Below are 72,089 nucleotides of genomic sequence, written 5' to 3'. Positions count from 1 at the left end.
GCAACCTATGTAGAAGAATGAAAGTTTACTATCCCCTCTTCTCTCACCTCCCACTCTCTCTCCCTACTTCTCTTTCCCCACAACTTTATATTATCTATAACATTATTGTCTCACATCAAATATGAACAATTTGTAGAAAGAATTCTATTAACCAAAAGCAGAGACACTGTGTGTACTTTTATAACCCCAAAAATATTTAATACATTTTAATTTTAAAAGTTGAATAAAATGAATAATACATTCAATAGATGAACCACCTGTTTTCACTACTACTATTACTATTTATTAAATTTATATACTGCCCCTCATCATAAGATCTCAGGGTGGTTCACAGAATAAAAAGCCTTGTTTCTCTACCCTGACACACAGAAAGTTAGTCCCACTCATTACTCCACTGCCTAATGAGATCTGCAACCAATTTTCTGCAGTTCTATTTTTTATCTGAAAAAGTCCCATTTGGACAGGCAGAACTAAAGAAAGTGCAAAGGTTATGTAATTAAAACATTACTTAAGTAATTAAAACTTCTACAATGAACTTCGACAATGCTTAACTTTTTCTTTCTTTCTATGCTTCCATTTCTAAGTGCCCATTCCCCCCCCCCATGTTTTCCCCCAAAAGACAATAGTGTCACACCCCATGCCAGGACAGAAAGTTCCTAAGGCCCACGAGCTTCAGACAAAACAAGCGAAACAAGCGACGGCTGACAGCCTCTGCGTGAGTTGGAGAACTGGGGTCACTCAGTGGTTGTAAGACAGGATGAAAATGCTGTAAAACAAGTGAGGGCACCTTCTACCTACTATTAAAAAACTAGCAAGTATGTCTCTTTCTGCCACATCCTTGAATTCAAAGCAACTCTTAGATATTTGCTTAGTGCTTTGAAATTCATATTAAATTACCATCCTACTCATCAGCACGCTAATTTCTGAATTCAAGCTTTGAATATATAATTTAAAGGTAAAAGTAAAGGTACCCCTGACTGTTAGGTCCAGTCGTGGACAACTCTGGGGTTGCGGCGCTCATCTCGCTCTATAAGCCGAGGGAGCCGGCATTTGTCCGCAGACAGCTTCCGGGTCATGTGGACAGCATGACGAAGCCGCTTCTAGCGAACCAGAGCAGCGCACAGAAATGCCCTTTACCTTCCCGCCAGAGCAGTACTTATTTATCTACTTGCACTTGATGTGCTTTTGAACTGCTAGGTGGGCAGGAGCTGGGACTGAACAATGGGAGCTCACCCTGTCAAGGGGATTCGAACTGCCGACCTTCCAATTGGCAAGCCCTAGGCTCTGTGGTTTAGACCACAGCGCCACCCACATCCCTTAATATATAATTTAATATATTGTTAATTATGTCAATTATCTGTTACATATGTATATATTCTTATGTTAATTAATTGCTTTATAACAGCCCAGTCCAACACGTATTTAATAGTAAATTAATACACTTAACGAGGATACAATAATAATTAGCATAGATCTTTAGGGTACAAATACGTTTATTACAGAGCGGGTGGCAAAATGTCAGAATGTTGTCATGTCCCTTAGATCACTAATGACTGTTAGCTTGGAATTTGTTTGGGGCAACTGGCTTCATAGAGGATGTGCCTTTTCTATTTTACACATTCGTCAGCTTGCTGTAATAACCTTCTGACTGACAGAGTGAGTGTTCAAAGCCCCTTGCAGAGGAGCCCACAGTGGTCTTTACAGAAAAACACGTAAGGTCAGAGGATGAAAGACAGTGACTTGGCCAAAACCGTGCTCCAGACAAAGTACCCAGGAGTCTGGCTGGACCAGGCCAACGGCCCATCTATCCCAGCGTCCAGCAGGAAGCCTGCAAGCAGGTCCCTGACTGCAACAGCATCTCCCTGATTACAATTCTTAGTAAATGTCAGAGACATGCTGTTCAGAACTATGAGGGGGACAAGAAGAAGAAGAAGAAGAGGAGTTTGGATTTGCTATCCCGCCTTTCACTCCCCTTCAGGAGTCTCAAAGCGGCTAACAATCTCCTTTCCCTTCCTCCCCCACAACAAACACTCTGTGAGGTGAGTGGGGCTGAGAGACTTCAGAGAAGTATGACTGGCCCAAGGTCACCCAGCAGCTGCAGGTGGAGGAGCAGAGCCTCGAACCCGGTTCCCCACATTACGAGACTACTGCTCTTAACCACTACACCACACTGGCTCTCAAGAAAGTTCTGCTCCTCTTTTGGGTCAGCCTTCTAAATTACTGTTGTTACAGCAACAGCCATGGCTTGGCTAAAATTGGAAGAGTGTTGGGGCTTGTAGATTTTATTAAGCCTCCCCAAAGTTCCCCCATAATTAATGTCATCTAGTGTGGTGAGATTTGAACCAGGCATTGTACAGGCAGCTGCACCAAATCATACCTCTTCCTCTGAATTCAATGGCACGGAACTCCCACCCTGTTGTTAAGAGGGACTCAGGTATTACTTTTCTGTTCATTGACAGGATAGGCTCCAGGTATGAGCAGCCCTCAGCAAAGCATTATGTGGGCCATTCATCCCTGGCTCCAGTACAATGGCGTAGCGTGGGGGGTGCAGGGGGGGCCGGCCACACCGGGCGCAACATCTGGGGGGGGCACTCGCACTCGCAGCTCTCTGCCCCTACCTGGCTCACTCACTCTCTCCCTCTCACTGCAGGGGGCGCAAATTACTTGCCTTGCCCCGGATGCTGACAACCCACGCTACGCCACTGCTTCAGTAGCCTTCCTTTGGGCAGCATTACCAGGTTATGCATGTTGAGCCACCCACCATCTCCATTACTAACACGGCCTGGACATCGTGTTACTCCAGGAAATCTTAAATGAGGAGTGTCTTCCCAATTCCTAGCCTACAAGCCCGTGAAAGACTTCTGCATTCTTCAAACATAGAGCCAGGATGTTTTGCCGCTTGAGGCAAAGCAGAAAATGGCAGACCTCTCATGTCTGCCATGCCACCCACTGCTGCTGCCTGAGGCAATTGGAGGTAGCCTGGGAGAGCCTTGGCACACTGAAGGAGGCCAGAGAGGAGCAGGCGGCACTGGGGGGTGGCAGTGGCAGAGTGGGCAGTCAGTGGCATGCTCCTTAGGGCGCAGATCTGCCGCCCCTCACAGTTGTGCCCAGTCTGCTGCCTGAGGTGACTGCCTCACCACACCTCGTAGGTGGGCCAGCCCTGTGTGGAGTGCTATGAAAAGGGTTTCGGTCCTGAATACCTCACTGATGACTGGCTGAGAACTAAGATGAAAAGTATGCTTCCCCAAATCAGATCACTCCCTCTAAAAGTGGACTCAGGCGGCGAGGAGCGACAGGCCCCCTTGCAAAAAGCACTTAAAACCAATGGACTTTTTTTAAAGAAAGATAGGTGCCGGTACTCACCATGAAGTTGTTACAGTAAGCGTCACACTTTTTAACACCAAAAAAGAGGTGCTGGTACTGTGTCCCCTTGAGTACTCCCTGAAAAAAGCATTGCTTAGAACCAAGACAGAAGTACCATCATGGTTGGAAGAACCCAAGTATTTCATAAATAAATACAAAAAAAAAACTTTAGTGAAAAATCAAAGCTGGATGGGGGGCATGCATTATGTACATATTTTTTTTCCTAGTCAGGTAGAAAATAATAATAATGTGTAATGTGGCATTTAAGATACTTGTCAGCAAAGTACTCTGTCCATCACCAGTGAGTGCATTTAGATTGTACATTTCTCATGCAGGAACCTATATTTTGCTTACGTTATTCTGCAATTGTCCATGTATGCTGATTACACAATACAGTAATAGCAGCAAGCACTCCGATTGATTACTGCAGATTTTGTTGGCATTTTCCTAAAACCTGCCCTGTCTGCTTTAATAATGCTAGCATATTATGTTATCTTGACTTGGCAGAGTGATTTTTGGCCATGATTTCATAACTGTGCTGACCTGATTAAAAGTAAAGGTCATCAGCCCAGAGCAGATTAATTTGGTCTGGTTATCTGATGATGATTCATTTTGCATGCTGTGCTTTGTGTATGTGTGTGTGTGTATTGAACATCCATTTGTAACAATGGCTAAGAGAACATGCTAACATTTATAAATATAGGGTTTAAGATATATAATTATACCCCCTTTGTTTATTAAAGTGCAAGGGAGACTGGTTATTTCTGTTAGAGCAGTTATAAAGAGCAGTTTCAAAATATCACATATCAGGCTTTTGAATTCGTTCCAGTGGAAGAATATTAAGACATTCAATTTGGAGCCAATAACCTAACTTCAAAAAGTTATCCCCACCACCACTTGCCCCAGACTCTTGCAGTTTTGAGATGACCATATCAGGCCAAATTTCAAGCAGGCAAAAGCCTTTTTTCTCCCCTCCTGCTCAATCCCAAGAAAAAGTTCCACGGCTGAAGTTACTGCCTGTCATGCAGCTGTTTAATACCGTGGCCTGGTTCGCATGACACGGGTCATGGCCTGATCCAAGCTGGGTTGCAACAGGCACACTTACCACCATGCAATTATATGGTAAAGGATAAAGAAGTGGGTCCCCAAGTGAACGTTTGGGTAAGAAAAGATTGGAGACTACCTGCTTAGTGAGACTTGTCGTTGCCTAGAGAGGAGCTTGCAACCACTTCACACCTTGCTGGTCCTTTTTTGACTGCCACACCACATTGAGCCATGCCAAGGTTGGCTACAAGGTTGGGTGATTTGCCTATCCTGGCTGGGGTTGTGGCTCTCCATGAAGAAGCAGGTGGGTAGTTTGGAGATGTTCCTGGATTAGGATGGAGACCATGGCAGAGATGGAGGCAAGTGTAACCTTGCCCCTCACTGTGCTATGATCTCAACGAAAAACACCTGTAATTTGCTGCTTCCTTTCAGGGGGGGGGGCATTTTCTCCAAGACAGGAGTGGCAAAAAGAGTTACCTCTCTCCCTGTGAGCCACAATCCCGAACCTGATCAAGCTGACCTCCCCGCATCTCAACCACTTAAAAAAAGGCCAACACATTTAATGTGATTATGCATGTAACATGTCTAAGACTGTGTAAACACTACACTTTTAAAGTGCATTCAAAGCACATACTTCCCCTCAAATAATTCTGGACACTGTAGCCTAGTCTGGTCCTCAGGAATAAGTCCCACTGTATTGTGGAGCTGATTCACAGAGGACTGTAGCCTAAAGTCCTTTTTTCATTGCCAGAATTGATGTCTGAGATTACATGTAATTTGCCACGTTAGGGGCATTCTTGAAGCAAAAAATAAGAAGGGAGAATGATACATAATTCATATTATCAGAGAGCACATTTCACAACAGCCTCTATAAAACGCTTTACAGTAGTGGCCAGAAGATCTACAATCCTGACAAGTCTGTATATTGATATTCACCCAGCAGCTGCAAAGGGATTCAACACACTTTCATTTGCCACGTCACACATTATTTTAAAAAGAGTTTCAAAATAATCTATTACTACTATGCAGTCAGTTACAATGAACCAAGTAACTGTTCACTGTAAAAAGTAGACAGCAACTTTAATTCTAGGGAAATTGCAACTGTGATCAAGGGGTATGCTAACCAAGTTAAAGTAACCCTTGATCATAGTTACAACTTCCCAGAACTGAAGTTGTCTTATTCTTGTTTTACAAATCCAAAGCTTTTCAACAATTTCATGCGCTGGTTTCTGTGTTGCCAGCTTTAACTCTTCAGATGTTGAGGCACTGTGAATTCATTTCTTTATTAAATAAGTTCACCTCTATCTTCTGGCTCAACAATTTTTTTAAAAGTTGCAGTTTCCTGGGGGACATGAGCTAAGGTATTGGCTTCTAACTTCCGGAAAACCGATGAATTTTCCAATCGTATTTTGGTGCAATCTTAAACTTGCTTACCTGAGAGTACTACTAAACTCAGTGGGACACGCTTTTCAGGTGTCATGTATTGGATTGCACTATACAATAGCTAAAGGACCTAGAGGAGATTTTGTGGAGGACACCCGGATGGCAAGAGACAATGAGACTCATGATAAATTGGAGGAAATTAGCCCTATTTTAAATGAGGAACTGTCTAATTAGAAAGTTCACTTTAAAAGAAAGAGGCAGGGATTGAGATCTTGATGTTCCTCGCATGCCTTTTTTATTCCTCTTGCAGCTTCATTGATTCCATTTGGGTTAATGGTGATTTACTGCAGTGTGAAAAGAAACAAGCCCTGAATCTAATTGCACCACTCCATAATTGAGAGTCTGGTAGGCTGTTGCATTTTACAATTGTACATAGGCTTACAAAACCAATATAAAGTGAAAACCAGGAGAAATGTGGTAGAATAATGAGATTTCTCTGTCTCTTCCTATACATGCTCCCTGTAAGACTAGCTCTGCTGCTACATAGTGCAAATCTATAATTTCTTTTCTAGCAGAATTATGTTTCAAGGGATTTCCAATTTCATTCTGTTTCTTTGTGATATGAAAGGGGTGCACACACACCTTCTCACACATAGGAAGGGAGTTGTGTGTCAAGGGGTCTGGCTGGTTAACCCCACCCCACGTTCACCGTGTTTGCAGTTATGTCTTCCACCAACCACATATTTAGCAGGTATGTGAAATGACCCCCTGCATGTCCTGAGGCAGCTGTGCAGGATTCTTTCACATGAGGGGGAATTCTGAGCCACTTAAGATTCCCCATCACACGGGGCAACCCTACACCTGTGCTTCACGCAGCTGCCATTTTCTATCATTGCAATAGTGTTGGAGATTCACATTGATCAAATTGTATTTCAGGCATAGTTGAGTGTTGGGTTCCGGTACCTCTTTTTCTAGAAAAATAGCACTATAGTATTTAGGAAGGCTACATCTATACTTGAAGCATAACTTTGCAACAGAGATGTAGGTTACCAGTTTTGAATGCACACCTATATAAACAAACAACACTTCCTTAAAGTAGAAAATAAAGATACTAAGATGGGCTTGGTGTTTTTTTTCTTTTTAAAGAACAGTTTATTAGGACTAACAACAAAAACAACAATTTGTACCACACCCATCTGACTGGGTTGTCCCAGCCACTCTGGGCGGCTTCCAGCATATAGAGGAACATTATTATTATTATTATTATTATTATTATTATTATTATTATTATTATTATTATTAAACATTAGAAGCTTCCCTATACTGGGCTGCCTTCATATGTCTTCTAAAAGGTTGTATACAGCAGTTAATTATATCAAAGAAAAAGCTGGCAAAGAAAAAATAAAATACAACAGCCAGACACTAGTACGAAAAGAGTTTTAGAACTAATTCAAGCTTTTGGTCAGGTAGCATGATTCAAGTTGAACAAGCAAAAAACTAAAGTTCTGGAGAAAAACTTAACAAATGCTGAAAAAGAGAGGTTTCAAAGTGAAACTGGATTAATGGTGGCAAAGAAAGTGAAATATTTGGGGATTAATATGACATCTAAGAATGTGAACTTATTTAAAGATAACTATGATAAATGTTGGACAGAGGTAAAGAAAGATCTAGAAATATGGTCAAATTTGAGACTTTCCTTGTTAGGCCGAATTGCTGTAATTAAGATGAATGTATTGCCTAGAATGCTATTTTTGTTTCAGACATTACAGATTGTGGGCAGAATGGACTGTTTCAGGAAGTGGCAGAAAGACATATCTAAATTTGTCTGGCAGGGCAAAAAGCCCAGAATAAAATTTAAGATATTAACTGATGCAAAAGATAGAGGGGGGTTTGCCCTGCCGGACTTAAGATTGTACTATGAATCGGCAGCTTTCTGCTGGTTGAAAGATTGGCTACTTCTTGAAAATACAGACATTTTGGATTTGGAAGGTTTTGATAACAGATTTGGTTGGTGTCAGAGCTGCCTCTAGGTCCCAGCTCACAGAGGACCAACGCTAGTCAGTAATAATGTACAAAAGTCTTTATTGAAGTTCAGTTTCCATTTCCAAGCCGCAGCGTGCAGCTCTACGTCTTAGAACCTAGATCGGCAAAGCTCCGTCTGAGTCTCCACCCCCTGTACACCAGTTTAAGACTCTAGCCTTACTCCACCTCTTCCGTTGCTCTTTCCTCCTCTGGGTCCTTCTGCCCCCCGGGATCTCCTCCTTTCTGGACTCTTCTGACGCTGACCCCCCTGACTCTTGTCCCTCCTTTCGGCGGGCTTTAGGACCTGGCTCCCTATCCGGGCTACCTGCTGTGCCGCTCGCCTGTACATTTGAACTTGGCGCGCGCGCCCAGGCGCCCACTTTCCTCTTGACCGTTTCCGCGCTCTCTGATGGAGGCGTGGTCAATCCTGACTCCCCTCCTCCCGCTGGTGGTGAGCAGCCTGATCCCGATACCTGGGACTCCTCCCCCCCACTGCGCTCTGGTGGGGAAGCTGGTCCTGATTTCCAACTGCTGCTCTCTGAGTCCCCTCTGGCCCCTTCTTCCTGGGGTGTCCCCCTAGGCACCCCCTTGCTCTGACCATGGGCGCCCCCTTCTGTGAATCTTCCGATTCGCTGGAAAGACTCAGGGACCTCGGACCACTGTCATCGCTTACGCTCCCTTCGGATTCCTCCCCCTCGCTCTCCATTTCCTCCCTCTCCTGTGCTTCTGTTCCTGAGCCCCTGACAGTTGGCATGCATATATATGGTATGACAAGGTAAAAACTCATAAAGGATTTAAAAACCATATTGTCAGGAAAGCACTATACAATGTTTGGATTCGATATAAGGACTTGTTGGAAAATAAAACCCCTAGGTGGCTGTCACCAATGGAAGCAAAGGAGGTGAAAAAACTTAATATGGAATCGAAATGGCCAAAATACTGTGAAATTTTAGAGCAAGAGAGTGGAACAATTAAATTGCAGAGTTATGAAAAAATGAAGTCTAAAGTACGAGATTGGCTTCATTACTATCAAATAATGGAGGTGTTTAAACAAGACAGGAAAATTGGCTTCCAGATGGAGAGATCAAAATTAGAAACAGAACTGTTAGAACCCAATACAAAGAATTTGTCAAGAATGTATAACCTGCTGTTGAAGTGGAGTACACTAGATGAGACAGTTAAATCAGCTATGATCAAATGGGCACAAGACATTGGTTATGACATTATGTTTGCTGACTGGGAACAGTTATGGACCACCGGTATAAAATTCACGGCATGTAATGCCTTAAGAGAAAATATTATGAAAATGATTTATAGGTGGTACATGACCCCAGTCAAGCTTGCAAAAATTTACCATCTGCCCAATAATAAATGTTGGAAATGTAATGCGACTGAAGGTACTTTTTATCACCTTTGGTGGACTTGCCCGAGGATTAAAGCCTTCTGGGAAATGATTTATAATGAAATTAAGAAGGTACTTAAATGTACTTTTCATAAGAAACCAGAGGCATTTCTCCTGGGCATGGTCGGCCAATTGGTGTTAAAGAAGGATAAGACGTTTTTTTATGTATGCCACCACAGCAGCAAGGATCCTTTTAGCAAAGTATTGGAAGACACAAGAACTACCCACGCTGGAAGAATGGCAGACAAAGGTGATTGATTACATGGGACTGGCGGAGATGACTGGCAGAATCCGTGACCAAGAAAAAGAGATGGTGGAAGAAGATTGGAAGAAATTTAAAGTATATCTCAAGAACTGTTGTAAAATTAATGAGTGCTAAAATGTCAAGGGAAAGGAAAAAATATAGAATTACAGCTGTGGTATGAGTAAGTATGAGAGGTGTAAGTATGAGAGGAAGCTAAAAAAAAGAAAATGAGCAATTAGTTAAATTGGAGTGAGGGGTTGTTGAAGAAATTTTAAAACAGGGATGCAGAAAAGGGGAGGTAAGGGGAAGTCTGGGAAGCAAGGTTTATGAAAAGGAGGTTTTGAAATTATACATGTTTATATGTGTCAGGGGCTCAGGAGCAGAGGCACAGGAGAGGGAGGAAATGGAGAGCGAGGGGGAGGAATCCGAGGGGAGCGTAAGCGAGGACAGTGGTCCGAGGAATTCCCTGAGTCTATCCAGCAAATCGGAAGATTCACAGAAGGGGGCGCCCATGGTCAGAGCAAGGGGGGTGCCTAGGGGGACACCCCAGGAAAAAGGGGCCAGAGGGGACTCAGAGAGCAGCAGTTGGAAATCAGGACCAGCTTCCCCACCAGAGCGCAGTGGGGGGGAGGAGTCCCAGGTATCGGGATCAGGCTGCTCACCACCAGCGAGAGGAGATGAGTCAGGATTGACCACGCCTCCATCAGAGAGCGCGGAAACGGTCGAGAGGAAAGTTGGAGGCTGGGCGCGTGCGCCAAGTTCAAATGTACAGGCGAGCGGCACAGCAGGTAGCCCGGATAGGGAGCCAGGTCCTAAAGCCCGCCGGAAGGAGGGACAAGAGTCAGGGGGGTCAGCGTCAGAAGAGTCCAGAAAGGAGGAGACCCCGGGGGGCAGAAGGACCCAGAGGAGGAAAGAACAACGGAAGAGGTGGAGTAAGGCTAGAGTCTTAAACTGGTGTACAGGGGGCGGAGACTCAGACGGAGCTTCGCCGATCTAGGTTCTAGACGTAGAGCTGCACGCTGCGGCTTGTAAATGGAAACTTAACTTCAATAAAGACTTTTGTACATTACAACCGGCTAGCGTTGGTCCTCTGTGAGCTGGGACCTGGAGGCAGCTCTGACAATGAGCTCCGTCTCTAAAAATACATCTCGCAACGTGAGAGGACGCAGCGAGGGGCGAAGATTGGTGCTTCGCGAGCTCACAAAAGCAGGACAGGATGACTACCGAAGAACGAATGGTAGCCCTGCAAAATGCAGTGACACAACTTAACGCGGAGATACTAGCATCCAGGAAGAGGGAAGAAGATACTCCTGCTACCTGCAGGGATCTGCAAGCCAGGTTGGAAATGCTTACTAAGCAGGGGCTACCGGGACCCAAACCAGAGGGGATTGGGCTGGGAAAGAGAGGAGGCAGCCTGGTGTCTCATTTCGATGGGAGTCTGCAGCAGTACCCTAACTTCCGAGCAGACGTGGTGTTTGCGCTGCAGTTGCTGGAGAAAGACTTTAGAGATGAGCAGGAGAAGGTGGGGTTTATATTAACTCATTTACATGGAGAAGCTAAAGCGTGGCTGCGCAATCTGTGGAGAGATAAGGATCCGGCGCTCCAAAGTGCGGATGCCTTCATTAAAGCGATGGATGCGTGTTTTTTATCAACAATAGACGTAGATATCGCCAGAAAAGAGGTACATGGACTGAAACAAGGGAGAGCCACTGTAAGGCAGTATCATTCCCGCTTTTTTGCATTGGTCAATGCGCTGGGATGGGAGAAAGATTCAGCTGCAGTCAGAGACCTTTTCTGGGAAGGGTTGAATGGAGCTGTGAAAGACGAAATTGCAAGGGGGGAACGACCCCAGAGCACTCAGGAAGTTGTCCAGAGGGCGCTGACGGTTGGGGTGCGTCTGAAAGAACGTCCATGGAGCAAAGACGAAGGGCGTTGGGGACGCACGCCGGCAAGAGCACCTCCCTTTTTTCCCAGGGATGCAGCGCGCGCTCAATCCACGCCTCCGCTGGGAGGGGGAGAGGAACCGATGGAGATAGGAGGCGCCAGGGCTCAGTCAGCAACCAGAGCCCTAACACCGGGAGCAGTCAAAGCGAAGCCTCCTAGAGGGAACAGGAAGTGTTACATCTGCGACAGTGCTCAGCACACGGCAAAAGAGTGTCCCCAGAGGCTCCACAAGCACACTGCAGCCTCCGCAACAGTAACAGAAGCAACTCAGCAGAGAGAACCACAGCAGGGAAACGACGGAGTCTGGCTGGAAGCAGAGGCACTGGGGCCCAGCCAGACGAGTCAGTGAAGCAGTCCCCAGAAATTTTGCAGCCCACAGACCCACTCCCGCCCAAACCAGTGGTGCAACTCACTGCATTGCTCCAGCTACCCGATGGACTTACTATGGAAGTGCCCATTACCATTGACTCTGGTAGTAATGCAGACTTTATAGGACTGGATTTCATCAAGCAACACAGCATAGCGCTCCTGCCAGCCACGCTGCCCCTGAAAGTTGTCACGGTAGATGGAAGGGAATTGCTGGGGGGGGCAGGTGGTCAAGCAAACGCCGCCGATGGTGATGCAAATTGGAAATCACAGGGAAGTCATCAGCTTCAATGTCACCCACCTGTCGGACACGCCTGTAGTATTGGGCATGAGTTGGCTGCACAGGCACAGCCCGGCATTGGCATGGTACCAGCGCCAACTGACTTTCGGCTCCTCCTACTGCGCAGAACACTGCATTCTGCCTAGCCCGGAAGGGGAAGAGGATGACCCGCAGCTACGATTAGGCACGCTGCAAGCAGTGCCCCACAAGTACGCAGCGTTTTTGGAGGTTTTCTGCGAGAAGGAAGCGGACAAGCTACCTCCCCACAGGTCCTATGACTGCAAGATTGACCTCCTGCCGGGGGCGACGCTACCGACCGGGAAACTGTATTCCATGTCTGAAGATGAATTGCAGGAACTCAGGGAGTTCATAGATCACAACTTGAAGCACGGTTTCATCCGGGAGTCCAAAGCAGTGGGGGGCAGTCCCGTATTCTTCGTGAAGAAAAAAGACACGCCCCAAAAGAGGCTTGTGGTGGATTATAGAATTTTAAATTCGAAAACCAAGCCCACGGCCTTCCCCATGCCCAAAATCGACGACCTGCTCGCGACGGTGAGAAAAGGGCGCGTTTTCACCAAGTTGGATCTGCGAGGGGCGTACAACCTTATTCGCATACGGGAGGGCGACGAGTGGAAGACAGCCATGTTCACACCCCTGGGCACCTATGAATACAGAGTTATGCCGTTTGGATTACAAAATGGCTCACACTGCTTCCAAGCCTTCATGCATCACGTGTTAGCGGGACTCCTCTACAAGAAGTGCGTCTGCTTCCTGGACGACATCCTGATATTCTCAGACTCGCAGGAGGCTCACGAGAGGGACGTCAAGGAAGTTCTGCAGAGACTATGGGAGCACAGACTTTACGCCAAACTGGAGAAGTGCCAGTTCGACATGACGGAGGTGGATTTCCTGGGCTACAAGTTGTCCGACAAGGGGCTCGCCATGGACAGCGCCAAGGTCCACTCAGTGTTGGACTGGAAGAGCCCGCATAATCGGAAGGAGGTCCAGAAGTTCGTCGGCTTCGCCAACTTTTATCGCAAGTTCATCAAGGGGTTCGCTATGCAGACGGCGGCCATTACCGACACTCTCAGCTCCAAGAAGAAGAAGTTCATCTGGACGGAGCAGGCGGAGCAGTCATTCCAGAAACTCAAGCGTCTCTTCGCGTCCGAAGAGCAGCTACTGCATGTGAACCCCAGCAAACCGATGAGGGTTGAAACGGACGCCTCAGGCAGAGCCGTGGGGGCGGTCCTGTTGCAGCAAGATCCGCAAGGGGACTGGAGGCCGTGCGCTTTCTACTCCAGGAAACTCAGCAAGTCGGAGCAGAACTACACCATCTGGGACAGGGAGTTGCTGGCCATTCATGCAGCATTCAAGGCGTGGCGGCACTTCCTCGTCGGAGCCAAACACACAGTGCAGGTCCGCACGGACCATAAGAACCTGGAGTACTGGCGCACGGCAAGGTTCCTGAACCAGAGGCACTTACGCTGGGCGGAGTTCTTTGCGGACTTCGACTTCAGGATTGAGTACATCCCGGGAGGCACCAACGTCATGGCGGATGCACTGTCCAGGAAGCTGCAGTATCTCGAGGAAGCGGCACAGGCGGCAGCCAAGCACATTTTCGCACCGAAAGCGTGGGCGTGCGCTTCGGCCACTGTGGACCTGGACGCCGTACGTCGCGCGCTGCAGGCGGACTCCTTCGCACGAGCCAAGATGGAGGAGGTGCGCAATGGCACAGCGAAGGACGACGAGTTCCAGATACGTGACGGACTGCTCATCCGCAAAGGGCCCTCTATGTACCGGGGGACGACCTCCGCGCCAAGGTACTGCAGCAGTTGCACGATGCACCCAGCGCCGGGCACTTTGGCAAAGAGAAGACTGTAGAATTAGTAGCCAGAGACTTTTGGTGGCCCAAGATGCGAGGGGAAGTCGCGGATTACGTCACGAGGTGCGACACATGCCAAAGGGCCAAGCCAATGCACAGACCGCCGGCGGGACTGCTGGAACCGCTGCAGACCCCGCTCGAACCGTGGGAGAGGGTGGCCCTGGACTTTGTCACGGATCTACCCAGCTCGCGGGGCAAAACAGCAGTTGTCGTGGTGGTGGACATGTTCACCAAAATGGCCCACCTCATTCCGTGCGCGAAGGTGGCCACAGCGGAACAGACCGCCAAGCTGTTCATAGACCACGTGTTCACGGTTCACGGTCTACCATGGTCTATCCTGTCCGACCGGGGTCGCCAGTTCATCTCGAACTTCTGGCAGAAGCTGATGGGCATCCTGAACGTCAAGATCAACCTAGCGTCGGCGAGACACCCGCAGACCAACGGACAAGCGGAGAGGGTCAACGCCATCATGCAGCAGTACCTGAGATGCTACACGAATCAGCAGCCTGCGACATGGGTGGACTACCTGCCGCTCGCCAAGTTCGCCTACAACAACACGAAGCACGTGTCCACGGGGGTGACACCGTTCTTCGCCAACAATGGGAGGCATCCCAGAACCTTCCCGGGATTAGAGAGAGTGGGGGAGGGGGAGCCACAGGCAGCGGACGCCTTCGCGTCGGAGTTGCAGGAGGTCCACGAACAGCTCCGAAGGCAGTTAGAATTAGCGAAACACGCATACAAGCTGCAGGCTGACAGACACAGAAGGGTTGGGGAGGACATACAGGTGGGAGACTGGGTTTGGTTAGCAGCCCAGGCAGTGCCGGCCAGATCGTTAGCGAAGAAGAAGCTCGGACATAAGCAGCTAGGGCCTTACCAAGTCGAGGCAAGGATCAATCCAGTGGCCTTCCGGTTGACACTTCCGGAGGGATCCAGAATGCACCCGGTCTTTCATAGATCAGTGCTCACGCCCTACAAGGCACCTCACAGGTTTCAGGCGCCAGGGAAGGCACCAGACCCGCTCAGGGAAACGCCCACAGAGGGGGGGTCACCAAGGGGGGAGCCTATCAACGAGGTCACAGAGATTTTAGACTCGAGATGGGGGGAAGAGGGGGTTGAGTATCTCCTCGCCAGGGAAGGTACCCCGGCCAGCGCCAACAGCTGGGTGCCGTACTATGCGGTGGAGGAGCACTACCTCAAGGACGAGTTCCACGCACTCTTCCCACACAGACCTATGCCGGCAGATTATTTCGATGAATATCTTTTCACACCCACACATTCAGCCAGCACGTTCCAGGGGCTCTCATCGGACGAGGAACCAGCACCCGACACACGTTCCCCGGAGGGATCACCCTCGGGGTCTGCCACAGACCGCTCTTACTGGTGGGACAATCAACCGGAGGAGCAGTGGCGCAGGAAGTGGCTGAAGGGGCCTTGGCAGGCAACATCCCCCGAGGCAACCGGGGGAGAGACGGACATGGACGTGTTGGGGGAGGACCTTGGGTTCAAGCACGGAGGCAAAGAGATGGAAGCAGAGGAGATCGACGTCGGCGAGACCATGGAGGACTATCCGGACTTATCCGGCTGGATGCACGCCACGGGGGACGAACTGTATCCGGCACTCACCCCCACAACGATGGAACACCCAGAACCCACACCTGAAGGAGGGGAGGGGGAAGGGGGGGCTTCGAGGGGGGGTGGATGTCAGGGGCTCAGGAGCAGAGGCACAGGAGAGGGAGGAAATGGAGAGCGAGGGGGAGGAATCCGAGGGGAGCGTAAGCGAGGACAGTGGTCCGAGGAATTCCCTGAGTCTATCCAGCAAATCGGAAGATTCACAGAAGGGGGCGCCCATGGTCAGAGCAAGGGGGGTGCCAAGGGGGATACCCCAGAAGGAAGGGGCCAGCGGGGACTCCCAGAGCAGCAGTTGGAAATCAGGACCAGCTTCCCCACCAGAGCGCAGTGGGGGGGAGGAGTCCCAGGTATCGGGATCAGGGTGCTCACCACCAGTGAGAGGAGATGAGTCAGGATTGACCACGCCTCCATCGGAGAGCGCGGAAACGGTCGAGAGGAAAGTTGGAGGCTGGGTGCGCGCGCCAAGTTCAAATGTACAGACGAGCGGCACAGCAGGTAGCCCGGATAGGGAGCCAGGTCCTAAAGCCCGCTGGAAGGAGGGACAAGAGTCAGGGGGGTCAGCGTCAGAAGAGTCCAGAAAGGAGGAGACCCCGGGGGGCAGAAGGACCCAGAGGAGGAAAGAACAACGGAAGAGGTGGAGTAAGGCTAGAGTCTTAAACTGGTGTACAGGGGGCGGAGACTCAGACGGAGCTTCGCCGGTCTAGGTTCTAGACGTAGAGCTGCACGCTGCGGCTTGGAAATGGAAACTGAACTTCAATAAAGACTTTTGTACATTACAACCGGCTAGCGTTGGTCCTCTGTGAGCTGGGACCTGGAGGCAGCTCTTACAATATGTTTTGTTCGTCTATGTATTGTGTGTTGTTTTGTTTTCTAATTTGTGTTGGAAAATCAAGAAAAATTATAAAAAAGAAAAAAAAACTTGAAGCACACACATAGACATGTGATTATAGCAGACGTAAGAATAAAACAAGTAGACAAGAGAAAATCTCCCACAAATAATAGAGTCCAATCATGCTCTTTGACTCAAACATATTTAGAAAACCATTTCACTCAAAATATATTTCTCTCTCTCCTTGGAATCTTTCTTTCCTTCAATTGACAACCAAGTTTTTCCATAAGGGCCATGAACCAAATCCGAGAAGACAATTCCTCCATCAAATTAGGGGTGACTAATTTCCAGCTTCCATCTAAAATGTCCCGTGCCTTCCAGAGCCCCTCCATTCATTTGGGCTCCTGCTAGGAGTTTCGCTGCTCAAGAGTGCTTGATGTGCTGCCTTCACTTTGCCAGATGTCTTCTTCTCAGTGGAAGACCATTCAAACATCGCAAGAAGCCCTTAAGGCTGCAACCTCATTCTTGCTGCTCTGTGTCTTGATAAGCCGGAGAAGACACTCTGCTGCTTCTCGACACATAGAGCAGGAAGAAAGAGAGTTTCTGCAGCCTGTGTGCTGTTGAATGGGCAGCTCGTGCCCATTTGCAATCAAAGACCTCCCGGAAGGCTGTACAGAATTCAGGCCTGAATTGTATTTTTTTAACCCACCTTTTCAGGCGAGTGAGGACGTGGCTGCTTCCCTTCTTACTAGAATTGAACCGTGTTCGGGATCCTCCGCAGCCCCGTCCTCACTCGACACCGGACGCCCCGCGAGGACAGCCTGAAGGGCTCCCCACCTGCAAGGCCTCCTCCTCCTGGCTTCTTCCCGGCCCGCCGTGGCCGCGCGGCCCCCGGCTGGCGGGGCGGAGGCGGGCGGGCGGGCGGGCGCTGCTAGGCGGAGTCGGCGGGGCGGGCCGGGGCGGGCCTTCCCAGCCCGGCCCTTCTGCCGCCGCCGGGCCTCCTCCTCCTGCTCTTTGTGCGCCCCGCCTGGCGCTGGCGGCCGGAGCCCCTCCTGTCGCCCCGGGACAGCGGCCCAGCCGGAGGGGGCGCGACCCAGCAGCTCCCGGATCCCCTCGGTCCCTTCTCGGACAGTCGCTGGTCTGCCCGCTTCGGAAATAAGCGGTCTGGCCTCCGAGCAAAGGGCGCGGGGAGAAGCCGAGGGTCCCGCTCCCTTCCCGGAGCCTCTTCTGCTCGGGCGCCTCGCCTCCTTCCCCGCCGAGATGCCGCTGCTCTTCGCTGCTTCGGCGCGCGCGTGAGGGGCAGGGGCGCCGGCTGGAGAAAGGGAGAGATGAACCCCGTTCAGCAGGGGATCCTACTGCTGCTCTTCCTGCTCCTGGAGGTAAGGCAGATCAGTATTGTTACTACTGTTCTCATGATAGATGCTCGGGGTTTGCGTGCTTTCTGCCATGCACAATGTACTCCCATACATTTGAAGCCCTGTTGAGATTTAATGGAGACCCGGACGATTATAGGCCATATAACAGGCAGGGAATAGCCTAATTCTTGTTGAGATCATGGTAAGCGATATTATTGTCCCAGCTGTGCTTCCTCAGAGTAGTAGCATTCAGTCGTGTGCAAATCCTCCCTCCCAGTCTTCCAGCCTGCAGACAGGCTTACAACCTCGATGTCACAGGTAAGCGTATAGGATTTTCCACAGACACCCTCTTTTTATGAAAAACTGCCATAGGGAGGCTGGGAACTTGAGCAAAGTGAAGGTGGGGCAGGGCTGCTTAGTCAACCCTTTTCCTTCAGGGCATTTACCTGGAAGTAATGCCCCCCTCCCAAATTGCTCCCCTTCCCCTGCAGGGAATAAGAGCCATGAGCACTTTTCCTTTTAACTGTAGTGATAAAAATATATTGGGAGAGGGATTTTGAGTAGAAAAATGATTTGGGGGAAACAGTTAAGCCTTACACTCTGCCCATGCAGAGTTCAAGGTTCTAGCCTCCCATGACAGCTTTATATTTTATTTTAATTCATTTTATTTTAATGTTGCATGCAGTGGGACTTGGAGAAATAGGCCTAACTGCTTTGTAGATTTGAAGGCATATGTTCATAGATAGGATTGAGGACTCTTACCTTTATTACTAACTGCTGGTGTTAACTCCGCAGGGAACTACGGCAAATGTGCTGTCGATACACAGATTTGATACATCTTAGGTGCATTTTCATTTTTAATCAGCTGTGAAGGTTTTACACATTTTTGATGGCACGAGCCTTGTTTCTTCCTCATTCTCACCATTATGAGTTTTTATTTATAGAGAAGTATCTGAAATCACTAGCTTCCTGTGCATTGCAAATAAATATAATACAAATTTTATTAATCACCAGGAACAATTTGTATTGCAAAATAATTACTGTCCTTTTTCATAAAAGTACATTCTTATTATTGCTTCGTGTCCTCCTCCCAAATGTGATCCTGTTACGTAGATTAAATTCAGTAGTTATTTTATTTAAGTAGAGAGTCCTAGGGCTTTCTGCCTGCTAGGGAAGTCCCACCCCCACCCCCTGGTAAGTAAGGGTAGGCTGTGGCTACTCAAATAGTGATTGAAATATACTCTACACATACTCCAAGACAGTTCTTATCCACATTTTTCAGAATCAAGAATAGATGGGCTCTGTTGGTACAATCCAAAATTGAGCGGCCACTCAGTTAGCTTGGTGACAGGGCCTAACTGGACGTTGTGTGCCAATATTTGTATTACAATCCAGATACTAGAGTGTTGTTGTTGTTGTAAGGAAAGCTGTTGAAAGAGGACCACCAGGAATGGAGAAGTAATGTAAGAGGAGCCACTGCTGTCTGACTTTCCTCACTCCAGGTGGCCTCACAGTCTTCTCTCCATATTGGGGGGTGGGAAGGGAACCAGTCTGGCTGCCTGGGAGAGATTCTTATTTGTCACAAGTTACAAGTCAAGTTAGGTAAAGGGACCCCTGACCATTAGGTCCAGTCGTGGCCGACTCTGGGGTTGCGGCGCTCGTCTTGCTTTATTGGCCGAGGGAGCCAGCATACGGCTTACGGGTCATGTGTCAAGCATGACTAAGCCGCTTCTGGCGAACCAGAGCAGCGCACGGAAACACTGTTTACCTTCCCGCCGGAGCGGTACCTATTTATCTACTTGCACTTTGACGTGCTTTTGAACTGCTAGGTTGGCAGGAGCAGGGACTGAGAAACGGGAGCTCACCCCATCACGGGGATTCGAACTAGTTACAGGTGCTTAAAAAACCCAGGGAGTGGCAATTTTAGGGGGAGCAAGGGGGCAAAGGACTCAGTTAATGCACCACTGGGTGATGGTGGATTGGCGCAGTAAAAGCCCAGCCCCAGCATTCAAGCAGGTGAACTGTCTGAAACCTGGCTCAGTTAAGCTGGAGGCAGCACTTCCTTGTTTCATGAGCAGCGAGTTGATCCAAAGAAAAAGTAGGAAAAGAAGTTTTCACTGCAAGGCCTGTTCAGGTGCCTTTATTTAGCCATGCCAGGAAAGATTCACTGTGTTTGAGAGAGAAATTTTCATGAATCTTCTTTGGCTACATCATCATGCTGTTTTGCTTTGTTTTAATCAAAGAGGGTTTAGACTGTTTGTAGCTGGGTCTCTTCTCTTGGGCCTATTTGCCTTTGTAAAGGCATTTTCCTAGATTCGGCACTGCTTAATTTTGCGTAATAGAAGCAGTGATTAGGTAGTACAATCCCCACCATCACCACCACCACCTAGTCAAACCATAGGGTGGCTTAGGAGAATTCTTCCAGCTTCGTAAATGGGTTCTGTCTGTTTTAGGACTCTTATCTTTGATTGATCTGTAAAGACGAATAGCCGTAAGGACTGTATTGCTGGAAGGATTTTTTAAATTTAAGCCTGGTATTTCACCCATGCCCCTTGATTTTGACAGAATCTGTATTGTGTTGTAATATATGAAACCACCTCTAGGAAGTTCTTTGTGGGCTGCGATTTGACACAGTGGCTCCTAGATAGAGGTCAAGTACCCTAGCATTGAACTGCATTGATTCATGAGGCGGTGAATCTCCCCAATAATTTTGCAAACACTGTGTTTACACTCCTCCTTTGCCCTATCATAGGAGGTGTCCAGGAACATAAATGTCTTCTTTCTGTTAGTTATGGGATTTCAGATTGTATGTTCATCGAATGATCAAAACATATGGATCACTGCATATTAAGGAGTCATCATGAACACACTTGTCAGTGCAGATTTCTAGATTGAGTGACTGCACACATTTTTTTGAACTCTGAGCTGGGGGTATTGCCAGCTTGATGTGTGTATTGTGTATATGGGGGTGGAGGAAGAAGCAATTTGCAGCTCTTTCATCATTATCATGGGAAACTGGATTTGCACCTATGACCTGAGTGGCTTTTCACATGCAAGGTGCATGAAAAGTCACGGAAAAAATGGTAGCTTTCCCCCACTTCCTCTCATTGCAGAAGCTGTCCACATGGGTGGGTGGTGTGAGATATCAGAGGTGGTTTATGGTGATCCCTTTTCTGAAATGCACAAGGGTATTTCTAGTCCTAATCTTTCTGATCTCAAGTTCCCTGTGTAATAGAACAGAGAAACCGATAAATATTCTGTCCATGGAAGCATTTACTTTAGCTTGGCTCCAAAGGCTCCTCAAAGTCCACTAGGAACTTAATAACTGTCCATCATCCCCTGCTTCCCCCACCCCAAGGAACGTAATCAGAATGTCCAACAGTGATTGCCCAGCAAACCACACGACAGCACAATAGAAGATTAAGCTTTCAATGTTCAATCCATTTAGGAGAAGCCCTGCAGTATTCCTTGTAAGCTTTAATTGACTTTATAAACAGGGTGTTTCAGCATAAGTTGTTAATGCTTCATGTACATGTTTTGCTTTTTTTGGCTGCTATACCAGAATTTCCTTTGATCTAAGCATTTAGGGCCTCAACACACCTGGAGTTTTCAGGGAGTGTGCATGGCTTCTAGGAAGACTCAGACCTTCTTTTATCATGGATTTTTGGAATTTAGTCCCCCTCCCCCTTTTAAAGAAACAAACACTCTTTTATCATTGACTGGGTTGTGTTGTATATATGTTCATTATATTCTTCCCATATGAGCCTTTCTGGGTCTTAAGTGTTGGTTTCTGCTTTCTTCTCTGTGCAGCGAAGTGCTTGTCACGAGACAGTTGTTTACATTCCACAGAGTCTGTACTGTTGGAGGTTTTCCCACGGGAATGGGAGACTGGATGTGACGTACACTTGTTTCCTGTTTTTCACTGTTCTTTGCAGTTTCACGTTTGTGATTCTCTCCGTGCTTTAGAGGAGAGATGACGCTTTCTCTGCTCCGGCAGAGGGAAGATGTTTTTCTGTAACTTACCAGCTTTGAACTGTAAATAAAGTAGTATAGAGCATGTTGGCACGTGCTTCTCATCATTCCGCTGTGCACTGGACACTGCTTATCCCCAACATTTGGTTCCGGGCCCAGAAAAACGCAGTGTTTTGAGGATGGACTCCAGAAGTCGGGCTCCTGGCAAAGGAACAAAGGAGCAAAGAGACGAAGTGCCGGCAAAGTATCGGAACAGCGGCAGAGGAACGGATCGGACGGTATCTGCTCTGCGCGTCAAAATGATTGATGAAGGTATGTGCTACTGCTCCGGGCAGCCTGCCAGCTTCTAATTAATGGCTTTATGGCTGGACTTTGAACTTTTAATAGCCGGTTTTTGCCGTGGCACAGGCAAAAGGCTAAAGGGCAAGATTTCCTATGCTGGGGGAAATCGAAAGTAACTTTTACAAATGCTGTTGTTTCACAGCAGCTGCAGATGTGACGCAGCAAGAATTAAAGGGCAACATAGAGAAAGCACTTGGGGACTTTCGCTGTTTTGATTTTGCTTTTGGATTGAAGCAGCTGTACACAGAAGCAGCTTGATCTAAAGCAGCAGAGATGATGCAGAAGGCGAATGCCAGAGTCATGATGGCCCTTCAGGATGCTTGTGGGATTCCTAAGCTCAATAAGAAAAACTATACGGACTGGGTTCTCTATGCAGAGGCTATTCTGCGGAAAGAGGGTCTGTTTAAGGTAATTTCAGAAACCCCCCCAGCTCCAGTTACAGATGAATGGAAAGCTATGGATTCCAAGGCAAGGGGAACTCTTACGTTGATAGTATCCCCAGAAGAGCTCTGTCTATTGCGTGATAAGACCTCAGCCAGAGAAATTTGGGACGCTCTGAGAGAGGCTCACTTGAGGAAAGAAGCTGGATCCACAATGTTTTACTTTAACAAGCTGCATAATATGGCTCTTGCTGAAGGTGGAGATGTGCGTATACATCTGATGGAGATGCAGAATCTGAGACATGAGCTGCAACAGAGAGGACTCAACTTTCCAGAGGCTGTGTATTCCTTCATGATACTACAATCTTTGGGTTCAGGTTGGGAGTCTGTTGCGACTCAGATTGCTGTACAGCCAACTGCTCAGCTGACAGTGGACTATGTTACTGCCGTGATATTGAATGAAGCGGATCGCCGCGGTGCTAGCTGCATCAACAAGGGGGAGACTTCACAGTCGTCATCCCGCAGTGCAGTGGAACCACCAGATGGCGCCAAAGCTTTGAAGGCAGTGAAATGCTACTCGTGTGGACGTCTAGGCCATATGAAGAGGGAATGCAAATATCCCAAGGCCAAGACAGAGCAGCGCAGCGAAAGCTCATCGCGTGGAAAAGGCCAGAGCAAAGGCAAAGGTCCGGTGTCCAGGACAACGCAGCACAAGGCAATGGTCTCACGCTACGCTCCAAAGGTTGCAGAGGTTGCAGAGGTTGCAGAGGTCCAGAAGACGTCTAAATCTTTCTTCGTTGTTGATTCAGCTGCAACGCATCACATGTGCAACGATAAGAGACTGTTCATGTCTTTTACACCGCAGGAAGGTGCAATTCACCAGGCGGATGACCACACAATCCCCAGTAAAGGCTACGGAACTGTTGTTCTTCACAGTTTGGACTTATCGATACAGGATGTTCTTTATGTGCCGGATGCGAAACATAATCTGCTCAGCGTTGGACAGCTGATTGAGAAGAAGATTGACGTTTCCTTTAAAAACAATAGATGCATCATCACCAAGAAAAATGATTATCAATTGTATGCTGAATTTGTTGGTCGTTTGTTTGTTTTGTATTATGATGATGTTGTGCAGGATGACACTTGTTGCATTGCAGGTTCTAACAAAAGTTTGCATGCAGAATGTATTCACGATTTTCATCGAAAATTTGGTCATTTGCATTTTGAGGCAGTATCTAAAATGCCTGCCTTGGTTGAAGGTATGACTATTAAACCCTGCAGGTACCACATGAAGTGCAAGGCATGCGCAGCAAACAAGGTGAAAATGGCTGCAAAAGGTAAGGTGTCTAGTAGGCAAGCTACAGAACCATACCAAATTATTCATGCTGATTTGGTTGGACCACTAGCGCCCTCTTTGGGTGGAAATAGGTACTTCATGGTTCTCCTTGATGCATTTTCCAGGTATATTTTTGTGTACAATCTCAAGCAGAAATCAGAGGCTTTTCCTAGGTTCAAGGAATTCTGTGCTTGGTTGGACAATGTGCATGGTAAGAAGATAAAGACTCTTTTCAGTGATCGGGGGGGAGAATTCACTTCTCAGCAGTTTGAAGCTTTTCTGGCTGAGAAAGGAATTCAACACGATTTGTCTAGTCCTCGCTCGCCATGGCAGAATGGACTTGCGGAACAAGCAAATCAGACATTGCTTCAAGGGTTAAAAACCTTGCTGCATGATGCAAATCTTCCAGAGAGTTATTGGGCCGAAGCTCTCTCATGTTTCACTTACAGTTATAATCACAGGTTATCTTCAGCGATTGGTTGTACCCCCTATGAGAAGATGTTTGGCAAGAAGCCATACATCAAACACATGAAAATTTTTGGTTCGGACATGTGGGTTCACTCACCACAACACTCCAAGTTAGACAAGCGTGGATTGCATGGTATCTTTCTAGGTTATCAGAAAGGGTCTTACAGAATAATGATGACTGACTCTAAGGAGATTAAGCTCACAAGAAGTGTTGAGTACAATGCCAAGTGGGGGGAGAATGTGGGAATTTTCCAATGTTATCCTGATGACAGTGATGAGACTGAGGATAGTCAAAAGCAACCACAACAACCCACACCCACTGATGAAGGTTCTGATTCTGAGTCTGAAACTGAATCAGATGATTCAGAGGATTTCAAGAGTGCGAAAGCCTCTATGCGACCCTCTGAAAGCTCTGATCAAGAATTGGAGGAACCATTGTTCACAATAGGTCACTTTTCTCCCAAGAAGGAAGAGGAGAGTATTGAAGACTTAAGGCTAATTCGTAGGTCACAGAGAGCCACAAAAGGTAGACCTCCAAAGAGATTTGCTGATGAGTTTGCTAAGATTGCAGTAAAAGCTGTTAAAAGCTCCAAGAAGGTTTTTGAACCTTCAAGTTTCCAAGAAATCCAGGATTTGGATTCAAAGGAAGCTGAGCCATGGTTAAATGCCATGAAGGCTGAGCTTGATTCCTTGGAAAGGAACAAAACATGGGAGCTAGTTCCAGTAGTTCCAGGAATGAAACTGCTTGGAAGCAAATGGGTCTTCAAAGCCAAGACTGATCAAAATGGCAAGATAGTCAGACACAAAGCCAGATTGGTAGCCAGAGGATTTGCTCAGGTACCAGGTGAAGACTATCACGAGACCTACTCACCTACAGTGAGGTATGAGAGCATTAGGCTTATGCTCAAGCTAGCTGCAGAAGAAAATCTACACATTAGTCACCATGATGTGAATACAGCTTTTCTGTACGGATCTCTAAATGAATCACTTTATATGCTTCCACCTGATGGCGTACAGGTAAAACAGGGATTTGTTTGTGCTCTGAAAAAGTCACTTTATGGTCTCAAACAAAGTGCACGGTGTTGGCACACAAAACTCACTGAAGTATTGTTTTCTCTAGGTTTTCAGCAAGGGAAAGCTGATCCATGTGTATTTGTCAAAGAGGAGGGGCAAAAGAAACTGTATTGTTTGTTTTATGTTGATGATCTTTTATTCTTTTGGGAAGATGTCACAATGTACAATAACGCCCTAGCTCAACTGAAAGAGCACTTTGACATGAAAGATCTTGGTGAGGTAAACAACTACCTATCTCTTGAAATAGAGAGAGATCAAGATGGTAACATTCTAGTACACCAGTCACGGAAAATTGCTGATGTGTTAAGCAAACTAAACCTGATGGATGCTAACCCTGTGGACACACCGATGACAACAGGTTATCAGGTAGATGACACTGAAGAAGCATTTTCTGACACTACACTGTACAGAAGTGTGCTAGGCAAGCTAAACTTCATTGCCAGATGTTCAAGACCAGACATTGCTGTTAGCTGTAATTTGCTAAGTAGACAAGTCAACAATCCTACTGTTAAGGATTGGAAAGCTCTGAAACGCATAGCGCGGTATTTGAAAGGCACTATGCATTACAAACTGAGATTTAACAATCAGAAGTCTGGTGGTCTTGAGATATTTGCAGATGCAAGTTTTGGAAGTGACACTACAGACAGGAAAAGTACGTCTGGAGTTTGCTATAAGTACAATCAGGGTCTATTTGATTGGTCATGCAAGAAGCAAACAACAGTTAGCTTAAGTACTTGTGAAGCTGAACTGAATGCACTGTCTTATTCACTTAAAGATTGTGAATGGTTGTTACAATTGTGCAAAGACATGAAAATTCCTGTCAAATGTCCAATCCAGGTTTACCAGGACAACAAAGCATGTTTGGCTTTGCTGAATTCTGAAGGTTGTAAGCAAAGCACGAAGCACTTGCAATTGAAGTTGCAACATGCTAGGGAATGTATTCAGAAGGGACTCGTAACGGTGTCCTATATGCCAGGTAATGAAATTCCTGCTGATGTATTGTCCAAGATTGTATCAAGGGATCAACACTGTACCTATGTGCAGAAGTTGGGTTTGTACTGATATTGTACGAACACGCTGCCCAGAGATGTTCACAGAAAGGGGGAGGATGTTGGTTTCTGCTTTCTTCTCTGTGCAGCGAAGTGCTTGTCACGAGACAGTTGTTTACATTCCACAGAGTCTGTACTGTTGGAGGTTTTCCCACGGGAATGGGAGACTGGATGTGACGTACACTTGTTTCCTGTTTTTCACTGTTCTTTGCAGTTTCACGTTTGTGATTCTCTCCGTGCTTTAGAGGAGAGATGACGCTTTCTCTGCTCCGGCAGAGGGAAGATGTTTTTCTGTAACTTACCAGCTTTGAACTGTAAATAAAGTAGTATAGAGCATGTTGGCACGTGCTTCTCATCATTCCGCTGTGCACTGGACACTGCTTATCCCCAACATTAAGGTCATCTGCTGAGGTCCTCCTCAGAGTGCTACCTCCAGTGGAACTGTTTGCTGTATTTGCGGCACCGAAGTGACGTGGGCAGTGTGTATGGAGCTCCTGGGCTGCCCCGACGAAAATACCTCCCTCTCAGCCTTTCAAAGGAAAGGAAAGCATTATATTTGGCAACAGCTTGACTGCAAAAGTTGCCAGAAAGAGGCATACAAGCAGTGTTCAAAAATAGCCAGGCACGAGGTGCATTTTTGCACCTGGCCTTTGACCACTTGTGACCAAGTGAAGATGCACAGGCACCAGGATGGCGCATGACGTGTCCACCACCTGGAGGTGCATGCCTGGGGATCATTGGATCTGGACTGTTTTTAGACACTAATACCCCATCCTGTAGAATTCTATCAGTTATGTGTTATATGCACAATCAGAATGAATTTTAGGAACCAAAATGCTTTTTCTGTGTAGCCTGAGCAGGCACCATTAAGAAAAAGAGGTGGGAACAGGCCAATATATATGTGGACTGTCCCTGGATCTTTTAAGTTCTTCTTTAAGTTCTCAGAGCTGTTAACCTAGCTCAAGGTTGTCACCTGAATTTGCCAGATGTTTAACTGACCATCAATCACAGTCAGTCCATCAATCACAGTCATTTGAAAAATAAGACTTTAGAACTGTCTTACCCCAAAATGCCAACCAGACATTCCACTTTGATGTCTGCAACTTTGGTTTAAGGAACCATTTGGCACCTAACTTATATATCTGAGTTTCTAACTCTGCATACAAGACACCATCCAATTGCCCTTGGGACTCCAACTCTGCATTTAAGTAGGGTTTACTCCATAGCTTTTTCTTCTCCCAAAGATGTCCTGCAAGGATTTTTTCCTTGGGGTTTACTCCCAAAGCCTTCCTCATAAATGAGTATAGCTACAAGGTAGCGGAGGTTTAGGATGAGTTTTCCTTCTCCTAGATGGGATACCTTCCCAGGCTGACAAGCCCCATCTGCCCCTCCTTTCCCTCTACAGCACATGCAGAAGCCGCCTTCTTGACTGTTGGACCCCCTCTTGGTCTCATCCACTCAGTCTGCTGGAGCCTGTCTTCTCATGTAGAAGTCTGCTGGGCAGTATAAGCCTTTGGCTTGCCGAGTTTTATCTGGAGGTTACGTGCTGCGTGGTGGAATAGGGGTTGGTATACCAGGGGTATTAGTGGGGATGGGGTTGTGGACAGTTTACCTGCTTCTTCCTTCCATGATTTTAGCATGGTCTGTGTGAACCTGTTTAGTGTTGTGGGGGTTTCCCTTCGGTTGTTTGGGAGGAATGGGTATGCTGTGGTAGAGTTATTTCCGATTATGTCTCTCTCCAAGTGTACCCATTGTTTTGTCTCGTCTTCTAAAATGTATGGGCTTATGTGGCGCATTTGGTTGGTGGATTTGGGATTTATTCTTGATTTTTTGTAGAGTTGGGCTGGGGGAATCCAGATTGTGAGGGTTTGGAATATGTAGGTTAATTTTGGGAGGGTGGTCATTTTGATCATGGCTATTTTGTCTGACAGTGAAGTTGATATTGTACAATCTCCTCAAATCTTTATTGATTTGTCATCACAGGGGGTTGTAATTGTGGAGGTATAGTTTGTTGAGGTTTCTGGTTACACTATTTGTGCCCCTAGGTATCTGAATTTGGGGCAGCAAAGTTTTATCTTGGTGATGTTGGCGAATTCTTTTTGGATATGAGGGAGCGGGGTGCTGAAACACATAGCCTCAGATTTTGCAAAATTTACTTGTAGGCCCTACACCATTGCAAATGTGTTGAGTTCTCCGATTAGGAAAGTTGCTGTGTTTTTGGAGTCTGGTGTTTTGACCATCAGGTCATCCTCAAAGTGCCCTAATTTATAGGTTCTGCCTTTTATTTCCACTCCCTTGATGTCTGTGGCTGCTCAGATTCGGATTGCTAGAGGTTCCAGAGCCAGGGTGAATAGGAAGGGAGACAGTGGGCATCCTTGTTTTGTGCCTCTTTGGATTGCTATGGTATTAGACTCCATACTGTTAGTCCTGCATTTTGCTGAGGCTCAGAAGTAGATTTGTTTGAGTGTTTGTAAGAAGTTGGAACCAAATTTTATGTTAGTTAGTACTGCTAGTAGGTATTTCCATTCTAGGCAATCAAAAGCTTTGAGGATGTCTAGGGACATAATTGTCAGTGGGAGTTTAGTTGCCTTGCTGTGTTTGATCAGATTCGGTAGTTTCCTGATAAGGTCTGTTATATTGCGACCAGAGATGAAGCCCGTCTGGTCCAGGGCTATTTAATTTGTGCAGGAATTTTTTTAGGCGGTTAGCCAAGATTGATGTGAATATCTTGTAGTCTTGGTTTATTAATGAGATCGGGCAGTATGATTCTACTTTGAGGCTGTCTTTGAATGGTTTTGGGATAGAGACTATCTTGGAGGAGGTCTAGGTTTTAGGAATGGGGCCTCCTTTTATGATGTTGTTGAATAGGTGGGTCATGTAGGGCAGTGTTCCCCAACCTTGGGCCTCCAGCTGTTTTTGGACTACAATTCCCATCATCCTCGACCACTGTTCTTGCTAGCGTGGGATGATGGGAGTTGTAGTCCAAAAACAGCTGGAGGCCCAACACTGATGTAGGGCATCAGGGGTTCTTTGAATCATAGTTTTTAGCCAGCATACAATGATGTCTGCTGGGTTTTGTCCTTTTTTGGGGAAGTTGCGGAAGCGGGTGTTGCAATGTCTACTGCGATCTTCAAGGTCTGCTTGTTTAGTTCTCATTTATGTGCTTTGTTTCCAGGTGGCTCACCAGTTCAGCCAATTCATTTTTCACACGTGTGTTTAGAGCCTCTCAGTACCACTCTATTTGTCTTTCTTGCATTTGGTTTTTATTTTCTAGAGTGGAGATGCTCCTAGTGAGGGTTTCCACTTTGGAGGTCAGGTTGCTGAGTCACTGTGTTCTTCGGTCGTTCTGCTAGTCTTTGTTCTGTTTTCCTCAGGTCCCGTTTTGTTGTTGGGTTGTTGTCATCCTGGGGGGATGTCGTGGTCTCAGTGCTGTTCACCATCTCCCTGGTTGGTGCCATCTCAGTCTCTCTGGTGGCCTTGGTTTGAGATGTGTGTGGTGTCCTTTTGGAGCAGAGTGTGTTGTAGTTAGGAGTTTTGGTGGTGATGGTTCCTGGATGTTGTTGAGTTGCTGAGTTGAACAGACGCAGTAGACTGGTGGCTTTTGCAGATTGTCTGGATTAGGCTGCCATTTTGTCACGTCTGGGCTGTGTTTTAAGGGTCACTGTAGTCACCTCAGCTGTGTTGGTGAAGCGGAGGTCAGACGAGCAGACAGGCAGACAGACAAGCAGACCAACAGACCAACACTTGACATAAAGGGATTAACAAGTTGAGACCGATGGGTTGGGGCCAGAGGGAGGGTGTGTGTTGAGGGGGTTGTTTGTGGATACACACACGCCTACACACTCATACCACAAATGAAGGAGTAGGGTCCAGTTAAGTGTGGGAAGTGGGGTTAGGGCTTCGTAGTAAAAAGTTAAAAATTAAAGGCTGGCAAGGCTGTATTAAAAAAAAAGGGGGGGAGAGAAGGGGGAGGAAAGGGAAAGTAGAGGGAAATGAAAAAGAAAAATAAAGGGGGCAATTAGTAATTAGTAATGATAAAAAATTGCAGTGGTGATTCAAGTTATAATATGAAGTAAAAGACCACAAAAGGGGGGGTAGATGGGGAGATATATGTATGTAGGTATGTGATTTTTTATTATTATTATTATTATTATTAGGGGGGAAGGAGAGAAAAGAAAAGAGAAGGAGGGGGATGGAAAGAGTAGAGAGTTTAGGAGTTAAGAAAGAAGAAAAAGAAGAAGAAAACTGAAGATGTTGAGATGGTGGTATCTGAAAGTTTTTTTTATATCTATATATTTATTTATCTATATATATATATATATATATAAAATAAAAAATATATAGAAAACCCTTTTGAGAGGGGGGATTATTATTTACTTATTTATTATACTGAGATAGATATAGAGATAGATATAGAGATATATACACTTTAAAGAGAAAAATGAAAGAGAAAGAAGAAAAAATAATAGCAATAACAATAAAGTGAAATAAAAAGTTTTTTGGGGGAAGAGAGATGATGATAATAATGGAAGGGGAGGGAGGGAGGGAGGGAGGGAGAAAAAGACTGTCCGATTTCTCTCCCATTTAATTAAAATAAAATAAAAATAAACAAATAAAAAAGAGGGCTCAGGGCTGAAGCTGTGGTCCCAGGAAGTGGCCTGTGTTGGTTTAGGGCCTCTTTATGAGCACCATCATTTTAATTCTTGAGAGTTAGAATGAATGAATGAATAATGTATTTAAAATATTTTTTTTTAATTAAGAAAAGAAAAATTTTGGATCCTGTGTCCGTTTCCATCCGCCAGCAGGAGAGGGCCCACCCAGCGCCTGTCTTCTCGCAGGCAATACCTTTGTGCGGCTCCCCAATGGGCCCCTTCCTGCTTCCCTTGCACTGGTCACCAGAGATGTCGGGTGGGGCCAGGTTTGGACTGGACTGCAGACTTTTATGCGGCCTCCCTAGCTCTCCTGGTCCCCTCCTACCTCTCTCTCTATGGCTGCAGCAGCGGCCGTGGTGGCGGAGGCTGGTGAGTGTTCAGCTGGGCGGGGGGCCCTCCGCTGAGTTGTCTGCTCAGCTCCGGAAGCCTCCAGACCTCCAAGCTCTGCTGGATCACATATGGGGCGATCCCAGTCCTGGTGGAGCTGAGGTCATAGGGGGTTGGGGGCTCCACACAGCCCTCTTGACCTTCACATTGGGCCCCCCTGGCTCCCCCCAGCATTAGTGTTGGCAGTGTGGGGACCGGCCAGAGCACCCTGTTGGTCTTGGCGGACCCTATGAGCTCGGCATGGCTGTTGCACTCGCCATCTTGCTTAACCCATGCCTGTTATGGCTTTGAAGGCCAAATGGGAGAGGGAGCAAGTTCTTAAGGCCCAATGCATTCCACCTAGAATCACAGAGTTGGAAGGGACCCTGAGGATCATCTAGTCAAACCCCCTGCAATGCAGGAATAGGCAGCTGTCCCTTACAGGGATCGATCCTGCTACCTTGGCGTTATCAGCGCTATGCTCTAACCCAGGCTTCCTCAACCTCAACCCTCCAGGTGTTTTTTGGCCTACAACTCCCATGATCCCTAGCTAGCAGGACCAGTGGTCAGGGATGATGGGAACTGTAGACTCAAAACATCTGGAGGGCTGAGTTTGAGGAAGCCTGCTCTAATCAATGGAGTTATCCAGGCTGACAATTGTTCCATTACAACCTGTTTCATTGTTCCTTCTAATTAAAACCAATGCTTACAGGAAGAGGTAATTGTTACAGGAAGAGGTAATGGCCAGAAATTAGTAATGGTTAACAATGCTCAAACAGGAAGGGATGACAGCCACTATATTGGCAATACAGAGAGCAGGAGACCAAGTGTTTGGTTGCCTAGGTGATGTAGAAGGAAATACACATCCCAACCAAAGCAGCCGGGCTCTGCTGATTTCTGAAATGGAGTCTTGCTCTTTTGGAAATGGCGAGAGCTACAGTATGTCGAACAGGCCGGCCTCTTTGCTGGTGGGGGAATGAAAATGCACTAGATTAATTTTACTTTCAAACATTGCCATCACCAAGATTTTGGAAATGCACACCTGCATATATTTTCAGAACTGAAGATAACAATGAAAAGAGGGCAACTCTGTGCTTGTGAAGAAAAAAATTGTGAAGGCAGAAAAGATGACACTGAATGTTCACTTGATTTACTTCAGCTAAAGAGGTGGTTTATCAGTATTTTCTGAAGAGTTTCCCCCAGAGGTCCCCCCACCATTCCCATATTGTATTAATATTAATTACAGTCTGCTGCTGCTGTAGTTGAATATTTTCTATTCTGTCCTGTGTGATCAAAATTTGATCAAGCTGGTCTAAAACTGGTCAGAGGCTGTATTAAGAATAGAGAAAGGCAAAATTCTAAGAGCAGTGGGACTGGTTTCTCATAGCATCCAATACAAACATAGCATTCGTTGTCTCAAAGTGAACTCTGAAAATGCCCAGCATGGTTCAGCTGAAACAGGGCAAAATTAACTGTGGATGATGCAGATTGGCTGGCACACTTGATTTCACTAGCCCCAGCCCATAACATCTTTGAAAATGTGTTTGCAGTTTTAGCTATCTTTTAGAAACAGAAATGAAACAGGACATTTATGTCTGAGTATATACATGCTGCTCTGAAATATTAAAACAAGGCAAGACAGCCTTCCTAAAGCCTGAAAGGAAGGGGTGAGATCAATGGCTGAACCTGTGTTATAATTCTGGTGGGCATGAATGCAAAGCAAGTTGCAAAACTGGGACCATCCTGTAGTTGAAGGACAACATGGGGAATTATTGCAGGCTTGTATGGTTGTCACTGAGAAGCAAGGGCATGATGAGCTTCATGGCAGCCACTAAAATTAGCAGCCCAACATCTTGTTTCCTCCTTCTCCTTGGGTAATACAGTACGACTGCAACTTACGCACATTTAACATGTGTGGTTTCAGCTTTATACGGTTGAAGGCCAGCCAATTAGACTCACACAAATTAAATGCACAGAAGGCAGACAGCCTAAAGGCCTTTTGCATGCCTGGTCAGCCTCCTACCCAGTGTTAATAAGTGGGAGAAAGTTGCAACACACAAGCATCACCTAACATTTTCTTTCTTTTTTTAAATAATTTTTATTAACCGGCCAATCAAATCAAATCAAATCACATCACATAAATTCCAAATTACAAAGCCGAATTTTAAATTTTGTTGAGGAAACCCATATTTCAAGATCCGAAGGGGGATTCTGATCATCTTCTTGCCACTGCGTTAATGTCCATCAGTCCAAACAAAGTTCATAATTCTATCCAGTCTTATCTTGCTGTTTCCACTTCACATCTTGTTCATATATTTTCTCTTTTTTCTTTATGATCTCTTCTGATAGTCTCCTTAAGCCGATAAACACCAATAATAATCCTGTGTGAATTTTTCCGTTCTTCCAATCCTCAAATCGAGATGGTTTCCATATATCATCGCCTTCATAGATAACAGCGCTCTTTCCATCATTAATTACAGAACTGTCGTTCTTAAGTCCCACTGAGGAGTTTCACCCACAATATAAAAACAGCTCTATTTCTCTATTTCTCCTCTCAGACTTAAGTCCTCCGACAGAACTTCCCAATATGGCGACGGAATTTTTAACTGCGTCATTCCAAAGCCCTTATACATTCCACGCTCTTCTTAAAATATGCTTTGGTTCGAAAGTTTATCTCCACACAGCCTTAAATCCACAGCTTAAGTCCTTAAAACGACATTTCTGACTTGTGAGGGGGGGGATTCTTGTTTAATCACGTAGGGAAAGAAAGGAAAGTTTTCCCCCACCCTCCCCTATCAGTCCCTTTGCCATACCGTGTCTTGGCGTATCTTCTCATGATTTATACTTGTTCCTCCGACTCGTCTTGTTTTATCAGAGATCTCTTCTGTTAGCAGTCTTTACTCCCTCTTCTTCCTTGAAACATGTGCATTCGCTTCATCCAAATTGTTTCTTTTGAAGTTCTTGCAGCTAGTGGCACGGATCAGAGACGGCGTCCAGGAGCGCCGAAATCCCACAGGAGGGCATTGTGCCTAGTGCCCCCATCCCCACAAATTCGGGGGTGGTATAGGGCACAGCAGGCAATGGCAAAGATAAGATGAGGGTGGTTTAGGATGAAATGTGGTGTATATAAACTGAAAAATGAAAGAATAAAGTTGTGGATTTGGAAAAGAGTCTGCAAAATAACTGATCAAAACATTTCAGTACCAATGGATTTTTTTTGGGTGGGAGGGTTGCCATGTTTCCGGAATTTTCCCAGACATACATGGAATACTGCTTTAACAACCAAAAAAATAAATATGGGAGGTGAAAGATGGACATATGAAGATCTACTGGTTAGAACAGAAAAAGGATGGAAAATTAGAACATATGAAGAGTTAAGAGATAAATTAACGAGCTAGCTACAATTTCATCAAATTAACGCTCTGTGGACGGAAGATAAAAAGATAGGGATGAACGAAAAAAATCTAGATTTCAGATAGAAATACTGGAAGGAAATTCCAAACTCTTATCAAAAATGTATAACCAATTGTTAGAATGGGACACTAAAGATGAGGAGATAAAAGAGTTATGGTAAAATGGGCGATAGATTTGGGATATAATCTGAAATACAACAGTTGGACAAAGCTTTGGAACAAAGATATGAAATTTACAGCCTGTGTTGCACTAAGAGAAAATATGGAAAAAATGATCTACAGATGGTACATCACACCTGTAAAATTAGAAAAAAATTATAAGACTGGAGACAAAGTGTGTTGGAAATGCAAAAATAAGGAAGGAAGTTTCTACCATATGTGGTGGACTTGTGAAAAAATTAAAAAGTTTTGGGAGCTTGTTTATAATGAACTAAAAAAAAATATTTAAATACACCTTTGTCAAAAAACCTGAAGCTTTTCTTTTGGGGATGATTGGAGATGAAATTAAGAAAGAGGATCAGATATTATTCCAGTATGCAACAACAGCCGCTAGAATATTGATAGCACAAAATTGGAAGACAACAAATATCCCAACGGTAAAAGATTGGTAAGTAAATTATTCGAATACATAGAATTGGCAAAAATGACACAAAAAAATAGAGACCAGAAAGAAACAAAGTTTATTAAGGAATGGAACAAATTCATAACATATATCGAAGCAGATTTAAGAAATTTTAAAAATCACAGTAGGCTCAATATAACCCTACAACGTGCAAATGTCATAAATCGAAACTGCAGGAAAAAAATCTTTTGTTACATAATCCAAAACCAAGGTGGAGGGAAGTCAATTAGTTGTATGATGTCTTTGTCTTTTTTCTTTTTTGTTCTGTTGTTTGTTTTCTTTTTTTGTGATGATTTTGTTCTGTGTTTATTTGTGTTTGATTGTTCAACGGAAACTAATAAAGAGAATTAAAAAAAAAAGGAATACTGCAGTCTGGCAACCCATTGTCATTTTTACTGATTTCCCTCAATAACTTTGGGCAAAACTAAAAAAAAAATGCAACAACTTTTCCCAAAAAAGCTCAGGCAATTCTAAATTAGTGGCGATGGTAAGTCTGCCAAGTATTCTAGTTTTCTTGTAGCTCTTACTTTCTTGTAGCTCTTGTAGCCCTGGATTCAATCTTCTTAATTCTGTTTTTGTGGCTGTAGCTTTATTATAGTGCATCAATGAGTTAATGGGTCAATGTATTCTTCTGTTACAGCTGATAGATTATTATGGGCACACTAAACGTTTAAGCTAGAAATAATGTACATTTGTAATACATTTCATGCAGAAATCTTAGTGCACTATAGAAATGTTGATTAAACCTGATTACATGGAAAGTGCATGCATGAGTAGCTTTAGAGTGGAGGCACAGAGCAAAGTAGGATTATAAACAAAAACAATTTACTTGAGAGAAAGTGAGTGGAGGGGAAGGAAGACACACAGAGGCTACCTGCGCAATTAGATTTGGGCAGTCATTCTACTGTTTCCATAGTCATTATTTTTGTAGCAGTGCCAATGCCTTGTCTTTATTGATTACATTTCTTTTAATATCTTATGAAATTCCATCCAGTCATAGAGCCATCTTTCTGGGCTAGTTCTTGAGGTCAGTATGGCTATGTTTTTGCCAATGCTCAGCAGTCAGAAAGGGACTTTGCCCAAGTAAAATGGAGGCAGTGCAAGACTGTGTGGTGCTTCTTCTAACTTCCAAGCACTCAGATTAATATGAGTGAGTGTCCTCCTCTAGTGAAGTCTTTCATGTGCAGACAGCTTGAGGGATGTGTGAAGGCAGAGGACATGATATGCACCAGATAGGGTACATCTCAGAGGGGAGTGTGGGCCACTCTGTCAGTTTATGGGCCTTGCCTTGGGAGGGGCCTCAAAAATTTAGAGCCAGCTCTAGGTTCATCTGGTTTCTACTTTGAAGAAGAAGAAGAAGAGTTTGGATTTGATATCCCGCTTTATCACTCCCCTTCAGGAGTCTCAAAGCGGCTCACATTCTCCTTTTCCCTTCCTCCCCCACAACAAACACTCTGTGAGGTGAGTGGGGCTGAGAGACTCCAGAGAAGTGTGACTGGCCCAAGGTCACCCAGCAGCTGCAGGTGGAGGAGCGGAGACGCGAACCCGGTTCACCAAATTACGAGACTACCGCTCCTAACCACTACACCACACTGGCTCTTGATGATGATGACTTACTAATATTTATTAAATCTGTATACTGTCCTTCATCTGCAGATCTCAGGGTGATTCACAAGATAATAACACAAAATACATAAGAAAAACAAGAACAAAAACCAACAACCCCCCACCCCTCAAGAACACATTTAAAAGGCCATAGATTGTTTAATCAGGTGAAGGCCCTGGTTATAGAGAAATGTTTTTGGCTGGTGCCTAAAGATAGGCAATGAAAGTGCCAGGCGAGCCTCCCTGGGGAGAACATTCCACAAGCAGGGAGCCACTGCAGAAAAGGCCCGTTCTCATGGCTGCCACCCTCCAGGCCTCTCATGGAGGAGGCACACAAAGAAGGGACTCAGATGGTCAGGTGATCCTTGACTCCAGGGCGTATTCTGGCCACAGCGAAAATTCTGAAGTGCACGTGTATTGCCTTTAGTTAATCAAGTTCCTAGTCCAGTATCTAATTGCTAGAATGCAGTTCCAACTTTTAGTGGTGTCAAGATTTATTAATGCATATTACTTTTAGCACCCTGTTATACTCCTCAGCAGACTGGCTAAATAAAAGAATTCATTATACTCCATGCCCAAATGTGAAGCTTGTTCTTCCTGAAATTCTAGACCCTTTCCCCCAGTTTCTTTTCCACTTTATTTGCCCTTGGTTATCTGTATAGGCCATGGGATGCTGTCTGACTGTTGGGACTATTGGGAGGCAGGCAGGCAGAAAACCAAGAGGGGAGGGGAGCAGAATCCTGTGTCCTGGAAGAGGGCATGGCTGGCTGGCTGGAAGAGAGGAAAGGCGCACTCCACACTGGCATTTTGTTGCAAGTCTCATTTGTGTGTTTGTTGCTCAAGCCTCCTTAGTCTTAGTTCGTTTAGTAGTTCATAGAAGATACTATTTGGCCCCAGAGCTCCTTTGTATTGTATAAGGATGTGTATCTCATTTGCATGTCTGGCAAGGAAAATAACGGTGCATTAAAAACCTGTTCCTGTACCTGAGATGCCTATGCTTATTTGGTTGTTGAACTACAGAAATGAAAATGCTATCTATCTAAATGTCATCTATCTAAATAAGCATCACAGATGCGTGACAGAACACAGTAGCATTGATAAAGGCAATATATTGTAGTCACACTGGTGCAGTTTTATTATCTGGCTCTTGCTAATTGTTTCTCATTGTGAAGCTCAGTTTCAACATTTTGCAGAAAATGTAATAATAGATCCAATAAAACTTTCACTCTTTACCTTTTGGATTACATGTTGGGACTAGTAGGGAAAACACTAATGAGAGTTCTGTCATTTGTGGGAGACTGAAGTACAAAACTGCCATTGTTTTATAGAGCGATGTAACCAACTCCTGTCTCAATAAGCTCTCTGTGTAAACACTGACAGAGACAACAGAGAAAGGAAGATGGAAGAATATATGCAAATACAGTTACAAATTTTTAGACCAGATTCTGTAGGGGAGAGAGCTAAGGCCTTGTGGCAAAGGATTTGCAGAAAAGGTAGGTTTTGAGGAGGGATTCAAAGACAGAGAATGAGGTGATTCCATGCCTCATGGGTGTTCTGCGGAAGCAGGAAGTTAAAACAGAATTCCCCCCTCTTCAAGCTGGCGTAGTTTTCAGCATAGTGCCAAGCTGCATTTCTGTCACTGTGGAACTGAGACAAGTAATATACAAGTCTGAGGTGACACAAATCATGGCTTTCCATCTGTATTTTTCCAGATCAAAAGCCACATCCTTTATTGAAGACTCAGACTGTACATTTAGTAGAGTGGCACAGTTATTTTAAACAACCGTCCCTCCCTCGTTGTAGTTAATGTTGTGTAAGGAGATTTGCACGGTACAGATTATGTAAAACAGAGATTATGTAACAAAAGTGCTTCTGTAAATCTGTTCCCTGCAGAGGCTTGCAATGGGTGAGAATGTTTCCTTGAGCGCAGTGTGACAAACCCAGTATGTATACAGTTGGGAGGTCAGATTAATGAGCAATATAAACTGTGTCCAAATAAGGAAGATTTAACTTCAGTGCTTTGCTAAAGTGCCAAACATTCCAGGATGTGGAAGATGCCAGTTTGCTGTGGCGTAGCTATATATCTGCAAGACTGTGTTTAGCTGGTATAGCTGAAAAATGACCCTACCCATTAGATACTGCTTGTTTTCTTAATTAGTCCGAGTGCCAGCATTTACTTGACAGGTGTTAGCCACGTGGCCATTTGCAGGTGTAGCGTGCCCAGTCTCCTAGCCAACAGGAGATCGGTAGCGCACTGTAACTTTCTCATTTTCCTCTTCCTCTCTCATAAGCAAATTTCCTCTGTCTCTTCCATGGTTCGCTTTAGCCCTAGTGTATAGTGTATTATTAGGGACGTGGGTGGCGTTGTGGTCTAAATCACTGAGCCTCTTGGGCTTGCCAGTCAGAAGGTCGGCGGTTCAAATCCCCTTGATGGGTTGAACTTCTGTTGCTCTGTCCCAGCTCCTGCCAACCTAGCAGTTCAAAAGCATACCTGTGCAAGTAGTTAAATAGGTACTACTGCAGCACTCTGGCTTCCATTACGGTGTTCCGTTGCGCCAGAAGCAGTTTAGTCATGCTGTCCACATGACCCGGAAAGCTGTCTGTGGACAAACGCCAGCTCCCTTGGCCTGAATTGAGGTGAGTGCTGCATCCCATAGTCACCTTTAACTGGATTTAACTGTCCAGGGGGTTGTATAGTGTATTATTATTATTATTATTATTATTATTATTATTATTATTATTATTATTATTATCATTATTATTATTTATACTAAGTTTCTCTCAGGGCCACGTTTACATGTTATTTCATTGCAGGACCACATTGCTGCACTAACCCCATAGAAACATTTGTATTACAATTTTATCTCTTGCCAGTTTTAATCAGTGTTTTCTCTTAAGCTGATTTGTGGTTGTGCTCATGTTCCCGCACCGTACGTCTCAATTTCTTAGCCCCACCCCCACCCCCAAACTTTCTTTTCTCTATCTGTACCACAATAGGTTTTGAGTGTACTCCTGGATACTGCCCTGAACCTGGGTTCCCAGGTTTTGGTGGTGGCCAGGAGTGTGTTTGTACCATTATGTCTCGTGCACCAACAGCACCCTTGAGGTGTTGGATCTGGCCACAGAGATGCATGCCTTTGTTACATCCTGATTGGACTACTGATACAAGCTTCACATGGGGCGGTCTTTAAAAAATGTTCAGAAGTTTCAGAGGTTCCAAAATGCTGCAGTCATACCACTGACTGGTAGGGCTTGGCAACGCATCAATACATCATCTAACACCAGTTTGTAGACCACATCATGAGAACTGTTTCAAAATAATTGAGCTGGCAATGTATTGTGAAGCACAGCCTTTAAAAAATCCAGGGGGCAGTGTAATTGTGAGCCTCTGGTGGCTGGCTGGCTGCCTTCCCTTTTGGCTCCCTTTCCCCTCTGATGGCAGAACAGTTCCACACCCAGCCTTGGTGCCTCCCAATAACTGTGGTATCTCTACCCAGTGCAGGAATCGTAGCTGTCCGCTTCTTCCATCTCCATTACTCTGTCCAGGGAGGAGCGGAAGGAGTTCGCTCTCTGAACGCAAGGGCTCGCCTTCCTTTGAGAGGAGGAATCCACTGCACATACCGTACCTATTAAGCTCCTTGACTGCTCCTTCGCCCAATCTCCCCCTTCCACCAGCATGAACGCCCAAGACAGCTCCTTTGATCTCTACCCCCCCCCCACACACACATAGTTCCATGTTTCAGACATCATGATATATCACTAAATCACGATGTTTAGCTGGTGATATATCATGTTGTTGAAAACAAATATCACTCAACCCTGATTATGTCCTATAACACCCTATATGGCTTGGGCTCGCATATCCTGGGTGTTAAAATCTTTGGATGAGCACCTTCTTGGATGCGGTCCATCAAAATGGGAGGCATGGTTGGTGGTGACTTGTGGAATTTCCTCCCATGAGAGGTTAGACTGGCTCTCTCTTTGCTGTCCTTCTACCGGCAGGCTAAGGCTTTCCTATTCAAGTTACAGGTAGGTAGCCGTGTTAGTCTGCCGTAGTCAAAACAAAATAAGAAAATTCCTTCCAGATCTGAAGAAGTGTGCATTCACACGAAAGCTCATACCAATAACAAACTTAGTTGGTCTCTAAGGTGCTACTGGAAGGAATTTTTTTATTTTGCTTTCCTATTCAGACAGGCCTTTGAAAACAATGCTGGCCACTGGGCTGCTGCCAGGGCAAACTCCACTTTAATGCTAGTTTTAAATGCATTTCGGTGTATTTTAACTACTCCTTTTAACTAGTATGTTTTTATTACTTTGTATTTTATAATTATGTATTTGAATGTTGAATCCCAGTGTGGTAAGAATTTACCTCTACATCACCTGTTCTTGCCCAAGTGAGGGAACACTGTTAAATAAAGCATGGAACCAGAAGAAAAATAGCAAGCTTAGTGGTCCAGGGACCAAGTTTATTAGCGAACCATAAATTAGGAAGGACTGTCCAAAAGAGATAGGTAAAAGTTAAAGGCGAAGGACCCCTGGACGGTTAATTCCAGTCGAAATCAACTATGGGGTTTGGCGTTCATCTCCACTTTCAGGTTGAGGGAGCCAGCATTAGTCTGCAGACAGCTTTCTGGGTCATGTGGCCAGCATGACTAAACCGCTTCTGGTGCAACAGGACACCATGACGGAAGCCAGAGTGCATGGAAATGCTGTTTACCTTCCCACTGCTGCGGTTCCTATTGATCTGCTCACATTGGTATGCTTTCAGAATTCGACTGGAGCTAACCGTCCAGGGGTCCTTTACTTTTTTTTTAACCTTTATATATAACCCTGCACATAGAGCCATAAAACATCTTAAACATCCTTCTGCACACATCAATAAAGGTTACAGTTCATGGGATGTATACATTCATGGCTCCATACTGCTATCAACTTCCCACATTTACATTGGGGTGCCCCAAGCCATTTAGTCTCAACTTTCACACTTTAACCTAGTTGCCTTGGCAACCAGAGCTTCATTGAGAATGGAAGAGGGTCTCCCATCTCCTCTTTCTAGGCCTCAGATAGCTTCAAGGAGAAATGCTGGTTGTCACCCAGATGCTAATCCAACAAATAACTTTTAGCAAAGCATCATTTGCCCCTCCAGGGTCAGATAAGGCAAGAAAGCTGGTATGCAATGTTTACACAGAAATACACAGTTACAAAATGCAGGCACACAGGAATTATTCATTGATGCATTCTATCTAAAAGATTAAATGCAATAAATATTGAAACCATTAAGCAATATCAACACAGTTGTTGTTGTTTTTTAACAACAACAACAACAACAATCTTTATTACGGTCCAGAGACCCAACAAAACATTACAAATCAATACACAGTTCATACAGCCTACCTCCAGGTTAATCAAGCATTTTGTTTAGAATACAGGGCTCATTTGTTCTTGCAACCACAGATAAAAACTTAAGCAATATCAAAATCTAGATCTAAGGCCGGATTGAATCACCAGTTTGAGAGAAAGACAAGTTTATATAAATGCATAATAACAATTGTGTTAAATGACTCAGCACTGCAGATTCATCCGGTATTTAAGCTGGACCATTTCACTCCTCCTGACCTTTGATATGTTCTATCTATAGAAAATGGTTCTATTTAAGCACATAAAGCTTATTAAGATAAGATAAACCAATCATAAAGATGTTTCTGTGTTAATGAAGGGATAACTAAGCAGTGTTGCACCTGGAGAAAATTATGCTAGCTAACCCTGCTTCTAGCCAAGGTGACAAACTCTGGTTTGGAGCTAACCAAGACCATTGTCGGAACCAAAAGTCACAGGTGCATTCACGTAATGGGAATTAATAGAGCATGAACATGTAGGGCGCTCCTGATTTCTTGTCTATACCTGGTTTTACATCTGCATCGAGTCCACAGGCTTTCCCTAGCACTAAAATTTATTAAAACTGGTTCTTAATGCAATGCAAATAAAATAAAATAGATGGTGGGTCTTATCCCCTTGCCTGTGAATCTTTGTAAATGCAGTACATAGTAATTAGAGTGATAGCTGTAATTATGTTGTCAAATACACATTTTCCCCTTAGCAGCAATGAAATTGATATAATAGAAGCTGTATTTTACTACATGAGGTGGGCACAGATTCTGTTTTGAGACACACCCAAGTGCATAGGGGTCATTCTGTTGCACTTGTAGGGAAGCCTTTCCCATTGAAATGAGGGTCAGACGTGCATCTTTCCCCACCCAACCCCCACTCCTGATTTTAGTTGAATGGAAATCTCACTATTTTTTCATTTTGTAATGTTTTTATGCATTACAGAGCCTTTCAGAAAAACTGTTACAATTCCTCCTAAGTTCCCCCACAATTCATGCTTCTATATATTTTGGAACGTGATTTTTCTTTCTGTCCTTTTTTTCTTTTTTGTTCTCTATACGTTTGGATGCCTCTCAAGGTATTGGCACCAAACTTGGCATAAAGTTTCGGGGGGGGGGCGTTCTTCATTGATGTTTGGATATCAGTCACCATTTTGAATCTTGCCTGTTAAGATATTGTCATGAAACTTGACATATGGATTCCCAAGGTTGGCAACAATTTTCATTGCTTATTGAACACTTGGCACCATTTTGAATCAAGATGATAGGCCAAAACATAACTTTGTTGCTTGTGATTTTTTTCGCTGATTACAATACTCTCTAGCACTTCCTAGTACTACCTGTGAATTCCAGGGATTGAGGCCAGGAACTTTTTGCATGCAAAGTATGTGCTCTACCCCATCTTTGCAAACTGGGAGCTCTGCTGAAAGGCAGTACATCCATCATTTAAATTAACAAGTAAGATGCCACTGGGCTACAGTGCCCTTGAAAGTAGTTTGTAAACTAAAGTTAGTACAAAATATAGCAGCTAGATTACTAACTGGGCCAGGACATATAGAATGCACCTCATCAATTTTAAAACTACACTGTCTCCTCATTTGTTTCTTAGTCCAAATTTTGGTCTTAACCTTAAAATTCCTAAATGTCTTGGGAATAGATTACCTTAAGAGTAGAACCCATGAATGGCTCTACAATTTCTAGACTAATTCCAGGAAGCCTGGAAGTCATGCCCTCTGACCTGGAAGTATTGTCCTCTGTTCAAAGTGTGTATGGATGCCAAGCTATTGTACTCAAAGCAGGTTTTAGCTCCAAACTCTGTTCGAATTGTGGCTCCCATTACATTCTGAACTTTCTGTAGTGTGTTTTCAGGAGTGAAGATTGAGACCTAGTTCCAGAATCTGGCTGCGTTAACTAGTTTAAAAATGTGGATTACTACATTGCTTTAAAAAAGAGGGTGGGTGGATTTGGCAATGTGGAATGATAAAGGCTGGTCACACACAAGCCTCTTTCACTGTCATATGAACATGGGATGCAGACTGTATTCAAGTCTTTAATGGAAAATGCATGACAGACTCATCAGCTGTGCTGATAAAGAAGCATGCTTTGTTCACAAGATGCTGAATGTGGTCTAATCCCTGTTTCTCTGTTTCCTTTCTTTGCTCATTGCCCTGCATTTACAGTAACCTATTGAGAGCCTTGGAACTAGCTTAAAGGTCTCATGGGCAGCACAGTGCTCCATGCTGTGGATGCTGCTGTGTTAGAACAAATGTTCCTTGGTCTTAGCGTTGTGGGTGGAATAACAAGCACATTAAACAACTGCAAGTGGAGGAACGAGAGCGTTTAGCCTAATGGCAAGAACATTGAAAGGGATAGTCTGAGAACTAGGAAGATGTATTGTTTGTGTTTTGCCTTCAGGACTTGACTGTTGCAATATGCACTCTTGCAGAACGAAACTTCCTGCATCTTGATCAAGGGAACACAGAGCATCAGTGCTCCAGCATTAGTGTTGGCTCTCTGCAGCATTCAAGGCAGCATCATTCAAAACTCTGGTTTTAATCTCTGAAGCTCTAAGTAGTTGGCAGAACCACAAGCAACTGGGTTTGTGCCCTGGAAAGGCCCCAACTAGGGTGCCCAAGATATTTAAATTCCTTCTTTTGAATTGATGCAAGGAATCCTACCATAAACAATTATATGGTTTGTATTTTGTGCCCCTGGGTGAGAGCCCATGCTAGCTAGCCCTAGAACAATTCTTCTGTACAGCTTCCTTGCCTGATAATCTGGATTACTAAGGCAGAGCTGGAGAGCACGGGCTATAGTGCAGGAAAATTGGTTTGCAATCCTCTTCTTCCAGCTTCCAGTTTAAGTAAAAAATAGCTACTGTATTTTTTGCTCTATAAGACTCACTTTTCCCCTCCTAAAAAGTAAGGGGAAATGTGTGTGCGTCTTATGGAGCGAATGCAGGCTGCGCAGCTATCCCAGGACCCAGAATAGCAAGAGGGATTGCTGCTTTCGCTGCCCGGCAATCCCTCTTGCTGTTCTGGCTTCTGGGATTCAGAATATTTTCTTTCTTGTTTCCCTCCTCCAAAAACGAGGTGCGTCTTATGGTCTGGTGTGTCTTATAGAGTGAAAAATACGGCATTTCAATTAGAAATATTTCCCAAAAACATGTTCTTTGAGCAAATACTCACTTTTTCTAAGCATTGTAGTTTAGATAGGAAGACCGTGTTGAGTGTCTTGGGAGATTATTCAGACAGGAGTGAACTGGAGAGCTTAGAAATCACAAGTGATCAGTGCTGAAGGATGCAGTTTTATTGCCCTGTATATATGCTTGTGCTTCTCTATGACTAAGCAAAAACAAAATACATTATATGCAAGAAGCACATAATTGCATGATTTTTATAGGTACAGGATTGCCATCAGTTTGGATTGTCTTAGTGGAAAAAAATTATTTATTATTATAATTCCTGGTAGTATTAGTAGTAGTAGTACAGCATAAGGCACATGACCTTGCCTTAAATATATAGTTACAGGTAGGTAGCCATGTTGGTCTGCTGTAGTCGAAACTAAATAAAATAAATAAAATAAAATAAAATAAAATAAAAATTCTTTCCAGTAACCGGCACCAGAGCAGCACACGGAAACGCCGTTTACCTTCCCGCTATAAAGCGGTACCTATTTATCTACTTGCACTTTGACGTGCTTTCGAATTGCTAGGTGGGCAGGAGCTGGCACCGAACGACGGGAGCTCACCCCGCCGCGGGGATTCGAACCGCCGACCATACGATCAGCAAGTCCTAGGTGCTGAGGTTTTATCCACAGTGCCACCCGCGTCCCGCAGTACTTTGAAGCTGCAAAGGGGCTTGTGATTTCATAACTGGCGTTCCGGAATAAATACTCTAGAAAAACCTCCTGAGATAAACGTTTTCTCTTCGGCCCTGAAAGAAGTATTGAGCAAATATGGTTAATGCTGGGGATAAGTGCTAAGAGCAAGAGACTATAGAACACACAATCACATCAGGGCTTTCCCCCTTTCTCCCATGGAAGGGGGGGGAGGGGAAACACAAATAGAACATGAATGGGACAAAGTCTTTGAAGTCCTCTATTCAGGCTTTTCTGATTCCTTAAGAAACATCAAAGAAATCTTTCCACTGCCACCCCACTTAACCTTTTGGGGATTGTGACCCCACAGCTAGCACTCAGTGTCTTGTGGCTTTTCAGCTGATGCTTTCAGCTCCGTTGTTCTACTGCAAAAGGTCAGAGAATCAGAGAGAATATCAAGAGACATATCAGTGTATTTGAGGGCAGTTTTCTTTTTTCTTTTCGTTTCTCCTTTGTGTACTATAAAGGGTAATCCTTGAGGACTTAGATGAAATGCTGAAGGACAGTCCATGCTTGTTCTTGTGGTGTTGTAGGAAAAAAATATCTGTGATAGTTAGGCAAGCATATAAGCTAAATTGTGTTCATGTTTACATGAACTGAATTCTGACATTGTAAATTTAGTTACTTTACAAGTACAGGCAGTGACCATATTAGGCATGTCCAGTTGATCTCTGGTCACTGATGTGTGGGTCCTTTTGGATCTGGAAGAGGGTGGAATGGGGTTGGGCACACTTGCTTATACCCCCCAGGTCTACTTCAGAAATGATCCATAGTAATCAGATTAATTTGTTCTACATCTGCTGAATATCTGAAAATTGGTCTGAGCTGTAGGTTGGGCCTTGGTGTGTGTTGGTAACTTAATTGCCAGATGCCAGGACCCAGTGAGCTGTGTGGTGTTCCTCAAAGTTACATGCCAGTTTTAGTTGATAATCTATTAATTGTGTTTGCAAACCTTAATTGGTTTAATTAAAACTAGCTGAGCTTTTTGAATGTCTGTGGTAGCCTTGGGAAAGGAGCAGGGGAGAGAATATGTCAGTCCTGACTCCATATAAGGTAAAAGGTACCCCTGCCCGTACGGGCCAGTCGTGTCCGACTCTGGGGTTGCGTGCCCATCTCGCTTAAGAGGCCGGGGGCCAGTGCTGTCCGGAGACACTTCCGGGTCATGTGGCCAGCATGACGAAGCTGCTCTGGCGAACCGGCACCAGCGCAGCACACGGAAACACGGTTTACCTTCCCGCTATAAAGCGGTACCTATTTATCTACTTGCACTTAAGGGTGCTTTCGAACTGCTAGGTGGGCAGGAGCTGGGACCGAACGACGAGAGCTCACCCCGCCACGGGGATTCGAACCGCCAACCATACGATCGGCAAGTCGTAGGTGCTGAGGTTTTACCCACAGCGCCACCCGCGTCCCTTGACTCCATATAAACTCATCCCTAAATTCTCATATTTTTCAGTAGTGGTTCTTTTGTGCCAGATTCAAAACTTGGAAGCTTTGATGGTTCTGCTATAGGTATGGAATGTATCACAACAGTGGTATGAATATGTAGTCCCTGCTCTCTGTGATCTTTTGTAGCTATCTGGTGTACCTGAACTATTCAGTTAAAGTATATTATCGGTAGTTCTTAAATATATATTTTTAGCTTTATTTTAGTAAATAAAGTGGAGGAATTTGCTGCACCATTGTCTATACTAGTGTTAGAAGCTCAGATATATAAGCTACATGCCAGATGACTCCTTCAACCAGGTTGCAGTCACCAAAACGGAATGTCTAGTACTCTTTACAATACCAAGTTCACGTTTTATTAGAGCTATTTGATGTGATCAGAATTTGGGCTTATCTCATTTAATATTATTACTCTTCTTCTGTCTGTATTTAATATTCACATGGTGGATAGATTGCATGAGTTGACTGCCATAAGCACACCTCAGCAGCATTGTTGCAATGAACCAAGTGAGGGAATTCATGGGGCCAAATATCTGGACAGCCGGTTCACATGGTTAGTTCACCACAAGCATGAACAGGTGAAATGAATCTTCATAAATTGATCACGAAGCTTTATTTATGCATAAGTGAATTAGGCCTAATCCCTAACAAGTCACATAGTCAATGAGTATCAGATCTAGTGGTAGCCACTAGTGGTTGCAAAGTTAAGCAATTTGAACATCACCAGGATTATCTATTTTAATATGTAAATAATAATACACAGCATTTATATGTGCTTTTGGTGCTTAACATATGCTAGATTAGTAATCCTAACAACATGCTGTGAGATGTCAGAATTCTTATCCCCTGTTGGAGATGGACAGTGAGACTGAGAGAATACTGATTTCTTGTAGGTTGGGGGTGGGAATCCTGTATATTTCCAGATGTTGTTGGACTACAACTCCCATCTCTCAGACCTTTCAAAACAAGCAATCAGCCAAGGCTGGCAATATTTCTTTGTGCTCTGTGCTGCTGTCCAGGGTCCTGATTGCTTCGCTATCTCATCATTTCAAAGTCCCTGTGCTGACCCAGAAGAAATAGACTTAATTGGGTGGGAAGCAGCCATTGACACAATTTTTGTGTGTCCAATCAGCTGTTGCATCAGTTGTGTGTGAAGGCACAGCATGGTGGTCCATTCTAGGAGAAACAACAATGGGAGTGCAACAGTCCCTTATAGGCCCTCTAGCCACTTAAAAGTGAATTGTGAGTTGTCTTTGTTTACAGCAGACATGTTTCCGTTAAACTGAAGCTGCAGCAAACTGTGTTTCTTCCCACTTTTATTCATCTTTGCATATCTGCTGATTGCCTTAGATATTACCTATTCACAATGCAATTTTTTTTAGCTTAGCTTGGTAAATATGAATACCTTTTCTTTCTGGAAGAGTGAGAAATGCATTATGCTCAATCATAGCCCCATTGCTTTAGGTCAAAAATGTATTCACCATCTGCTATGTAATAACATAGAGCAATGCTTTTAATCTCTGTTATTTAAATAGGTCTAATAGAACAGGCTATTTTGACAGGAGCAGATTGTCAAATAGGCAATCAAGCTGCCTCTGCTGTAATTCCCTCTCCTCTGTCACAGTTAGAACCATGTTTTCCTCTTATTTATTGATTACACTTGCCAATATCCTTCCAGGATACAGCTCCTCCTAAGACTGCTTCTAACAACAGGAGCAGGAAAGCACTTGCAGCAGAGAGTCAATGGGCCTTTCCCAGCCGAAATATTCTTCCTTGCAGAGATCCCCAAGTCATTTTGGACTCCCCCTTCCGGAGAACCAGCCTCTGCAACGGGAAGAACCTTGGGGGGTGTGTGAGGATTTGCAAAGCTTAGTCAGCATGTCTAGGAGGGATGAAGCACCCAGCCTCTGCAAACCCCATCGTGACATTTGCCTTAGCTCTCACTTTGCTTCTAGTTATCCTAAATATATTCATTTGTGAACTGAAGGCATATTTTCTGTTAAAACGTCTTGTAGATACAGTTGTTAAATGCTGTGTATAACTCACAGGTTCCGCTTTAAATGATGAACAATGTCCTCTTTTCCCTTTCTTTTCAGTATTCAGAGGCCAAAAAGCAGTGCTGGTACTTTGAAGGGGTGTATCCTACATATTATATGTAAGTGATCCTTCTTTTCTTTCTGTGTTCATCTGTGGATGTGTGTGTCTGTGTGTTTACAATGTTGGGAGATAGATTTAAGCCATGAGTAGGCAAACTAAGGCCTGGGGGCTGGATCCGGCCCAATCGCCTTCTAAATCCGGCCCACGGATGGTCCGGGAATCAGCATGTTTTTACATGAGTAGAATGTGTCCTTTTATTTAAAATGCATCTCTGGGTTAATTGTGGGGCCTGCCTGGTGTTTTTACATGAATAGAATGTGTGCTTTTATTTAAAATGCATCTCTTGTGGGGCATAGGAAGTCGTTCAATTTTTCCCCCCAAAATATAGTCTGACCCCTCACAAGGTCTGAGGGACAGTGGACTGGCTCCCTACTGAAAAAGTTTGCTGACCCCTGTTAAGCTCTTTATATCAGCACTTATTCTAGAGCAGTCATTCCCAATTAGCTAATTACTGAGGACCCCCTATTTTTCAAAAGCCAAACCACGGACCCCCTACTTTTGATATTTTTGATAACTGTATGGTAGTTACCTGTGCAAAGCAATTTTTTGAAGAAAATGTGGGGTGGCCCCTAAGAAGCAAAGGTATACTAAAAAAACAGCCAGACCATAAAATTTGTGATATTACCACAAATCGCCTATCCCCAGCCAGGAGGAAAACACTGTCTCCATTGCTCCATACAACTGAATAATAAAAAAGCAATTGTGTCCCTAACTTGCAAGTGTTCCATATGCAGAAGACTTTTTATATGAGAGTGTTCAAACATGCTATTCCTTACCTGTAATCTGAGATGGTACATTTTAGCAAAACTTTGCAGAAGCTTCTGCTAACTGAAGAATCTTGCACCTTCAAGACATAGGTGAAGGCTTGGTCAGGGCTTGATAGAGTATTGGTGAAGACTGAGTAGAAAACAGCTGGGATTTCATCATGTTGGTAGTAGTAGTAGTAATAGTAGAATTTTTTTTTTATTTAGGCCTCCTGTGCCCAAATTTCATCCCTGGCTTAAAGAGATTAATTACTGTATTTTTCGCCCTATAGGACGCACTTTTTCCCCTCCAAAAATGAAGGGGAAATGTGTGTGCGTCCTATGGGGCGAATGCAGAGCTGCCTGCTGTCCTGGGGCGAGCTGCCTGCATTCCGAAGCCTGGGGAGACCGGCGCAACTTACCCCTGGCCTCCCTAGGCTTGCGGATAGCAGGCTGTTCTCGGGGCTGGGATTGTTTCAAGCGTTACCTGTGATAAATGGTACTGATTGCTTCCAGCAATGGAGAAAGGCTATAACTGACTTCATCTGGCAAGGGAAAAAGCCCCAGATTAAATGTAAAATTCTAATTGATGCAAAGAGTAGAGGAGGGTTTGCTCTTCCAGATTTGAAAATGTATTATGAGGCAGCGTGTTTGTGCTGGGTGGAGCTGAAAAATCCAACTATTTTGGATCTTGACGGATTTGACCTAGTTTATGGATGGCATGCTACTTACAATACATCGCCCAGGCCCATTTAGTGCAAAGGGCGGCCTGTGCAGATGTTGTTTTCTTGTTTTCTGTGGGAAGCTACAGGTATGTGGCTACATTTTGGGATGGGAGGAAACATATGTATGGCAGAATCCTAATAAATTCAAAAATTGGTTGTTCCAATTGGGTAATCAGCAAGAATAAAAACTACCGTATTTTTTGCACCATAGGGCGCACCGCCCCATAGGACACACCTAGTATTTTTGGGGGGAAATAAAGGGGGGAATATTTTTTTCCCCCAGGCGCAGGGCTGGGTTGGGGGAAGCCCGAGCTTCCCCCGATCCCAGCCCCCAGAACAGGCTGCTCTGCGCAAGCCGTGGGAGCCCTCCTGCGGCTTGCGCAGAGCTACCCGAAGCCCCGGCGCAACTGCAGAGCGCGCCGGGGCTTCGGGATAAGAGGCAGCTCCGTGCAAGCCGGGGGAGCCCTCCCGTGGCTTGCGCGGAGCTACCCGAAGCAACGGCGTGGCTGCCCAGCGCGCCGGGGCTTCGGGATAAGAGGCGGCTCTGCGCAAGCCTGGGGAGGGCTCCCGCGGCTTGCGCAGAGTTTCCTGAAGCCTGGAGAGCGAGAGGGGTCGGTGCTCACCAACCCCTCTCGCTCTCCAGGCTTCAGCGAAAGCCTGCATTCGCCCCATAGGATGCACACACATTTCCCCTTCATTTTTGGAGGGGGAAAAGTGTGTCCTATAGGGTGAAAAATATGGTATCTGCAGGTTTCTTTGTGTTGCTTGAACAGATTCCATGAACAGATGCTTTTTAAACTAGCCTTGTGTCAGGGATTCTGGGGCTTGAACTGGCACCTTATGAACAGGCTGGGATCCAGTCTAGTGTGGTACTATGTCCTAAGGCTTCAGAGCTCACATCAGGAACAGAACGGGTTCCTGTGGTTGAAAGAAAATACTAAACTTCTGGATTGACCATAGCCTGATTATACTTGCATACAGAACCAGATCTGTGTGCATTTGTTTGTTTATTTTCTGGAATAATATCCCTGCAATGCTCACAGAAGAATATGGTTTAATCATTGCTGAAACATTCATTGTTCTCCATCTGTTCCAGTTATTTGTAGGACTAGAACGTCTTAATGCCATTCCACAAATTGTGTGGCAGCTCACCAGCGTTCACAATGAAGAATTTGCTCATGGCAAGGAGCTGCAGCCAATGTTGGCTTTCAGATTTGTGTACCAGTCTGATACATGTCTTTCTAAACGTGGTTCTTTTGTACCGTATATGCTTACAGTGTGAAGCAGACCTCTGCACCAGACTTTAAGTGATGTAAATTGGTCTTGCAAAACACTTCCTAACAACAGGTCAGACCTTAATTCTTAGCACTCTCTTCCCACAAATTAAAATACATTTCAAATCACTACTAAAGTTGCTCTTGAACATTGTAGTAGAAAGGTAGGATAGAAATGTGAAAAATAAAGTACTAATTCAAAGAAATATGAGTCCTCAGGATGACACCACTTCAGTGCTGCACAGCTTTCCTTTTCACTTACCTTGTTTTCTTTCTTGTTTCTTTGATTTCCCTCCAAAGAAAGTGTTGCTTCTTTTACTGCATTTGATTCATGGACATTTCCTAGCTGCCTTCAATCCTGTTAAAAGGCAGGATATGTTAAACAACCAGCATTGAAGTTTCTTTTTACTTTGACTCCTGGTGAAGAGCTTTGTGAAAATGGGTCCAGTTATCTGTCAGCCATGACTGAGTTCAGCCATCTTTAAATTGTGTGGATTTCCAGTTTTATTTGCTGTTTGGCAGTATATCAAATTAAATAAGATTTTTCATGCAGGCATTTTGTGACTAGCTGGTATAGTCATTTATAGTACAGTCTGTTAAAATACATTACAATATACAACTGAATTTTTGCATATTATTAACATTGATCTGATTTTGTAAATATTTCCATTAGTTGTTGTTTCTGGTGTTTTTCACCTTTCAGAGTCTATACCTTTTCATTTTTCTTTTGGTTGACCTGTATTCGCATACAAGTATCTGCTTGATGTTGCAATTGTGTGTGAGAACCACCCCATAGTTACCTCCTGTTTTAGAAACTACGTATAGGAAATTAATTCAAAGCTGTGGGTGTGTTTCTTTTTATCTCCTGGAGAATCCCAAGTGGAACACCATGAATATGATTGAAATAAAAATCAGTTGCATCCAGAGCTGAGGACTTCTCTGTATTAGTGACTGCAATTGTAGGGCATTAGCAATGTTGGCTTCTTTACCGGCGCAAATTAGCATTGCTCTCAAGCCTCAAGGGAGCATCCCAGCCCAGCTGTGTCTTGTGCAACCATAGCAACACGGTACAGCTACGGTACAGCCTCCAGATGTATAATGTCACAAATGACATTCTTAGATCTCTCTGCATTGGAATTGTTGCATCTTCCACGTCTGTTCTTCAGCTAATGTGTTGACAGCTAAAACCATGAGGCTTGACAGATTCTTAGCCCACTGAGGTTTTCCTTTCCTGTCAGTGCCTTATTCTGCCAGGCTGCTTCTTTGCTTTGCAATCTCCAAATGTCCTCTTCTTTGTATTCTTATGCAGATGCCGCTCCTATGAAGATTGCTGTGGTTCAAGATGCTGCATAAGGACTTTGTCTATCCAGCGACTATGGTATTTTTGGTAAGGCAGTGATAACTATTGATAGGTTTAGGGTTGCATCTTCTGATTGGATTCTCTAAGGCATAGGTAGGCAACCTAAGGCCCGGGGTAGGCAGATCTGGCCCAATCGCCTTCTAAATCCAACCCACAGATGGTCTGGGAATCAGCGTGTTTTTACATGAGTAGAATGTGTCCTTTTATTTAAAACGCATCTCTGGGTTATTTGTGGGCAGAGGAATTCACCCCCCCCAAAAAAAAATTGTTTGGCCCCCCCACAAGGTTTGAGGGACAGTGGACCGGCCCCCAGCTGAAAAAGTTTGCTGACCCCTGCTCTAAGGCTATATCTACGCTACAAATTTATATCAGTTTTAATTTGAATGTAACAATAATTGGGTTCCCCTTGAGAATCCTGGGAACTGAGGTTCAGGGCAAGTGTGGTGGGTCTCTCTGCTGGAGATCGTCAACAATTACTTTTATCTATAAGCTGCCTTGTGTCCCTGTCAGGGGGAAAGCAAGGTATAGACTAACTAACTAACTGACTAATTAACTACTACTACTGTCAGAGCTGCCTCCAGGTCCCAGCTCACAGAGGACCAACGCTAGTCAGTTGTAATGTACAAAAGTCTTTATTAAAGTTCAGTTTCCATTTCCAAGCCGCAGCGTGCAGCTCTACGTCTTAGAACCTAGACCGGCGAAGCTCCGTCTGAGTCTCCGCCCCCTGTACACCAGTTTAAGACCCTAGCCTTACTCCACCTTTTCCGCTGCTCCTTTCTCCTCTGGGTCCTTCTGCCCCCCGGTGTCTCCTCCTTTCTGGACTCTTCTGACGCTGACCCCCCTGACTCTTGTCCCTCCTTCCGGCGGGCTTTAGGACCTGGCTCCCTATCCGGGCTACCTGCTGTGCCGCTTGCCTGTACATTTGAACTTGGCGTGCGCGCCCAGCCTCCAACCTTCCTCTCGACCGTTTCCGCGCTCTCCGATGGAGGCGTGGTCAATCCTGACTCATTTCCTCTCACTGGTGGTGAGCAGCCTGATCCCGATACCTGGGACTCCTCCCCCCCACTGCGCTCTGGTGGGGAAGCTGGTCCTGATTTCCAACTGCTGCTCTCTGAGTCCCCTCTGGCCCCTTCTTCCTGGGGTGTCCCCCTAGGCACCCCCCTTGCTCTGGCCATGGGCGCCCCCTTCTGTGAATCTTCCGATTCGCTGGAGAGACTCAGGGAATTCCTCCGGACCACTGTCCTCGCTTACGCTCCCCTCGGATTCCTCCCCCTCGCTCTCCATTTCCTCCCTCTCCTGTGCCTCTGCTCCTGAGCCCCTGACAACTACCACTACTGCTAGTAATAATAATAACACTTGATGAGGGAAAGCATCATAGAATGAATAGAGTGATTTATTATTTGAACATATCATGCACAGGGATGTTTTTGCCAGTAGGGAAGGCAGTCACAGCTAGACAGGGAATAATTAATCTTTTCCTCCCCAGCTGTGGCTCCACACCACCCATTACCTAAAGTAGGTGATCTAAGGTTTCTTTCAGACCCATGTGATCTAGGGGTGTTTTTGATGTCAATGATCATCATGGTTGGGGGGGAGTTACCTTTCTCTCTCCCCAGGTGTGACCCCCCCCAAAAAAACACTCCCTATTCTTCAGGTAGCCTTGAAAAAAAGGCTTCTGTTGGCCACAAAATATTTCTGGGCCCAATTCAGGGTGCTCACATCAGTGTTTAAAGCCCTACATAGACTGCTTGCTTCCCTACAGACCCTATTGGGAGTCAAGCTTGGCAGAGAGGGACCTCTTTATAGTTCTGCCCCCCAAGAAGTTGTGGGAGGGCCTTCTCTGTGGTAGTCCCTAGGTGGTGGAAGACCCCTCCCCACGGAGATGCATCTATCAACTCCACTATACCATTTTCAGTGAATGCCGAAGATGCCCCTCTTTACCCTGACCTTTGACACATGAGAGGTATATTTTTTAGGACCCACCTTCTTTCTGTGATTGTAAGTTGATTTAGTGTGTTTTCATTGCCATAATCTACCCTGAGACTTTAGGATGAGGGGTGGGTAAATAATAATAATAAGTAATAATAAAAAATAATAAAAAACAAAAAACTTGGATCTGCAATTAACTACTGAGTAAATGTTTAGGGTTTTTACAAATTGTGCAAACTCTGGTTAAATTTGTTCCTTCTCTCCTTCCCCTTTGATCAGGTTCCTTCTGATGATGGGAGTTTTGTTCTGTTGTGGGGCGGGGTTTTTTATCCGAAGGCGGATGTATCCTCCACCGCTGGTTGATGAAACAACATACAACGTGTCGTATACCCGGCCACCTAACCCCTCTGCAGCAGGTCAGAAATTGCATCCTGCTACTAGTACTGCTATGTGAGACAATAATAATTGGCCTCAGACTACTGTTTGAGAGCCAGTGTGGTGTAGTGGTTAAGAGCGGTAGTCTCTAATCTGGGGAACCGGGTTCGCGTCTCCGCTCCTCCACCTGCAGCTGCTGGGTGACCTTGGGCCAGTCACACTTCTGTGAAGTCTCTCAGCCCCACTCACCTCACAGAGTGTTTGTTGTGGGGGAGGAAGGGAAAGGAGAATGTTAGCCGCTTTGAGACTCCTTAAAGGGAGTGAAAGGCGGGATATCAAATCCAAACTCTTCTTCTTCTTCTTGTTGTGATTGATCTGAGGATAATATAACCAGACGCTTAGCATGCAAGCATTTATCTAGGCAGACCAGTGAGTAACTTATTCTATAGCCATTGCTGAATGCTGAAAACCAGGAAGTCGCCCGTATGTGTTTGGCCAAGTGATCACTTAAAACCGCATTATACTTTATAATTCTCTCCTGCTGGTTTTTCTCTTTCCCTGTGCCGGCTGCTTCCTGTGGCAGGAAATATGGAAGAGAACAGCAAGTACTGAACTGTTCCTATGTAACAATTAGAACGAATAGAAATTATTAAGTGGCCCCTTATTGCTGGATGACGTTAAATTTTGAAAATGATTGAAATGAATTGCATCAGGAGTAAAGATGTACAAGCTCCCTCCCCACCCCATCTTTGGCTTGAGTGATCCAGGGTGGGGGGTTTCAAGAATGCCCTCCAAGTATAGGACTGGGAAGGTGAATAGCAAGCGTAGTATTTGCACTGGGGCAGGGAGGGGGAAGCTCTGGGGGTTTACTGTGGGGGAATATCAAGGGGGTTAGAGAGTGGAGCAAGGAGGCCGTGCACCCATTTTTGTGTGTGTGTACATATAATACATATGTATTATAGATAAAGAAAGGGTTTTATTTGAAGTGAACAAGTTGGTGCCTTGAAAATCATCTGTGACTCCTTTCAAATATTGACAACACAGACCAATGCCCGGCATTACTCTTTTGTGTCTCCCACTTTTAGGAGCCCAGCAACCAGGGATGGCATACTACACAGACCCAGAAGGAGCTATGATGAACCCCATGGCTATGACTTACCATGTCCAACCCAAGTCCCCACAAGTGAACCCAGTTTACCCTCCTCTCCCTTCTTACTGTAATACCCCACCACCACCATACGAGCAGGCGGTGAAATCCTCCACTTAACCTCTCTTCTCTGCAATGAACAGTGACTTGGGCAGAAGAGAGCAGGCTTGGGAGCAGCAGAAGACTTGCTAGTGCTCTGTTGACCTTTGCTCTCCTCCTAGTTAGCACTGTTTGGACACTGATGGATGTCAGCCCCAGGGGTATTTCTTTTCTGATGTCTTCAAAGCAAAAATGGAAGTTTTTATAGTGCTTTTTATTGGAAGCCTATATTTAAATCCCATACACTTAAAAAAAATGGTCTTTGTGATTTTAAGACATGTATTAACATATTGATGCAGCACAGTATGGTAATAAGCACAAAACAATGTATACCAGCCTAAAAACCTTGGAGTCACTTGTATTTTAAATATGGGAAACCAGGAGCACAGGACAGGAAGTAATAGCAGAAGCAAGTGGTCTTTGTGAGATGAGTGAATCAAGGAAGCGACTGGATCATGCCAACTCCAAGGAACTATGGTAAGATAAAGTGTGGGAAATGGTTCCAGGATGGGAAAAGATCCGTTGCCCTGCTTCACTTGAACAAACACTGGGTGGAACAGGATTATAGCAGCTCTGCCTGTGGCCCAACCCTAGCATCTTAAATCTGGCTCCCTTTATTTTTTGCTGACAGTTGTTTTTGGGAGGAAAGGAGTGTCTTTCTGCCAAGAACTAAAATTGTGATGTACTGTTGATGGTGTGAATATCATAGCAATTGTGTGGAAGGTAAAAAGGTTCAGCGCCAACAATGATAAGCAGAGGTCTAGCAACAAAAAAACTGATTGCCTAGAAAATATTTATTCTCTAAAGAGACTTCATAAAATAAAATGGGTAGTCTTTGAATCAGAGTTTTCCTATTGACTTTGGGCCCCTTTGCATGACATTATTTAGGCGTACACTGAAGATATTCATTGTATGCATCTGAAAATGTGTGACAGATGTGAATGGCACTCAGCAGAGCTCCAGGATTGGTTGAGGTAGCCTGCTGAGTATACACTTGGTGGTTTTGCCTTTCTTTGTGTGATGTGTCAGATGACCCATGGGTAATATTTGGATGTTTAGTATTCTTTCTCCGCATTCCTCTGGGGCCTGAGTCTTTCATTTTTAACATGGTAAAGTTGCTTCAAGGTGACTTTTACTCATTATTTTTGATGTGGTGACTGATTTATTCAAAATGAACTTCATAGGAGATGTAAGAGTTACCAAATACTAGGGAATGATTGCAGTTTTCCAGGATATGATGAAGAAATGATCTAGAAATTAAGACCACTAGAAAACAACAGATTCATTCCATATCATGGTGAGCTTATTATTATTATTTAAAAAAGAATACTGGAATCTTCCATAGTTTCTGCTTGCGATAAATGTCCTTCATTTGTCTTCCATTGTTATGCCCTTCTGGGTTTGGATTACAAAGATTCCACCTGCACTTGCTTCTCAGCCTCTTGGTATGTTGTAATTGCAGAGCAGATGAGACCTTGCTTAGGGTGGCCAGGTTGCAGATTTCCCCATTGCTTTGTTTCCGCTCCTGAACTGGGAGGCCAGGCAGTGGCTGTTTCTCCCATATGCGTCACCCACTTTTGTTCACTCTCCTCCTTCACCTGCTGTATCAACCAGGCCTCTCAGGTGACACACCAAAGTATCGGGCACACGCCACAACAATGAACCCCAGTCTTCAGTTTAAGGGAAAGTGGGAATCAGTATGCAATTATGTTTAAGGGACTTGAGAGGTGGGCTTTTCTCTGTCTTAGAAAAATGTCTTACAGTTATTATTGAATGTGATCATAGAATCGTAGAGTTGGAAGGTTCTACAAGGGTCATCTAGTCCTACCTCCTGCAATGCAGGAACTTTTTGCCCAACATGGGACTCAAATCCACAACCCTGAGATTAAGAGTCTCATACTCTTCTGACTGAGCTATAATGGGCAATATTATGAAAGCAATATTTAAAACAAACTTTGGTTTAATATACTCAGAACCTTGAATGAGTTCTAGTGTTGTGCAGTAATCAAACAAATACATTTTGAAGAAATGTCTCACTGACAATTTCATTTTCCAGAAGGCGGAAGCAGCAACAAGGGGGTCATCTATTTTGGACCTGGTCCTCACCAACAGGGAGGAACTGAATCAACAAAGGGGAAGCACCTGGAAACTTGGGAGGAAGTGATTATGTCCCCCTGGGTTTCATGATACAAAGGCAAGGGAAAACTGAGTGTAGTTGGACGCACACTCTGGACTTTAAGAAGGCCGATTTCTGAAGGAGCTCCTGGGTTTGATCACATGGTCAGAAATGCCCAAAGAGAAAGGAGTCCAAGCGGGATAGGAATTCTTGGCATCCTGAAAAAAAGTGACAGGTGGGGTGCTGCAGGGTTCTGTCCTGGGCCCGTTGTTCAGTGTCTTCATAAATGACTTGGATGAAGGAACTGAGGGGATGCTCATCAAATTTCCAGATGACACCAAATTGGGAGGGGTAGCTAATGCCACAGAAGACAGAATTGGGATTCTGAATAACCTTAACAGCTTGGAGAACAGGACCCAAACTAACAAAATGAATTTCAATAGGTTCTGCACTTAGGCAGGAAGTACCAGATGCACAGATATAAGATGGGGACACCTGGCTTACTAGCAGTTCATGTGAAAAGCATCTAGGTGGACCACAAGCTTAACATGAGTCAACAGTGTGATGCAGCAGCAGCAGCCAACCCCCCCCCCCAAAAAAAACCCTAGTGCTATTTTCAGATGCATCAACAGAAATGTAGTGTCTAGATCAAGAGAAGTAATGGTACCACTCTATTCTTCTTGGTCAGATCACACCTGAAATACTGTGTCCAATTCTGGGCACCACAATTTAAGGAGGATGTTGACAAGCTGGAAGGTGTGCAGAGAAGGGCAGCCAAGATGATTAAGGGTCTGGAAACCAAGCCTTATGAGGAATGGTTGAAGGAGCTGGGTATGTGTAGCCTGGAAAAGAGAAGGCTGAGAGGAGATATGATAGCCATCTTCATATGTCTTAAGGGCTGGACGATGGAGCAAGCTTGTTTTCTCCTGCTCTGGAGGGTAGGACTCGAACCAATGGCCTCAAGTTACTAGAAATAAGATTCTGACAGTAAGAGCTGTTTGACTGTGGGATGGACTCCTCAGGAGGTTGTGACTCTCCTTCCCTGGAGGTTTTTAAGCAGTGCTTGGATGGCCATCTGACATGGCTGCTTCAGTTGAGATTCCTGCATTGCAGGGGGTTGGACTAGATGACCCTTTGGATCCATTCCAACTCTCTGGTTCTATGAAATTAAAGACTTTTAACAGATTAGATTCTTAGATGTATACCTAGGCTATTTAAGTGTGTACCTACAAATCTAGAAAGTGTGTGTACTGAACGTGTCATTGCAGACACTTCTACAGGAGCATTCACAAAAAAGGCAGAATTGTCTGACACATGTAATGTGAAATGGCCCTAAGGCTGTAATCTTAAAGACATAAACTAGGATATGGAGAGGGGTTATTGCTTAGTTTTTGTATCTGTTTTTATTATGTATTTTGTGTTCTCATTTTTATGTTCTGAACCGCCCTGTGATCTTTGGTTGAACAGCGGTATACAAATTTAATAAATAATAATAATAAATAACGTGAACTTTGGGTGATTTGCATCAAGGTAAATTTGTTTAGGTGTGTGCAGTAAATACTAAATTCTAGATTTAATCTCTGTTGTTTTGAAATCAGCTTTCAGTGCTACTCAGACTGAACTGGAGTAATGTGTAAGCTTCACCTTTCATTTGCACATGTGGCCCATGCAGATCACTTGAACACACAATGCACAGCTTCTCAGATCAAACCTTTAATTGAAAATGGCCGCTTTATATTACTCCCAACATGTCTTTGATGGATCTAGTAACAGTGCCAATTTTTAAATAAAAGAAAAAGAAAATATGCTGTAAGCATTAAACTAAGTATAGCCAATATTGTGCTCATCAGATGTTGTTAACAACTCTTCTTTAAAAAAAAAGTGTCCCTACTCACAATGAAGTTGTTGCAGTGAGTGCCACACTTTTAACCAGTGCTTTTCTTCTAGAAGAAAGTGGTGCTGGCACTGCACACCCTTGTGTACCCCCAGAAAAAAGCACTGACTCTCGTAATCCCTTCCCATAACAATTCAGTGTGTCTTGAGAACTGACAATTTGTTTTTTAACCTTGGATAGAACCCACTTTGACCATCACCCCTGATGTTGTACATTGAAATCCAACTTAACACAAAGTAAAAAAAAAACCCTAAAATGTGGTTTTTCATGTTACTGATAGTGGATCATGCTACCTCTTTGAATGAAGCCAGACTGCTGGTCTGGTGAAAGTGTTTGGTACTCAGTTGCATAAAAAGAAGTGAAGTTGTGATTAAATGTATGAGTCGCTTGTTGACTACTTGCATGTTTCCCCCCAAATATTTTCAGTTTTTTAAAAAACAAAAAGCATGGTATTTTAAAAAATGCCCTATAGGTTTGAATATTATACTTCATGTGAACACAAGTCGAAACTGAGCTGGTTCTGAATATCATGTGGATTGCTAGTCATAGGCTGGGCTGTGTGGGTGCATAAAAACTTGCTCTTGTGCACAGCCTGCTAATATAAGCAGAGGAAGAAGGGAGCAGGGCTGGATTTATGTATAGGCTAAGTAGGCTGCAGCCTAGGGCCTCTAAATCTAGGACCCCCCCCCAGCCCACCTGCTCCCCTCTCCCAAAATTGCAAACCCAAGACTTCATGCGAGGGCAGGACAACTTGGGCCCTGCAACTATAAGACTCAGGGCTAACCAGTGGTGCCCAACCTGGAATCTTAGAGATATAAATACAATCCATCTAGATTGCCCCGGTGTGGGGACCTCCTTTGCACTGTTAATGGAGAAAGCTCACAAACTGTATCCCATCTGGTTTCTGTTGGCAAAACTTGTTGCATTGTTGCAAGAAAGTGCCAAAATTGTACCCCCTTGTACTTGATCATGGTGATGGACCTTTGAAAATCACATAAAATCAATGCGATAACCAATTCTTCAATTTCAATGACATTTTGCTTCAAAAGGAAGGGCAGACTTGGACATCACCTTCCTCCATAATCCTCTAAGTGAGGTCACTTACTCAACTTGGATACGCCCCTCCATAATCCTTAGGATATACAGTCAATTACAGAGCACCCCTCCCTTGAGGGGAACAATGAACATCCGTTGATGGGTTTCCTGAGGCCAGGTGTTCCCACAGCCCATCCTTGGGAAGGCCAGAAGGCAAATATATGCATAGATAGTTTTATTGTTTTTTAGCTGGCAGGTATTTAAGGTGTTGGGACGTGGGTGGCGCTGTGGGTTAAACCACAGAGCCCAGGGCTTGCCGATCAGGAGGTTGGCGGTTCGAATCCCCGCAATGGGGTGCGCTCCCATTGCTCGGTCCCTGCTCCTGCCCACCTAGCAGTTCAAAGGCACGTCAAAGTGCAAGTAGATAAACAGGTACCGCTCTGGTGGGAAGGTAAACAGCATTTTCGTGCGCTGCTCTAGTTCGCCAAAAGGGGCTTAGTCATGCTGGCCACATGACCTAGAAGCTGTCTGTGGACAAATGTTGACTCCCTAGGCCAGTAAAGCGAGATGAGCGCCGCAACCCCAGAATTGTCCACGACTGGACCTAATGGCCAGGGGTCCCTTTACCTTTACTTAAGGGGTTAGGAATATGATCTGATAACCAGGGCAAGTTGATGAACTTGGGTAACCTCACAACTCCCCTCCCTCCTTGTGAGATGATGATGATGTATCAGTGATGTATCAATGATGGTTCTGGAAATGTATTCTGGGTAGGGAGGGAAGGTCTTCAAAGAGCTTGTAACCCATGTTCGGGGTTCTTACTCTGTGTGGAGACCTGTTGCGCCACAATAAAGATTGTGGTCTACTGACCACTGTTTTTCTCCTGTATTTGGCTAGAACCTCCTTCTTCTGCTAACCACAGAGACCTGCAGGGACTTTCGCCCTGACAAGCTGGGCTGCTGAGTATCCTCACACCCCAAAATTTTCCATCTCAGAATCTAGAGCCAGCAGGCCCAGAGTCAACAACCAGCTGCACAGCCTTCCTCAGCTCAAGGGTCAGGTCAGTAGTGGTACGTGCTACACATTAATCAGTGGGAGCGTGTGAGTGGGAGGCCACATGGAGCAGATAAGACTACGTAAGCAAGCTCTCCCAAGTCTCTTCCATTCCTTCCCTCCTTGGCTTGAACAGAGCAAGGCAAGCACATGTGACTGGCACTGGCCTCACCCCTCCCAGGCAGAGAAGTCTATCTTTCACACTTCACAGAGCCCTGTCGGTGCCTGCAGCATGCACTGCAGATTGCCCAGAGGCAGAAAGAGGCCTTGGGGATCAGGGAAGGGATCCTTGGAGGGATCCAGAACTACCTATAGATGGCAGGAGGCCAGGCTGCAGGTTGGTAACGACCTCATTCTGACTCTGATGTTAATGGGAAGGGGGAGACCAGGCTCCAAGCTAACAATCTTTTGCAGAAAATGGAAGAACTGGAATCTCTGTTTATGCTGCATTTTTGAACCCGTGTGCCAAGTCATTTTCACAAGGTCAGCAAAGCCTTTCAAAAATCAGACCTGAGTTCTTCTACAAGTTTGTACAGTTCACTTCTGGATTTTTAAAGGAAAATTAGAGATGATTTTGATGAGCTTGCGAAACAAGCAAAAGCCACCTTGCCAAATGTCCACTACAAAACAAGGAGACAAAGAGTGAGGGAACGGCAAAGAAATGACAAGTGCACCTGATGCCTGAGATGCTCTTTCTTCAAGAGATAAGTTTAAGATAAAATCCTTTATCCATTATTAGATGCACTTGAAGCCAATTTAAAAGAAGTACTGTGCACAGTGATGTTGCAGAATTGTTTGCCATTCTTGCTAATTTGACAGCATCTAAGCAAGAAATTCAGCAGGGTGTTGAACAGTTAATGGAAGTGTACCCAGAAGATATTGACCTGAAACCTATTGATGAACTTTTGCACTTTCACCTGTACGTGACACAAAGCCATAGACCTACAGCAGAGCATTCTCTGTCTCACACAGAACTTTATCAAATTATATATAAGGACAAAATTCATATGGGCTTTCCTAATGTGGAAGCATTAGGAATCTTCTGCCTATTTCTTAGCCTTATGGCCACTAACTGCTCAGGAGAGAGGAGTTTTTCAAGACTCAAAAGAATTAAAAATTAATTAAGGGCCACAATGTCACATTGAAAGTGACAAACTTAGACAAACAAATTTTGATGAAGTTTTGGATGATTTTGCTATGAGGAAGGCTAGGAAAAAATTTTTTAGCCTTCCTGTATTTGATGGTTATAGTTTACTTCTTAATATGTATTTTAAAACTGACTTTTTAATGACAATATAAAGTAGATTCTAAAAGTGCCACACTGTCAGGTAATCATGGTCATATTATTTACACTTCCCAGGCAATATAATTTGTAAACTCAAAGTGTGTGTTTTTTAAGAATAACATTACAACTTCATTTTCCTAGAAATTAGTGCTTATTACACAAAAGGTTTACAAAGTTCAGGTATTGCAAAAGTTTTTCAGTGTTAATTTTATGCATTTTTAAAAATCACCATGGTATTTAACAATAACATCTTATGTCCTTTAGAGGAGAAATTGAGACTTACATAATTTTAAATACACGTCATCATCCTTGGCTTCACTGAATTTTGTTTATAACACTCTTCCATTTTCTTCTAGTCATGAGGGTGGGGGGTTGGGAGGGGCCTCACAAGTGGAGTAGCCTAGGGCCGCTCTTCATCGAAATCCGGCCCTGGCTACAGCTGCAGCAAGAATGCTGATTGCTAAAAATTAGAAAGGGGATAGGACACCCATGAAGGAAGAATGGCAAATCAAATTGTGTGAATATTTGGAATTAGCAAAAATTACAGAAGTAATTAGAAATCAACCAAACCAAAAGTTTAAAAAGGAGTGGGCCTGTTTTAAAGAGTACCTGGAAGAACATTGTTCTCAAACAAAACCTTTAATGTGTTTTGACTAAAGTTTGCAAAGTAAATAACAGATAGATAGATAGATAGATAGATAACATATATTATGCAAGAGAAGTGAAATAAGGAAACCAACACAGTTTAAAAGATAAGGAAGAAGTAAGAAGCCGCAATAAGGTGGAGGGACGTCACGTGTGAAGAAGTATTGATTTATTTTGGTTCACATTCGTGTATAAGTTAACATAATTTGAAGAACGAATGGAAAATGTATATAATTAATCAATGTAAAATCAATAAAGAATATTTAAAGAGAGAGAAAAAAATTGTAGCACTGTGAGTTGAAGAGGGTTCTCCTAACGACTCCCAATAGAGCCAGCTCAAGCGTGAGGCAAGATGAAGCAGCTGCCTCAGGCGGCAGAAATTAAAGAGTTGAGAGTGGAAATGTTCTACCACCCAGTTTTGCCGCTGGGCAGGAAGGAAGCTTCAGAAAGTGGTTCTCCTCCATGAGAAGTGCTTTCTGAAGCTTTCTCATCCATCCTGGCAGGATATCAAGGCTTTGCGAGAGCTTCATGCCTTCTATCATGATGTAGGCAGAGGGGGCGTTTTTGCCTTGGGCACCAAAATGTATTGGGCCACCCCTGACTGTCAGTTCCCTTAATAGACTACAGCTCCCATAATTCTTTGGGGGAAGCCATGGCAGTTTAAAGTGCTATCATACTGCTTTAAATGTATGCTGTGGGCTATGACCACATGGGAAGAAGCCGCATGGAAACAGATCCTTAATGGTAGTGATTCTGAGCACAATGGTTTTGATGCTAACTAGATTCCCTGGATACACAGGCAGAACCAAGATCCGGGAGGACCTGAGAGTCCTGATGGCAGAAAGGGGAGAGATTTATCACCAGTTCTCCATCCTACAGCACTTTAGGCCAACTCTCAAGTAGCCCAGGAGGAATCTATTATCCTCTGGACCAGATTTGAGGGGGAGCACAAGGAACTGTAGGTGGGTGGGGGAATCACTAATGATACCTCCTCTCTCCTGCTTGGCAGAAGCATCACTGCAGGAGCAGGTTGAGGGTCCCAGCTATTATCAGCTTTTTTAAAAAAATGAGTGACAAACAAACAAACAATCTTTATTACGGTCCAGAGACCAACAAAACATTACAAATCAATACAGAGTTCATACAGCCTACCTCCAGGTTAATCAAGCACTTTGTTTGGAATATTGGGCTCATTTGTTCTTTCAACCACCGATAAAAACTTTGCCACTGCCAAAGTTCTAGCTTTTGTCCGGTCTTCCAGTAGGAACCTGACATAGTGAGCCTCTGACTTTCCCGGGAAAGGCACCAGCAAGGGTAGTATCAGTTCAGCCCTGGCCTGCTCATACTTCGCACAATGTAACAAAATATGATTTATGGACTCGATGTCTTGAGCACACGAGCAAAGTCTGTCCTGGTAGGGAACTCCTCTCAACCTACCATCCAGCACTGCAGAGGGGAAGACATTCAGTCTGGCCTTGGTGAAAAGGCTTCGATAGTTAGGTACTGTCAGGTTTTTGATGTAAGGTGTTAACTCAAAGACATACCCATATTGAACTCCTGCTGCCAGTGGACTACAGACTGCGTGTGACCGAGATCGCAAGTCACTGTGTGCATTGTCCCATAATCTTTGCTTTAAAGCCTTTTGGGCGCCTTCATAGCCCAGGTAATACAGTTGGGGGGGAGACAGACCAATAGAGGTGGCTTTTTTAGCCATGGTTTTCTGCCATTTGCTGACAAATTCCTCATTGGTGATATGTTGGTACAGACCCTTCCCTAGATTAAACACTGAAATCCTGAGCCAATGTCTTAGGGCAGCCCACCATGCTCTAGCTGAAATTGGGCATTCACCAGCTTCCAACAGAAGTACGGAGTTGGGGACGCAGTTAGGTACCTGCAGCAGAGATCGTATAAATTTTGCCTGAAAGCCATCTAGCTTTGGCAGGTCCCCATTATGCCAGACATTTGCTGCATACAGGAGTTGGGAAACGGGCTTTGCGTTGAAAACCCTTAAGGCTGCTGGAACATATTTGCCGCCCTTTGTGAAGAAGAATTTATGTATGGCTAGCTTTGTAATCTCCGCCTTTTGAAGGGAGGTTTGCCAATGGTGCTTCCAAGATCTTGTATGATGGAATGTGAGCCCTAGGTAGCTGAAGTATTTTACCTGTTCGAGGTTATGGCCATCCAGCACCCATTTAGACTGGGAGAATCTTCTTTCGAAGACTAAGATTTTAGATTTTTCATAATTAATGGATAAACCATTTCCAGAACAGTAATCAGAAAATTTCCTCAACAGATAATACAAGCCCGGCCTGGAACGCGAGATGATGGCTGCGTCATCAGCATACAACAACAAAGGGGTCCTTCTCATTCCTATTTTTGGAATGTGTCCATCTGGGTCCATTAAGTTCTCTTCTAGGTCATTTAGGAATAGGCAGAACAATGTGGGGGCCAAAATACAACCCTGTCTCACCCCCCTAGTCATCTCGATGCTGTTCGATAGCTGTCCCTGTCGACCGCATCGGACCTGCAGTTTGGTTCCATTGTACAGGGCTTTTATAAGAAAGAGAAGTCGTTTGTCCTGCAAGATCAGACTCAATTTGGACCATAGCTGGGATCTGGGGATGGAGTCAAATGCTGATTTCAGGTCCATAAAGGCCACGAAGAGTTTACCCTGTAGGTGTCTGGTATACTTCTCAGCTAGGAAGGACAGCATTAGACAGTGGTCTGTTGTTGAATGATTCTCACGGAAAGCTGCCTGGGCTTCAGATAGTATATTATGTTCATTTAGAAAAGTTGTCAATTTGCTACTGAGGAAATGGGCATATAGTTTCCCAATTATTGAGAGCAGGCTAATAGGCCTATAATTGGAAGGTACATTTGGGTGGCCTCTCTTAAAGATTGGGACTACTATAGCATGTTTCCAGCTATATGGTACCTTACCAGAGTTATTTACTACCGTAAAGAGTGCTGCCAGAAGCGGGGCCCACCAGTGCTGGTTTGATGTAATCACCTCAGCTGGGATAAAGTCTTTCCCCGGAGCCTTTCCGCTCTTCAGCTTCCCAATTAATGTATGGACTTCCTCCACAGTTACCGGCCTCCAATTAGGGAGCAGTGACAATTGTACCCTGTCATCCTCCTGTAAACTGGAAGGGAGGTTTGGACTTTCCATAAATATATTTCTGAAGTGGTTCTCCCAAACCTGAGCTGGAATGACACAGCTGGGGGCTGAGGAGCTATTTTTCATTGAGTCGGAGACCAGTTGCCAAAAGAGTTTAGTTTCATTGTTTAGTGAGGCATTCAATAGTAGGGACCAGGAATTTTGTTCGGACTGCCTTTTTTTTGAGGCCAAAAGGGCTTTGTACTCTTTTTTGATTTTGAAATAAGATTGAGGTAAGTAGCTTAATCCAGCGTTTCTATAGGCCAAATAGGCGTTCCTTAGGGCTTCCTTCTTTGTGTGGCACTCTTGGTCAAACCAACTGCGCCCTTTCGCAGTGCGTGGCTTGCCGGCTGAGTTTATGTTAACCGAGACCACATCCTGCAAGGACTCAATGAGATTTTCGTAGGCTGTCAGGGAGGAGTCTATTGATAAATTGTTTATTATAATTGATCTTAACTTAATTGCAGTTTGTGAATTCAATCTATTCTCAACTGCAATTGCTATCTCAGGTGTCCATTTTTTCCTACGCAATGCTGGATCATTTGCTTTGTCTATGTCCTCATGTTCTATGTGAGAGTGCTGAATTGAATTTTGGCCGGTAATGGAGATGATAAGAGGTAAGTGGTCACTTTCAGTCCTATTATCTATTGTGAATTTTTTAATTGATTCGAAGGCCTGTCTGTTAGTGAGACAGTAGTCTACTGTGCTGGCCCCATTTGAATTTATGAATGTGTACTCGCCTTCTCTGTCCCCGGGGAATGCCCCATTAGCAATGATCAGATCCAGACTTATTTGTAAAAAAGCCAGGCAGAATCCAGCATAGTTGATTTGGCTATCTTTCGAATGTCTACGTGGGGGTGGGTTTAGCAAGAGGGCGCTATTTTCCTTTAGATCTCTTAATATTGGGAATTTTATTTCCAGGCTATCATCATTTGAGCCTATTCTGGCATTCATATCTCCCATTAGGTAAAATGGCGAGCCAGGGTACCTAATTTGTAGGGAATAAAGGAAACTATGGATTTTACGCCACGTGCTCTCTATCTGTGTTTGCACTGTATATGGTGGAATATACACTGAAACAAAAATAATACTCTTGGATTCCATATGCAAGGTGATCCCCAGTGCCAGCTGCTCGAAAACTGAGCACTCAATAACTTGTGACGTCAATTGAGTGGAAACCAGAGTTACTAGGCCCCCCCTCGGTCGTCCCCTTCCAAGCGGTTTAGAGGCCTTGATTTCATAGACGTCGTAACCGTCAAGAGCTATGTTATCAGTTGCCCAAGTTTCCTGCAGCATTATTATGTCAAAACCCATTATATAATCACGAAATGGCTCGTCCCCAAGTTTGTTAGCCCAACCCGCTATGTTCCATGAGATAATGTTAAAGCTGCTCGTTCCATAACTGGCTTGGCTTCATTGTGGTGGGGAAATTGTTATCAGCTCTCCCACTGGTTCGGTAATGATGCAACCGTTCTTAGGGTATGCACGGTGTTGTTGTTCTCGGGGTTGATTTGCAGCATTTTCCCGATTTCCCGGCATCGACGGTGTTATTTGGATTGCTGGTGTCATCGGGGGGTCTTCGTCAAAGATAATTAAATCTGTCTCTGGCTTTCTATGTGTCCCATTTCCCTTGGGAGGGTCGTCACTTGGCATTGGCTGATCAGATTCCAGTTGGGATAGAGGGTGGTGAAATTCTGGATCTGCCAAAGGCGTAATGGAGAGTCCTATCTTTGAATTATCTAGCTTGGGCTGGCGTTCTTTGTGTGTTTGACCTTTTTGGTCTGATGTTTTCCTCTCCAAGTGAGTGTTGCAGCTGGGTTCACCGCACATATTCATCTTTGACGGCCCTTCCGAATGAATCATGGCCCTGTGGCGAAAGCCCTTCGGCAGAGAGGGTGCTGATTGCTTGGAGTTGGTCCGGCTATATGACAAGTTTGGCAGTAGTTGTTTTCGTTCTGTGTCTTTAAAAACACGCCTCAAAACAATATTATAGTCCTGTAAAATGGCCCTATATTTCAATAGCATTTTAGGGGTAGCTGAGTCAGAAAATGTCAGCGTGAGTCTAGTGTGCTGGGGGTCCGTGCAAAGCAAGTTTATCGCGATCAGAGTGTTGCAATGGATATTTAGTAAAAGCTTAAAGTTTCTCTTCACACTGTCGATTGATTTCCAGTAAGGCAGGATACCATTAAAAGGATATATGTCCAGAGCTACTTGAGTACTTTGTAGGATCAGGTCCCTACTTTCGCTTTTGTTGTTTTTAGTATTTGTAGTCTCTTGGTTATCAAGTCTGGGCCGGTTGCACCCCTGTACATGATGGTCTAGAGGGAGGGCAACGCTATGGTCGGTCTCTTTAGTACTGAGTTGGCTATTTTTGGCTGTCAGGAGCACCAACTCCGCCAGGAGAGACGTTACCTTTTGTAATTTGATGTTAATTTCCTCCACTGTTCTTGCAGTCAGCAGACAGTGGTCCGCGAGTATTTCTGCATAGAGCGGTGCCCCCTCAGATGGTAGTTCATGGGATAATTCATGAGCGCTCATCTCAGCATTCTCCCCTGGGTGATCTCCGCCCAATAAAGCATCCCCACCTACCTGGGAATGAGTTCTGTTTGGTGTGGTAGGTTCTGAGTTCTGTGCTTTTACAAAATCATCCATTTTGCTCTGCTTTCTCTTCTGTGGGCTCCCTTCTGGAGATGAGGCCGGTCGTTTCTTTTTCCTAGTCATTTTCCAGGGATAGAGCCGCTGTAAATCAGAGCAGCTTCTGCTGTAAATCAGGAAGCTCGGCGTCTACCCACGATAGGGCGTCTAATCTCCACTCCTGCTGGGCTGGAGCTAATTAGGGCTTTCTAGACTTTCTGTAACTCAGGCCCTTGACCTAAGCTTTGTAAATTAATAGCTGCCAACTAACAAAAATAAAGAACTGAGGCTGATAAAAGCTAATAAAAACTGATAAAAAAGCTAGTAAAAACTGATAAAAATAATAAAAACAGCATCAACTGATGCGGAGTTCAAGTCGACGCTACTACTAACGACGACGCCATCTTTTCTTCGGCATGAGTGACACTAGTAGGGGTGGGAATCAAAATATCAAAAGAAAATAAAGATCACAGCTAAGGATGAATTACTCAAGCTTTGTGCATCTATTTTGTGCAGTGTTCTAATATTTGGAGGCACTTTGGTTAATTACCAGGCTTCAACTGTACATGTTGGAATACTGAAAAGGGTTGGGGAAGTCTCCAAAGAGGGTTTCTGAGCAGGCATTTGAATAGCTTCTGCACATGTTAATACCTTGGTAATTTATCAGTAAAATTAGTTTTGTTACATAATTTAAGATGTGACAGTACGTGGCAAAGGAACTGGATTTCAT

At 44.6% G+C, this 72,089-nt stretch overlaps 1 protein-coding gene and 1 long non-coding RNA gene across 2 annotated transcripts; one reads left to right on the top strand and one right to left on the bottom strand.

The window, feature by feature from the left end:
- Positions 1 to 17,647: 17,647 nt before the first annotated feature.
- On the top strand, positions 17,648 to 61,170 carry VOPP1 (VOPP1 WW domain binding protein). The gene is made up of 5 exons (XM_081931191.1): positions 17,648 to 17,767; positions 49,828 to 49,886; positions 53,940 to 54,017; positions 56,199 to 56,335; positions 57,380 to 61,170. The coding sequence occupies exons 1-5, from the start codon at positions 17,717 to 17,719 to the stop codon at positions 57,559 to 57,561; spliced, it is 507 nt and encodes a 168-aa protein (XP_081787317.1). The 5' UTR covers positions 17,648 to 17,716; the 3' UTR covers positions 57,562 to 61,170.
- Positions 57,975 to 63,823, bottom strand: LOC309380951. The gene is made up of 2 exons (XR_014173214.1): positions 59,683 to 63,823; positions 57,975 to 59,641 (listed from the first exon to the last, which is right to left on the bottom strand). It is a non-coding gene; the product is annotated as an uncharacterized lncRNA (long non-coding RNA).
- Positions 63,824 to 72,089: the final 8,266 nt, after the last annotated feature.

Source organism: Podarcis melisellensis (genome assembly GCF_964234715.1).
Source record: "Podarcis melisellensis genome assembly, chromosome: 12".
Taxonomy (NCBI): domain Eukaryota; kingdom Metazoa; phylum Chordata; class Lepidosauria; order Squamata; family Lacertidae; genus Podarcis; species Podarcis melisellensis.
Note: the sequence above shows the minus strand (reverse complement) of the source record. Positions and strands in the feature narration are given on the sequence as shown.

Excerpts from the sequence above, each read along its gene's own strand:
- VOPP1 (XM_081931191.1), top strand. The coding sequence starts at position 17,717 with ATGAACCCCGTTCAGCAGGGGATCCTACTGCTGCTCTTCCTGCTCCTG. Across the intron at positions 17,768-49,827 it reads TGCTCTTCCTGCTCCTGGAG|TATTCAGAGGCCAAAAAGCA; the intron begins GTAAGGCAGATC and ends CTTTCTTTTCAG. Across the intron at positions 54,018-56,198 it reads CAGCGACTATGGTATTTTTG|GTTCCTTCTGATGATGGGAG; the intron begins GTAAGGCAGTGA and ends CCCTTTGATCAG.